The 70,490-nt window shown below is 52.4% G+C and overlaps 1 protein-coding gene across 2 annotated transcripts; it reads left to right on the top strand.

Annotated features, from left to right (window-relative positions):
* Positions 1-18,424: 18,424 nt before the first annotated feature.
* On the top strand, positions 18,425-46,666 carry TRIM29 (tripartite motif containing 29). Of its 2 annotated transcripts, XM_061440595.1 has the most exons (10): positions 18,425-19,414; positions 28,757-28,852; positions 29,285-29,518; positions 32,037-32,235; positions 34,812-34,913; positions 37,435-37,518; positions 39,635-39,730; positions 40,983-41,081; positions 42,529-42,605; positions 45,444-46,591. In XM_061440595.1, the coding sequence occupies exons 1-10, from the start codon at positions 18,611-18,613 to the stop codon at positions 45,504-45,506; spliced, it is 1,854 nt and encodes a 617-aa protein (XP_061296579.1). In that variant the 5' UTR covers positions 18,425-18,610; the 3' UTR covers positions 45,507-46,591. The 2 variants fall into 2 exon arrangements, with proteins under 2 accessions (XP_061296579.1, XP_061296580.1); XM_061440596.1 differs by lacking the exon at positions 40,983-41,081 and having other exon boundaries at positions 18,426-19,414; positions 45,444-46,666.
* The last annotated feature ends 23,824 nt before the right edge of the window (positions 46,667-70,490 follow it).

Below are 70,490 nucleotides of genomic sequence, written 5' to 3'. Positions count from 1 at the left end.
GATAAAGGAGAACATCCATATGATTATCTCTATAAATGCACAAAAAACATTTGACAGAATTCCACCTATTCATGATAAAAACTGTGAGAAAACTAGGGTAACAAGAGAGTTTCTCTGTCTGATCAAGGACACTATATGAAACCTACAGCTAAAGCCAACTTTATTGGTGAAGGATTGAACACTTTTCTCGTAAGATCAGGATGTCTACTTTTATTACTTCTGTTTAACATTGTACTGAAGATTATAGGCATCCTTTTACAGATGATGTGATAGTTTATGTGAATAAAACCTTACTAGAACTAGTGAATGAATCTAGCAAGTTTACTTCAACAGTATTATACAGAACAACAGCATTATACATAAGAAAATACTTAGGAAAATTTTTAACAAAAGATATTCAAGAAGTATGTACTGAAAATTACAAAATATTGCTAATTAAAATTTTAAAAGACCTAACTAAGTGGAGAGTTACATAACACTTATGAATTGAAAGACTCAACCTTGATGTCATTTTTGCCAAATTAACCTGTAGATTTAATATATTAAATAGTTCTATTCATAATCCTAGAAGTGTTTGTTAATAACATTTTATAGGCTATAGAGTTTAGTCTAACATTCAAAGGACCAAAATAATCCTAAAAAAGCAAAACAAAATGGAAGAGTTTATACTAGATTACCTTAAGTCTTACTATAAAGCTGCAGCAATTAAGACAGTGGTGTATTGATGTAAGGATAGACAAATTGATCAATGAAACACAACAGAGATTCTAGAAAGACTTGTACTCCCACAGTTAATTGATTTTGAACAGAGGTGTAAAAGTAATTATGAGAAGAAAAAATCTTTCAATAAGTGGTCCTGAAACAGGGGATGTCTTTATCCAGAAAAAAAAGCTTTGACACCTGAACTTTATATCTTATATCAAAAAGTTTGAGTTGAGCCATAGACCTAAATGTAGCAGCTTACACTATAATTTTTTTTTTTTGTTTAAATTCAGCATAGGAGAGAATATTTTTGAGACCGAAAAGTAAGCAAAGGGTTCTTTTGTGTGCGTGTTTAGTCGCTCTGTCATGTCCAACTCTTTGCGACCCCATAGACTGTGGCCCGGCAGGTTCCTCTGTCCATGGGATTTCCCAGGCAAGAATATTGGAGTGGGTTACCATTTTCTCCTCCAGGGGAATCTTCCCTGAACCGAGGATTGAACCTACTTCTCCTGCGTCTCCTGCGTTGGCCGGTTCATTCTTTACTGCTTGAGTTATCTGGGAAGCCCAAGAGTTCTTGAACAAGACCCAAAAGTCGATAATCAAAAAAGAAAAAAAAAAAAAAAGATAAAATATGTTTCAATAAAATTAAAAGAAAAAAAATTACTCATCAATAAACACTTCTGCTTTCATCATGATGGAGTGACTTGGACCAGATCTGCCTTGTCACCTTAAACAACTAGAAAACTGGAAAAAATATATGAAATAATGTTTTTCAAGTATTAGAAGAAAATAGTCAGCACAGGGCTGTAATAGTTGAGATAAGGGAAACAGCTGAAATGAGTCCTACAAATAAATACCTTGCTTTATTGCCTGGAGGCAGTTTCCAGGTCATAGAAGAGGATGAGAGAAGCTGAATAGGGCCTGGGTGAATCGAGGAGACAGTGACTGGAGTTGAGGAAAGGCAAGGAGCAGGACTTGGAGGACAGAGTACCGAAGAGGAGGAATCTACCCAGACAGAGTTCTGGAGATGTACAGAGGTGTCCCTGCCTTCACTCCTCGATCTGCAACATGTGAGAGGAAGTGACCCAAAGCTCGGGAAAGGATCATCAGAAAGCAGTGGGCAAAATAATTTCTAGAGCCCGAGTTAAGAAACCTTACAATACCTGGGACATTGGGTAGAATGGTCAAAAAGGGTATTGTCTTAAGAGTGCAACTAAGTCAATTCTAGTCTAAAGGCTGCTGTGGACATACTTTAAAGAAGCTTAAATGCAAGTCTTGAAATTAAAAAATTTTTAATAACGGCTGAATTTAACAACAGGTTCATAAAATTCCTAAAAATTTAACAGTAGACTCTCATGAGTCAGTACAAGCCAGTTCTGGTATACCAATGATTCTACTAAACATTTAAGTTAAAAATAGTACCAATTCTATAAAAAACTTTTATAAAAAATAAAAGAGGAAGGAACATTTCCAAACTTATTTTAGAAAGCCAGCATTATCTGGATACCAAAATGAGACAAAGACATTATAAGGGAAAAGAACTGCTAAGACTACTACAAAGCACTGTCACTCAAGAACATAAATACAGAGGGCCTTTCCTGGTGGCCCAGTTGTTAAGAATCTACCTTTTAATGTATAGGATGTGGGTTCAATCCATGGTCCAGGACCTAAGATTCTGCATCCCGTGGGGCAACTTAGCTGCAACTAGAGAAAGCCTGCACACCTCAACAAAGATTCAGTGCATCAAAAAAAAAAAAAAAGATACAGGAATACTTAATAAAATTTTAGCAAAGAAATTTCAACAATATGTAAAAAGGATAACAAACCATGCCCAAATGGCCTTTAATCCAGAATTCAAGGTTGTTTTATTTATTTATATTTTTAAAAGATTTTTTGATGTGGACCACTTTTTTTTCCCTGGTGGCTCAGTTGGTAGAGAATCCACCTGCAATGCGAGAGACCTGGGTTCAATCCCTGGGTTGGGAAGATCCCCTGGAGAAGGGAACGACTACCCTCTCCAGTATTCTGGCCTGGAGATTTCCATGGACTATACAGCCCATGGGGTTGCAAAGAGTAGGACACAACTGAGCAACTTTCACTTTCACTTTCTTTCACTTTTCAAAGTTCTTATTGAGTTTGTTCTGTTTTACATTTTGGTTTTTTGACCTTGAAGCATGTGAGATCTTAGCTCTCTGTGCTGTGTTTAGTTGCTCATTGGTGTCCGACTCTTTGTGACCTCATGGACTGTAGCCCGCCAGGTTCCTCTGTCCATGGGATTCTCCAGGCAAGAATACTGGAGTGAGTAGCCATTCCCTTCTCCAAGAGATCTTCTTGATCCAGGGGTGGCACCTGGGTTTCCTGCATTGTAGGCAGATTCTTTACTGCCCCCCTCCAGGGTATCTTCCCAACCCAGGGATCAAACCCAGGTCTCCCACAGAGCAGGTAGATTCTTTTACTGTCTGAGCCACCAGCAAAACCCCAGAATACTGGAGTGGATAACCTATCCTTTCTCCAGGGGATTTTCCCAACTCAGGAGTTGAACCGGGATCTCCTGCATTGCAGGCGGATTCTTTACCAGTTGAGCTACCATGGAAGCCCTTAACTCCCTGATCAGGGGTCAAACCCACGCCACCTGCATTGAAAGGCGATGTCTTAACACTGGACTGGCAGGGAAGTCCCATCAAGGTTGCTTTAATATTCAAAAGTCAGTCTATGCTCTATCATATGTGGTAGACAGAATATCCACGTCTGAATCCCAGAACTGGTGAACATGCTGCTTTCAGTAACATAAGAGATTCTGCAGATGTGATTAAGGATTTTGAGATGGAATGGAATTCTCTCCTAGAGCCTGCAAAATGAAGGTAGCCCTGCCAACGTCTTGACTTTAGCCCAGTAAGACCCATTTTGAATTCCAAATCTCCAGACTGGTAAAATAATAAATCTGTGTTGTTTTTTAAGCCACTAAGTTTGTTACAGCAGCAGGAAGAAGCTAAGTAGAACATTAACACACCATTTAAACAGTCTTAAAAGAAGTAACACATGGATCATGCTAGTTGATGCAAAGGAAGCTTTTGACAAAATTTAGCATAGATCCATGATAAAATCTTAGCAAACTGGGAATAGATGGAAACTTACACAACCTGAGAAAAGGATGTCTACATAATATCTTAAGAGTTAACCTCATAGTTAAGTGGTGAAAGTCTGAATGTTTTCCCTCTCAGATCAGAAACAAGGGAATCTGTTCAAACTATTCTCTCCCTCCAGTTTTATTGAGATATTATTGGCACATAAGATTGTATTAGTTTAAGGTGTATGAGATAATGATTATATGTATATATATATTGTAAAATGATCACCACAATAAATTTAGTTAATACCCATCACTTTACATAGTTATATATTTTTTTCTTGTGATGGGGATTTTAAGATCTATTCTCTAAGAAACTTTCAAACATAAGTTATTGTTACCGGTAGTCACTGTAGTTGTACATTACACCACCAGAACTTACTAATACTATAAACTGGACATCTTGACCACCTTCACCATTTCCACCATGCCTGAACCTCTTTTATAACTATTTCTATTCAACAGTGTACTTAAGGTCCTCGGCAACATGATAATTCAAGTAAAAGAATTAAAAGGTATGTTGTTATGAAGGGAAGATTTGAAATTTTCTTTATTTACAGTCAACACGATTGTCTATCTAGAAAAAGCTTAAGGAATCTATAGAAAAGCTAGGGGACTAGAACTAATAAGTTTAGCAAGGTTTCAAGATACAAGCTCAATATACAAAAATGAATTGTATTTCTATATACTAGAAACTGGAAATTTAAATTAAAAATAACATTTATAATAGCATGAAACATGAAACATTTAGGGACAAATTAGCAAAATTTATAAAGATGCTGAAAACTATAAAATATTGCTGCAAGGAATTAAGATTTAAGTAAATAGAGAGACCACGTTCATGAATCAGAATACTTGATATTATTAGGATCTCAATTTTCCTCAAATCAATCTATGGATCTAATATATTCCCAGTCAAAATCTCAGCAGGTGTTTTGAAAATTTGACAAGCTGATTCTAAAATTTATGTGGAAATGGAAAGGACTATAATAGCTAAAACAAATTTTATGAAAAACAAGGAACAAGGTTGGAGGAATTACTACCTGATTTCAAGGCTTACAATAACATTACAGTAATGAAGACAGTACATATTGGTGTAGAATAGAAATCTGGATGAGTGGAACAGACTAGACTGTCCGGAAATACTTACACATCTAAAGCTAATTGACTTTTCACAAGGGTGCCAAGGTGAATCAGTGAGGGAAATAGCAGTCTTTTTCAACAAATGGTGCTGGAATATTTGGATGTCTGTATATAAGAAAAAACAATGACTCGTCTCATACAATAAACAACAACTTGAAATGGTGGGTCAAAGACCTGAAATTTTTGTGATCTTGAGTTAACCAAGACTTCTTAGGATATAGAAAGGACAACTTCTAATAAGAAAAAAAAAATCAATATATTGGATTTCATCAAAATGAAAACATTTTGCTTTTTTAAAAAAGACATTGTCAAAAAAGTAAAAAGGCAAGCCACAATGGGGTAGAAAATATTGCAACTCACATGTCTAATAAAGGACTTGGATCTAGAGTATGCATGAGAAACTTCCCACTCAGTAGCAAGACAAATTAAAAAGTGATCAAAAGATTAAAAATTGAGCAAAAGATCTGGCAAGACATCTCGCCAATAAAGGCAAGCAAATAGCAAATAAGATGTGAAAAGAAGCCTGACATCTTTAGTCACTGTGCTTTGTAGCTCAGTCATGTCTGACTCTGTGACCCCATGGACTGTAGCTCTCTCTCACTGTACTCTCTCTTGGCAGACCCCATAGACCAGGCTCCTCTGTCCGTGGGGATTCTCCAGGCAAGAATACTGGAGTGGGTTGGCATTTCCTTCACCAGCCCAGGAATTGAACTGGGGTTTCCTGCATAGCCTGTGGGCATATGCTAAGTTGCTTCAGTTCTGTCGGACTCTGTACAACCCCATGGACTGTAGCCCACCAGGCTCCCTGGTCCCTGGGATTCTCCAGGCAAGAACACTGGAGTGGGTTGCCATTTCCTTCTCCAATGCAGGAAAGTGAAAAGTGAAAGTGAAGTCGCTCAGTCATGTCCGACTCTTCTCGACCCCATGGACTACAGCCCACCAGGCTTCTTTGTCCATGGGATTTTCCAGGCAAGAGTACTGGAGTGGGGTGCCATTGCCTTCTCTGCTTATCTAAATTATGCCTTGATAAATCTGATAAAAGGATACCATTGAGAAAATTAATAGGCCACACATTTGGAGAAAATATTCAGAAAACACGTATCGAACAAAGGAGACTAGAATAAACAAAGAACTCCTATGATTCAATAATAAAAAGACAAGCAAGACCATTAGAAATGGGCAAGAGGTTTGAATAGGTTCTTCACAAAAGATGTACGAACGCCAATGGCACGTTAAACATTGCTTGACATCATTAATGTAGTGCAAATTGCAAGTAATACATACCAACCTTAATGGCTAAATTTAGAAGCCTGACAACCACCGAATGTTGACGAGACTGTGGAGCAGCTGGAAGACACACAAGTTGCTGGTGGGAATGCAAACCAGTGCAACCACTCTGGAAAACGGTTTGATAGTTTCTCATAAAGTTAAACATACACCTATACACCTACTCTTGGACTTGGTAATTCTGCTCCTAGGTATTTATCCAAGAGAAATGAAAACATATGCCCACAAAAACAGCTGTTCATAAAAGTTTTATTCATCCTAGTCACATACTGGAAACAGGCCAAATGTTCATCAACAGGAGACTCGCTAGATAAATTCTGATACATTCCTACCCTGGAGTACCAGTCAGCAATGGAAAAGAAATTAGCTACTGATGTATGTGGGTTTCCCAGCTGGCTCAATGATAAAGAACCCACCTGCTAATGCAGGAGATGTAAGAGACATGGGTTTGACCTCTGGATAGGAAAGATCCCCTAGAGAAGGAAATGGCAACCCACTCCAGTATTCTTGCCTGGAAAATCCCATGGACAGAGGAGCCTGGCATGCTATAGACCATGGGGTTGAAAGAGTCGGACATGACTTAGTGATTAAACAACAGCAACTGATGTTTAATCAGTTTAAACAACAGCATCAAGATGTGTGAGTCTCAAAAACAATATGCCAAGAGAAAGGAGAAAGACACTCAGGAGTACATATTATATGATTCCACTTATGTGAAGTTCCAGATTAGGCAAAACTATTGTTAGCTACAGATTAGGTCAGTTTAGGGTGGAGGTAGGTGGTGGGCTTAACTTGAAATGAACATGGAGAATTTCCTTGTGAGATGATTATGTACCATATTGCGACAGGGTTGGGGGTTACTTGGATATAAACATTTATCGACGTGATACACCTATATTTGTACATTTTAATGCATGTGAATTTCCCTAAAAAACAGACATGTCAAAAAACAATAAGAATTGAGTGGGTGAGAATATAATGAAAGAAGAATGGCACAGTGAGATAATTGTTGCAGCGGGGCGATGGGTGTACAGGGATTTAAATTATACCATTATGTTTACTTTGTGTATTTTTGAAGTTTTCCGTAATAAAAAGTGAAATAAAATAAAAGGAAAGAAAAGCATAATGATGCCTCCTGGAGCCGTTGTGCGTTCATATGAGACATCGTTGGGAAAAGGATTTTGGAGGCTGGGGAGTATATTTTGACATGAGCTTTCTCCATTGGATCTGTCTCATTTACTCTAGTTCTTGCTGTCTGCTGCACTCCTGTTCTTTGTCCTTCCTGCAGCTCTGCTTTCCTTTCTCTTTCCCGCCTGCCTACTCCCTTCCTTCTCCTGTTAGCCCATCGCCTTTTGTCCATTGATGGTTCCAGATCTGCTGCAGGGGGCTCTGGTGGCACTGGTCTCATTCTCTAGTTCCCTGACCGGGGATCGAACCTGGGCTGCCTGCATTGGGAGTGTGAGGTCTTAGCCACTGGACCACAGGGAAGTCCTGAGGATGGTGTCTTGAAGGTGTGGCCACACAGCTAGCAGCCTGCCATGGGGAGGTCAGGGAGGGTGCTGCTTCTCGCTTTCTCCTCTCGCTCCCATGGCTCGGCCACCATGTGCCTCCCAGGGAGGAGGCTGGCTGCTCCTGCTGCTTTGCTGCCCGAGAGCCAGCTCTGCAACCGGACGGATGGGCTGCCTTTGCCCGGACACGTCTCCTCTACCTGGCTTCTCTGAAAACTCTCAGATTTGAGGGAAATTTGAGCCAGGTTCCCAAGCCCTAAACCCCAGCTCATCTCCTTTCTGGAGCCGCCCTGCCCTACCCCGGCTTCCACTGGGTCACTGCCTCATCAGCATCTCAGCCCTGGTACCCTGAGTTGTTCTTGCCAAGACCAGCTGAGTGCCCGGCGCTGTTGCAGAAACTGTGGGCTTTGGGGGGCACGGCCCACAAGATGCCTAGAGTCTGCTCTTTTGCCTTTTCTGTTCTGTTTTAATCATCCAGGAACTCAACAGATATTTATCAAGCCACCCACTGTGAGCTGGGCACCCAGTGAGACACTGATGACCATAGAGATAGCCTGGTGGCCGGAGGAACAGAAGGTTTCAGGGTGGTGTGATGGGGTGGCCACTGGGGAACTAGGAGAGTAGGGGGAGAGGGTGGGATGGGAGGGGGGGGAGGAGAAGAAGGGAGGGGTCACACGGCCTGGCTTGGGGTGAGGGGGTGTCAGGAAGCGATTCTTGGAGGAAATGCCAACTAAGCTAAGCCCCAAAGTGGGTGGAGTGGCAAAGAAGAGGCTTGTGAAACAGCCGCAGGTTGAGTGCACCTTGGCAGGGCCTTCTGGGAGCTGCAGAAGGTTCAGTCTGGCTAGACTTCAGGTGTGAGGGGTGGGTCGGGCCGGGAAATGTGGGCTGGAGAGCCCGAGGCCCCCCCGCCAGAGCTGCCAGACCCGTATGCCTCTCCCAAGGCAGTGTTGCTTCTGCCTGAACCACGGAGGCTCCAGGGTGGCTGGAGCCATCCTCCCCTGAGCAGCACAGGACTTGAGTGGGATGGAGCTGAATGGGGGCACCTGGGTGCTCCCTGCTCCCCCTCAGTGGTCCTCCCCGCCTGGAGCCCTCAGGCTGGGCAATGATTCAGGCAGAGCTGGGCTTGCCTCCTTTCATGTGACCCACGCCTTCTGCCTCTGTGGGATCAGGGAGACTTCTCTGCCCCCTTGGCCTTTCAGGGAATGCTCTGGTTTCCGTACCAGTTCCGGTCCTAGTTCCAATTCTGATTCAGGTTCCGACTCTGGTTCTGGGCTCAGCTGGACCCACAGGTGAGGCCAAACACAAGAGCTAGGTCTTGTCAAGCCCAGGAAAGCAGATTCTGACTTCAGCGCCTCCTCCTGGGGAAGGGCCTCCCCCATCCCTGAGCCAGGATGGTGAGACAGGCTGTGGGTGAACTTCTCAGCAATGGAGGCTGGAAAGAAGAAACAGAAGACGTGGAAGGAGTTTTGTGAGACATCACAAAGGTAGCTGTTAAGACTCTAAAATCTTGGCTCAGAAGAAGCAAATTTAACAGTCCAGTTTAAGGGATTAGAAGGAGGACTCTGGAGTCAGATAATGTACAGTTCAAAACCCAGTTCTGCTACTTATTAACCTTGTAACCTTGGGCAAGCTACTTAGTCTCTTTGTGTCTCAATCGCCTCCTCAGTAACATGGGGAGAATGAAAGCACCCACCTCATAAGATTATGGGAGGGCTGAGTCAGATAATCCATGTTAAGTGCTTAGCATGGTTCCAGCTACATGGTCAAGTGTTAGTCGCTCAGTCGTGTCCGACTCTTTGCAACTCCATGGACTGTAGCCCCGCCAGGCTCCTCTGTCCATAGAGTTCCCCAGGCAAGAATACTGGAGTGGGTAAGCCATTCCCTGCTCCAGGGGATCTTCACAGCCCGGGAATCGAACCCTTGGTCTCCTGCATTGCAGGCAGATTCCTTATCATCTGAGCCACTAGGGAAGGCTTAATAAGTAATTAAGATGCTATTTATTGATATTATTTCCTGCAATCTCTCTGATAGACAGGTGAGTGACCCTTGCCTGCCACCTAATGGGGCCCTCTCAGGGGTTTATACACCCCCAAATCCACCCCCCCATGGAATGAGAGAGCTGCAGGATGGGGGTGCTCTCTAGCATCTTCATTCGGTGCAGGAAATGTTCAGGTTTTGCAGCTGGAATGTATGGCTTTATTGATTAATGGGCTTAACTTCTTGGTCTTAACTGCCTCATCAGTGAGATGGGGATAATGCGATCTCAATGGTGAGTTTATACCTCGTGGATGGATGGCACAGGGCTGCATTCCAGCTCCGCTGTGTGACCTTGGGCAAGTTGCTTCACCTCTCTGGGCCTCTGTTTCCTGGTACTTTGTACCAGAGAGAGTTGTGGAATTGGGGGAAACCTATGTAATGTGCCAGGCAGAGAGTACACCTTCAACAAAATAGTCGCTAGTATCGTCATCCTGACGGTGAAGATGGGGTAGAAGTTCAGGGGTCTGGGAGGGAACTGGTTGGTTCTGCGTGGGCCTTGGAGAGAAAGCTATTTATCACAGAAGTGCTTCTTGTTTTCCTTCATGCCTTCCTGAGATGTCAGCATTGCCTAAACCTGGGAAGGTTCATGTTCAAGCTTCGTAGAAGGAATGGGGAAGGAAGGGGCCCTCAGAGGTCTCAGGAGCAAACCCAGGCAGAGCCTTCTCTCTGTGACGGATCCCTCTTGCTCCACAGGGCTCCTGCTGAGTGACCCCGTCAGGGCAGCGAAGCGCTGCTGAATCAGCCTCACCACACCCCTTCTGTCTGCTCTTGAGTTGTTGTTTTTTTCCTTTCTTCCTGCACGGAGGTCATCCAACCCATTTCCTACCGCACGGCAGGTCTGTGACAATCCCACCCTGCATTCCCTGGCCCCCGGCCCTGCACCCCCCAAGTCCTCTAAAGCAAAGGGTATCTCATGCAAGGCAGACACCCTGCAGTCTGACTTCAGTCCCTCTAGATGGGCTGTTAGCCTGGACCCTCTTGTTTGGGCCTCTAGAGAGGTGGAGAGAAGCTGGCCAGCCTTCATCCAAATAACCCTCCTGAGGTTAGGAAGGGTGTCATTAAGCCATTCCTTCTCCAGGCTAAATAATCCCAGGGGCCTTTAACCCTTTCCTCTCAGGTTCTATTTTCTAAGTCTTTAATTATTTTCACTGCCCTCTCTGTATTTTAGGATGCCACCCTATAATCATGGAATTTCAGAGCTGGAAGGTACATAGGAGAGGCATGGAGGAGCCAGACGCAGAGAGTCAGGCCCTGCCTGGTCCAGTCGCCAGCATGGGAGTGAAGTCCAGTCAACCCCTCTTCAGGACCCCCTTCCCCATCCTTCCTGCAGCCAGGGAGAGCTCTGCTCATTTCCCTTTAGAGCAAAAATTGATTGAGCTGTTCTGGGGAGTTATGTGCTGTCAAGGCATTTTCAGAATTGTGACCTCCTTAATCCCTCCACGGTCCTGCCAGGCAGCCTCATTTTGTAGGCAAGGAAACTGGCTCTGAGAGATTAAATAATTTGCCCAAATTTACACTCGAAGAAAGTTCCAGAGCTCTCCTGCCCAGAGTCCCTGCTCCTGCTACTCCCCCCCCAGTTCCCACGGTGCCCAGAGAGAGCCAGTTCCCACGGGCCTTTCTGGAAGCATCTCCCTCGTGGAGAGCCTGTCAAACTCCAGGGAGGCCAGCACCAGGCTGCAACAGGAACCGGTCAGGATTCCACAGAGAAACAGACCCAACAGGAGATACGTTTGTCTCTACATCTCTCTATATTTATATAGAGGTTCATTTATACATCTTTATCTTCACATCACCCCTTCATGGGTCACAGCCTTGTCATGGTGTGAAGGGGCTTGTGTAACTCAATGAAGCTGTGAGCCGTGCTGTTCAGGGCCACCCAAGACAGACGGGCTATAGTGAAGAATTCTGACAAAACGGGGGCCAGCGAAGAAGGAAATGGCAATCCACTCCAATATTCTTGCCTGAAGAACCCCACGGACAGTATGAGAAGGCAAAAAGATATGGCGCTGGAAGATGAGACCTCCAGGCTGGAGGGTGTCCAATAGGCTGCTGGGGAAGAGCTGAGGTTGGTTACTAATAGCTCCAGAAGGAATGAAGCAGCTGGGCCAAAGCAGGAATGGTGCTCAGTTGTGGATGTGTCTGGTGGTGAAAGTCATACCGTAAAGAACAATATTGCATAGGAACGCAGATGGTTAGAACAGTGGAGGCCAAAGGAGCCTGGTGTGCTGCAGCCCGCGGGGTCACCAAGAGTCAAACACAACTTAGGGACTGAGCAACAACAGCAATTTTTATATCAAGGGATTTATTTCAAGGAATTGGCTCATGCGATTGTGGGGGATGGTAAGTGGCAGGTTGGCAACTCAGGCAGGAGTTGATGGCAGGTTTTAAGGCAGAATTTCTTCTTCTCCAAGAAACCTCAGTTTTTACGGTGAAGGTCTTTCCAATGATTCGATGAGACCTGACCACATTAAAGCAGATAATCTTCTTCACTTAAAGTCCACTGACTGTAATGTAACCACATCTACAAAATATCTTCACAGCAACACCTAGATTAGTTGTCTGACTCAATAACTGGGTATTATAGCTTAAGCAAGTTGACACGGAAAACTGCACATCCCGCCCTCCTTTACGAGTGTCAGTGGAGAGAAGTTGGCTTGATCCAGTGGGTATTTTCCCCAGAGTTCAAGGCAAGTGCTGGGAAGGTGCCAAGGACGGCAGAACCCTCCTGGGCCTGCCAGGAGGCAGATGCTAGGTGCTAGGTCCCAGGTCAGGGTTATCCCAACCAGATCTGTACCAGACTTCTTCTCCCTGGGGAGGCCCTGATCTCTATTTGATAGCTTCGTTTAAGACTCGGTGACTTTTAAGGGGGCAGAAGACTAGGAAGGAGTAAAGGGCAGTCCTTGGAATAGGATCAAGAGGATTTTCGCCTGAATCTGAGGGACTGGGCAGGCCAAGAGTCCTTGAGGGTGGGAGCCATGTCTCAGCGCTCGGTATCCCAGGGCTGGGACCATGGCCCATGGGAGAGGTGCTACACATGTCTGTTTCTTTCCCTTCATCACCCTCCCCAGCAGGTGCCTTAAATATTCTAGGCAGGTAGAAATCAGACCTGTTTTTAAAGTTCTTCCTAGAAGAAAATTTGATAGCAGAAACAGTAGTTCCTGATCTAGAGAGTTATTTTTCTTTTTCCTCTGTCTCCATCTCCCTCTTCTTCTCTTTCTTATTCACCAAAAGGTTCAACCTTTAGTTTTAGAATAAATAGGTCCCAGGAACATGAGGTGCAGCATGGTGACAATAGGTAATAATACCGTCATGTATGTTTGAAAGTTTTTAAGAGAGTAGATCTTAAGAGTTCTCATCACAAGAAAAAGAAATTAGAGAGTTCTTAGTATATAATTGAAACCCCACCAATTTCACAACAAACTCTGTAGGACTAGAATTGCAGAAATGAGTAAATAAGACCTCAGAAATTCTACTGTTGCTATAAAGTTTTGGGCTCAGACAGTAAAGAATCTTTCTGCAATGCAGGAGACTTGGGTTTGATCCCTGGGTCGGGAAGTTCTCCTGGAGAAGGAAATGGCAACCCACTTCAATATTCTTGCCTGGAAAATTCCATGGACAGAGGAGCCTGGAGGGCTACAGTTCATGAGGTCACAAAGAATTGAACACAACTGAATGGCTAACACACAAAGTTTTGAACCACCACAGCCTTCTGGCTGCTGTCTATAACCAGAGGCACAGAAAGACAGAGATACAGGCACAAAAGACCCGTGCCGGCACTGAGACTGGACCAGAGCCCTCCTCTCTTGGACACAACTGCCCCTTAGCTTATCTTTCTCAGGGCATGAGGCTCAGATAGATTCAAAGAAGATGTTCCTGCAGCAAATAGTCCCAAAGCTTGAAACTGAATGGCTGAGGGAGGTCGTGACATCTTTTTCTTTGCAGATCTTTTAGAGGACGTTTTTAGATACAGTTTGCTCAGAGGCAAGGGATGGACCCGCTGGCCGCTCCCTCCCAACCTTGGGATCCCAAAGGGGCGGGAGGAGCTTTCTCTTTTTAAAGGGGTTTCCTCTTTCATCTGAAGGTGACTGGGGAGGGAATCAGGTGCCGTCAGGCTGCAGAGGTGGGTGGGTGAAGCTGCTCCACCCGCTGAATCAAGGGAGGCTTCCAGGAGGGGAATAGCTTGGAGATGCCTCATGAAAGAAGGCTGGGAGGAGGCTTGGGGTTGGCTGACCAGTGTGCGTGGGAAGAAGGGACTCAGTGGGGGCTGGCTAGCTGGACATACTTAGTTTGAAGAAGAAGGATTCTCCCTGGCTTCACAGGACTCCTTTGGAAGCCACACCTGCCAGCTCTTCTCACCTCCTAACCCTTCCAAGGGATGGAGTTGGGGCTGGCAGCCACTCACATTCCACCATCACTTGGTATAGGGAGAAACGGTGCAGCAAGAAGACTTTAAGCCAGACCAGAGGGAGAACTGGATAAGGAGGGAGATGAGTGATGGAGGGCTTCCATGGGCCCCTTTCTTTAAAAGCCTTTAAAAACAAAGTTTCTTCTGCTCCCAGGAGACCCCTCACCTCCAAGCCACAGTGATGGATGTGACAGCCTTTGGGGGCTTTTGGCCAGCTTGCACGTGACACGTAGGTTCTGTGAGCATCAGGAAATGCCCTTTTGTGGCGCCTGTGCAACAGATTTGGGATCAAGAGCAGCTAGATCCTAGCAGATGGTGCCACATGTCGTTTTGGGGGACGCAATGGCAGTGAGGGTTTGGGGGAGCCCTGGGAGCAATCATGTTGCCATGGATGGTCCCCAGTGGCCACCCCAGACCTCAGTACTCCAGAGGTTAAGGTAGGGGTTAGAGTAGAAATCCTTCCTCTTTAGCTCAGCCCTGGGGCTGGTGTGCATGGAGTCACGGTATCCCTAGAGACACAATTGTTTCTTTGGCTTTTCCTTTTCAACTTTTGGATTCTGGGGATTCCTAGGACACTCCACCTAGAGTCCATCATGCATCTGGAGTGAGGAAGGGCTGGGGCCCCGTCTGGGTGGACCAAAACTCTGAGCAACCAACACGGACTGAGAATTCAACTGAATAAATATATGCTGAGTCAAGTCAAATGCTGCCTCTGTCTGGTCAGAGAGGACACCTCTGTGCTCAGCCTGGTTGGAGGGACCGTCTCTCACAGCATGGCCTGGACTCTTCCCTCCCCTGGGCAGCTCAGGCCTCTTACATGGATTTCTCTCATTCACGGTCATGCCAGATTCAAATGATTGACTCACTGGTTTGTTTTCCCACTGGACTGGAAGCTCCCCCACCACGAGATCTGGGATTCATTCATCTGGTGTGGTCAGTCCCTTGTTTAGAGCCTGGCACGTGGTAGGATGCTGAAGAAATATCAGTGTGAATGAGTGAGTAATTAACACCATCGGGTGGTCTGAGACAAATACCCCTGAGTAGGACAGACAGTGATGTTTCAGGGGTTCAGAAGAGGGAGCAATCTGTGGGCCTGGGTCAGGGGGGAAAGCCTTGTGGAAGAGATAAGGTAGCCTTATCTTCCACTGCCTTGAAATCGCTTGAACCCATTTTCCTCTCTCAGGACAGTTAAGAGTTGAATTCTCCATTATCCTTTTTTTTTTTCTGTCCCCCTCTTCCTACATTAATTCATATACCCAGTTACCCATCAATCCCCTGTGATGTTCTGGACTGGCTCACAATTGCCTGACCCTGTCGGGAGCTGACCGTATTCATGTCTTCCCAGCCCGTCTCACGTTGGTGGCTTGAAATTGGCCAGGGTAGAAGAAACTGGCAAACACTATAAACCAGCGCTTTTTTTGCTCTGGAAGAGATAGTTGCTAAGTGTTTATCAGCACATTTGCCTATCTACTATCTGTCCATGTGTTACCATCCATTTCCTTCCTTCCTTTCTCTTCCTTCTCTCCTTTCCACAAATCTTCCTTCCTCCCCTTCCCTTCCTTTTTTAAAATTACTTTATCCAGTTCCCCACTTACCTACTCATCCATCCATCCACCATCCTTCTGCCATCCATCTATCAATCCTTCATCCTACGCCCCACTCACCCATCATCCATACATCCGTTAATATTATCCATCCATCCACCCATTCATTTCCAACTCAGATCCATCTAACTTTTGTTTCTTCTATATATTCACCCATATCCATCCATCCATTCATCCATCCATCTAGCCATCCATCCTTCCACAAATGCTTTCTGAGCATCTTCTCTGTGTCAGCCTATTTTTCAGGTTCAGAATCTTTCCTAGACTTCTGAAAGACGGAGCGTGAACTCTAAGACTAGCAGAGGCCTCCTCATTAGGGAGGGGCAGCCAGCACTGTTGTCGGGTTCATAAGCAGAACACTTTGCTTTTCCCCTTCTGCTGCTCTTGCCTTCTCTGGTCTTTGCTCCTCACAGCCTGTTCTCACAGGGCCCAGGAGACACCAGCAGGGGAAGGAGCAGTATGGCTCCATCTCTGTCTCTCTTCCTTTCCCTCCACACCTCAGCCAAGAGCCCAGTGGAAGTGGGCCTGACTTAAAAAAAAATTTTTTTTAATTTATTTCGGCTGTGCCAGGTCTTAGCTGCAGCATGTGAGATTTTTGTCCTGGCGTGCCAACTTTAAGTTGTGGCATTTGGGATCTTTAGTTTTGCAGCATGTAGGATCTAGTTCCCTGACCGGGGATGAAACCTGGGCCCCCTGCCTTGGGAGTGTGGAGTCTCAGCCACTGGTCCACCAAACAAGTCCTGAGCAAGACTTTTTGAGAAAGTGTTTCCTGCCCCCAGAAGCCCCCACGAACTCTTAGACCACTCACCAGTGACTTCAAACAAGACGGGGCTCCTATGGAGCCTGAGAACAGAGACACAAGGTGGGAAGGAATGCCCATGACGAAGCAGCACTCTCCACCCCCACACCTCCTCTTAAAACTCTCGCCGCTTGGGGAGCTAAGCTTGTCTCTGCTCTCGTTCCCAGGAGCTGTTGTTGCAGAGGATTAGCTGTTCTGCCTGGTGAGCCAAAGGGGCGGGGGCTCCCAGAGTTTGACCTGGATTCGAGGGGAAGGAAACCCACTCCCCTACACACAGCCCAGAACCTGCCACCCCAGCCACTCCCACCTCTGCTCTGTCTAGTCCAGCCCGCCTGGGAGAGGCACAGCCCTTCCCTTGGTGGGGGCCCTGAGGACGCTGCCCCTGGCCTGGCACTGCTTGCGTTCCTGTCCCTCACTACCGTCTCCCTGTCCTTTGGATCCAAGCAGGTTCTGACTTGCTCTGATAGAAATAACATTAAGCCGTAAGCATCTCGTTAGGGCTGCTGGGTGGGACGTGATTTCCTGAAGCCGTCTTCCATTGAGATAGTCAGGTGGCTGTTGGTTCTCAAAGGCCCTGGGCTCAAATTTTAGCTCTACCACTTGATGCAGGCCAGCATGTTGCCTTCTTAGAGCTTCAGTTTTCTCATCTATTCAATGGAGATGTTTGAATATGTTGTTGGAAGCTTGCATGTGTGTGTGTGTGTGTGTGTGTGTGCTAAGTTGCTTCAGTCTTGTCCAACTCTTTGGGACACTATGGGCTGTAGCCGCCAGGCTCCTCCATCCATGGGATTCTCCAGGCAAGAATACTGGAGTGGGTTGCCATGCCCTCCTCCAGGGGATCTTCCTGACCCAAGGATTGAATCCATGTCTCCTGTGGCTTCTGCATTGCAGGCAGATTCTTTAACACTGAGGCACCAGGGAAGACCCTTGAAAGGTTTATATAACCTTTCAAGGTTATATAAGTGAGCTCGTATAGGTAACATACATGACACAATGCCTGGAAGTTGGCACATAGGGTTCCAGAGTCAGTAACTGCTGCTAAGTCGCTTCAGTCGTGTCCGACTCTGTGCGACCCCATAGACGGCAGCCCACCAGGCTCCCCCGTCCCTGGGATTCTCCAGGCAAGAACACTGGAGTGGGTTGCCATTTCCTTCTCCAATGCAGGAAAGTGAAAAGTGAAAGTGAAGTCGCTCAGTCCTGTCTGACTCTTAGCGACCCCATGGACTGCATCTTACCAGGCTCCTCCGCCCATGGGATTTTCCAGGCAAGAGTACTGGAGTGGGGTGCTATTGCCTTCTCCGGAATCAGTAACTACCTCACTTCAAAGCCTGAAATCCAAATCAAGTGGAACCCATCATTCCTTTTAAGACAGGAAGTCAAACACAATATTGTAAAACCATTATCCTCTAATTTAAAAAAATACTAAACTTTTTGATGGAAATTAAAAAAAAAAAAGATAAGAAGCAACTCCAGTGTCTCAGGGCGGCAGGGGGATATTCCTCTGAAACCCAGGCCATCAAGTTACAAGATTATTTGGCTTGTGTGACCCAGTTAAATAGCCCTGGGTCCTGTGGGCCTCTGTGGACACCTCACCTTCTGTCCCACGTCTGGCTTGGCTCAGCGAAGCCTGCCCACCTGTGAGGACAGAGGCTCCCGCTTTCCTGATGAGAAGAAAGTGCATCAGAAGGAAGCAGTCCAACTGGTTGCTGAGCCGTGGAAAATAATTAAACTGGGGAAGAATAAAAACACTTCTTTAAAAAACCGGGTTAGGTATGAATGTGCAGGGCGTGGCCCCTCTGTATAATTAGCCGCTCTGCTGGCTCTGGGAGCCGCCTGCCTCTCCCGCCTGCCCGTTGTGTCAGGCCCTCCTCTCGGCTCCCGGTAGGTGTGTCTCAGGCTCCGTGGCTACCTGTCTCAGTCCTGCAGAGGTGCCGCCGCCCAAGAGGTCACCCACCCAAACCCCCAGCGCGCCGACACAGACCAGCCAGGTGAGCCGCGATGGAAGCTGCAGACGCCTCCAGGAGCAGTGGGGCCAGCCCGGAAGTCAGGGATGTCCGCAGCTCCCTGAGCCCCAACGGCAGCCTGGAGAATGGGGTCAAAGCTGAAGGCAAAGAGGCCAAGACTGCCAACGGGCACGGCGGGGAGGTGGCCGAGGGCAAGGGCACAGGCGGCGCCCTGAAGCCGGGCGAAGGCAAGAGCTCCCTGTTCTCCGGCAGCGAGTGGCGGCGGCCCATCATCCAGTTTGTCGAGTCGGTGGATGACAAGGGCTCCAGCTACTTCAGCATGGACTCTGGGGAAGGCAGGAGGTCGCCCTATGCCGGGCTCCAGCTGGGGGCTGCCAAGAAGCCTCCTGTCACCTTTGCCGAGAAGGGGGAGCCGCGCAGATCCATATTCTCAGAGCCCCGGAAGCCCTCGGTGTCCATCGTGGAGCCCGGGGATATCCGGCGGAACAGCTACCCCCGGGGCGACTCCAGCACCCTCCTGCGCTCCAAGTCGGGCTCCGAGGAGGTCCTGTGTGACTCGTGCATCGGCAACAAGCAGAAGGCCGTCAAGTCCTGCCTGGTGTGCCAGGCCTCCTTCTGCGAGCTGCACCTCAAGCCCCACCTGGAGGGCGCCGCCTTCCGTGACCACCAGCTGCTCGAGCCCATCCGGGACTTCGAGGCCCGCAAGTGCCCCCTGCATGGCAAGACCATGGAGCTCTTCTGTCAGACAGACCAGACCTGTATCTGCTACCTCTGCATGTTCCAGGAGCACAAGAACCATAGCACCGTGACCGTGGAAGAGGCCAAGGCCGAGAAGGAGGTAAGAGCTGGCCTCCTCGCAGTACGCTCCCACCTCATTTTCCCCACTGGGCGCTCCCAGGGTCTGGGGCTTACCTCTCTGCTGTTCCTGGTTCGTTCAGAAAACAGTTCTTTCCCCTCCTACCCCCAGACTGGGAGTCAGAGATGGTTCCCCAATCCTCTAAGGCCTCAGGAGTCAAGTCATCTCCTAAATGAACAAAGAGGGGCTCAGCAAAGATGGGGGCCTTGGCCAAGGTCATAGGATAAATTCAAGTCAGGCCAGGAAATCAGCATTCCATCCTGGGCTCTCTGCCTGGCTGGGTGCTTCTTCCTTCCTTTCTACTTAGGTGCTAAGTCACTCAGTTGTGTCCAGCTCTTTGTGACTCCATGGACTATAGCCCACCAGGCTCCTCTATCCATGGAATTATCCAGGCAAGAATACTGGAGTGGGTTGCCATTGCTTTCTCCAGGGGATCTTCCCCACCCAGGGGTCAAACCCGGGTCTTCTGCCTTGCAGACAGATTCTTTAGTATCTGAGCCACTGGGAAAGCCACCTCTTTCTACTTAAGGGAGAGAGAATTCTTCCTAGCTGAGGAGGACTGGCTCGTGGGGATTAGTCATGGGTGAGGAGGGGGGAATTTGGGGACCACATCAAGACCCTTTCTTCCCTGACCTCGGAGTTGGTCTCTGTAGGACAGTGGCTCCTTCTTGTTCTGTCTGATCCCCTAGCCAGTCTTGACACGCCCAGCAGCTTCCTTTATCCTTCCCTCAGCTGGACCCTCAGTGCTTTGTGTGTGTGGCCATTGCCTAGTGAGGGTTGGAGTCGGTGGGGAGGGGTGTACATATGTGTGTGTGTGTGTTATATGCACGTGGTGTTTATATCTGCACATGGATGTTTGCATATGACTGTACATGTGGCAGGTAAGTGTGTTTGCATGCCTTCTGTGTACATGATTCTGCCTGTGCTTCTGCGGGGAGGAGCAGAGGCATGTGGAGGCTTGTGAATGTGGTACATCTTTCTCCTGGAGAGGGTGTGCTGGGATAAGGGCTCATCTGTGGCTCCACAGATGCTGGGACTGCTCCCCCCTCAACAACACAGTCCCCTGACGTGGGGCGGCCAGGGGTCAGCCGGGGTCAGCCATGCTCATTGTCAAGGCAGGGGACTCTGCTTTCTGCACCCCACAGAATGGGGCAGCACAGCCCCCGCTCTGTGCCCAGCCTTCTTGACCTGAAGTCTGTGGGTCACTCTTTCCTACCCATACTCCTGGGCAGGAGAGACGAGTCAGAGATGACAAAAGACTCAAAGAGCCTTTTCAGGAGCCTCATTTGGCCCAGGAAAAAAAGGTGGTCCGAGTCTCCCTAACTCCCTGACCCCAGCCTGGCTTCAGGCTTCAGACAGGGAGATGGAGATGGGGCAGGGGCCATGGATCTCCTCCAGGATTTGACTTACGGAATCAAAACAGAATGCGGGTTAATTATCCTCAACCACCACAACCAAGAAATTGCAGAGCCCCAGGCTGGGTTTTAGGAGACCTCAGCTCCAGTTCTAGTTTTTCCTCGAACCAGCTGTAAGACAGGGGACAAGTCCCTTATGTTCTCTCAGGCTTGGTTTCCCTTCCCGTGAAACTAAGGGATTGGACTAGATTGGAAGTTTTCAAATGACCCCCTGGAGCCTGAAGATTCTTAGGAATGTCTCTGAGACGTCAGGGATGAGGAGGGGGGCAAACTGATGCCAAGAAGGCAGGGGCCCGGGTTCCTATTGCTTCTGCAAGCAGCTGTGCCATGCTCACGCTCAGTCATGTCTGAATCTTTGCAACCCTTTGGAAGTAGACCGCCAGGCTCTTCTGTCCATGGGATTTTCCAGCACCTGCCCACTCCAGTACTGTTGACTGGAGAATCCCATGGAAGTAGAGCCTGGTGGGCTATAGTCCACGGGGTCACAGAAGAGTCGGACACAACTTAGTGACTGAACAACAACAACAACTCTTATTTATCTGTTATATGTGTAGGGCTTTGTCCCAAATTTTATTTGAAACCAGGGTATCTCCACTTAAGAAAAGCCTGAGTGCCCCAGAGGACAGGACAGTCTTGGGCAGTTTTCTCTGGCAGTACCTGGGACTTGGAGTTCATGCTCTAGGGCTCGTGATGTAGGTCAAGAGGCAGAGCTCAGACGCACAAACCAGTCTGGGGTGCATCCGCCTAGTTACACAGCAGCGGCTGTAAGTAAACATCAACTTGCAGAGGACAGAATGCTAGGCTGGATGGAGAATGAGCAATCTTGCCATCTCCTCTCCACCTTGCATGGGGACACAGGCCCAGAGGAAGGAAGGGACCTGTCCAGGCTCAGTGCTTAAGGAAGAAGCCCCCTGAGTCCTCTTTCAGTGTTTGAGAGCAACTGGGGGAAGGGGGATGGGATTCAGGAGGCGTGTGCCTTACAGGGGCTCAGGGGGAAATGTCTGATCCACTGGAGCGACTTAAATGGTGGGAGCTTCAGACTGTGTGTGTGTGTGCGTGTGTGTGTTGCAGCATAGGTAGGCAGGGAAGGGTGGTGCTGAGCACCTGAGTGGAGACAGAGATGGAGTGGAGCTCTTTGTCCAAGCCTAGCCCCACTGGAATGTCAGACACTGGGGGCGTTGGCACAGAGCAACCTTAGGTAGGTTGACAGATCAAAGTGAATGAGCCTGTCAGCCCTGACATCTTCAGAGGCAGCCCCTGCAGACCCAAACATCAGCCTACACACAACTTTTTTTGCAAGAAGTCCTGTCCAGAACCCGTTCTGCAGGCTAGTAGGTGAGGCCCCCGATGAGGCCATCACTGATCTATCATGGTTTCTTGCATGAGACTGTAGACCACACCCCGGGCTGCAGTGCGTTTGGGCCTCCCTCTCTGCAGAATCTGAGCAGAGGTGGTGTTGGAGAAAGGCTACTCAGCGTGCCGCCAACATGACAGGCCTTCCTCTGCCGACCCAAGATCAGAAGGTTTCCAGTTCCACTCTGAATGTCGCAAGGAGGGTCCACAGATGTCCTGAGCTGCACTCCTCTGCCTCTGGCTTAGACTGATGAGATTTCTGTTGTTGTTTAGTTGCTAAGTCGTGTCTGACTCTTTTGTGACCCCATGGACGGTAGCCCCCCAGGCTCCACTGTCCACGGGATTTCCAAGGCAAGAATACTGGAGTGGGTTGCCATGCCCTGCTCCAGGGGATCTTCCCGACCCAGGGATCAAACCCACGTCTCTTACGTCTGTTGCATTGGCAGGTTACGTCTGTTGCATTGGCAGGCGGGTTCTTTACCACTAGCACCAACTGGGAAGCCCTTGCAATGTACAAATCTATCTTTTTCTGTGTCTCAGGGCCTGTCTTCTGTCTCTCCCGAGTACCTTCTGCTGCATCGGGTCAGAGTGGAGGATTCCTGGCCACGACTCTTGCTGTAGGGTAGTCTGCCATTTTGTGGGTTCTCTGGGCTCTAGGTCGGCAGTCTGGCCAGGCAATGGGGAGGAGCACTCACGACAAGCATTGCTCTGGAGGGCGAGGTCCTAACTCAGTAGTGCAGCTCAGATTCAACACCTCGGCCACTCTCCTGACGCCGTCACTTGGCTCAGCACCTTTCTGCCGCCAGTGTCTGTGGCTTTGCCTCTGGTCTTGTTGCCCAGTTTTTTCATGAAGTCTGAGCTGCCAGGCTGCTGGCCATGGGCAACTGCTGGTCTTTGAGCTTTGGGAGATGTGCTGGTCTGGGCTTTTGGGGCTCTCTGGGTGGACCACCATGACCATGGACAAAGAGCAGCCAGGTGGCTAAAGGCCTGGAATGGGGTTGGGGGGTGTCTGGGACCACTCTTCTTGGAGATATTGGGGGGAAAACTGCCCCTGGAAAGGGTGAGTAAGAAAGGACGTGGGATGACCTCTGTGGGTGCTGAGGAGGAAAGGACCAAATGAGAGAAGTATAGAGATAGTACGTGGAGAAAGAGAGTGCCAGGCAGGAGGGCAGGAGATGGCTCATCTTTTTGGAGTACATTGATGTGCCAGGCACCGGCCTGGGCATTTACACTGTTACTCCTGACAACAGTCCCACGGATGGGAATATCTGCACCTATATTATAGGTGACGAAATGGGATCTGAAATGCCGAGAGACTTAACCAGTGTTACAGCGCTGGGGGTGGCCGAGCTGGGATTCAAACTCAGTGTGGCCATAGCCCAGCCTGTTCTCTCTCACCATTTTACATAGTTGAGGCCATGTAACCATGTAACATTTTAAATGTTGTTTTCATAGGCTTGGCAGAGGCTCCTCGGGGTTCCCTGGGAGGTTCTGGTTCAGGGTATGAGACCTGCATTTCTAAGTCACTCTCAGGGCTTCTAATGTGTAGCCAGGCTGGAAATCAGGAACCTAGTCCAGTTTTATCAGGAAGAAATGGAGGCCTGGGAGGTGGGGTAACTTCTCAAGGGCCCACTGCTGGTCTGGAATCCACTTGAATGATGCTCTTCCCTGCCCCCCATCTTGCCCCTTCCGCATCCTGACGTCCAAGGAAGCAGGAGGAACGGTGAGTCCCAACGAAGCCGACGAATACTGGGCTGGTTGACATCTGGGTGGGAATGGGGAAATCTATCCAGCATTTCAGATTCTTATCCAGATAATTACCATTTGTCTGGAAGTACAAATTTGGCAATTAACTGGCTCATTTGGCAAATGTCATAGCCAATGGCCCATGTGGTTAATTCAGACCAGAGGGGCCCCATTTCCCCTTCCCTGGGGCAGCACAGGCACACCTGTCCAGGTGAGTGCTCAGATGTGTCTGCACCTGGAGGCCCTGTCTGTCCCGGCTGAGGCACCACCAGCTGCTGGCCACCACTTTGCTCTCCCAAGGCCGGAAGGATTTCAAGGCTGGGTGGCCTACGCAGGGCCCGTCCCAGCCACAGAGCGAGAGGCAACAGGCGGAGTGTGGGAGAAGGGAACAAAGAAGGCATTTAGGAGCAGGTCTGGGCAAGGCAGAGCGGGTGAGCAGAAGGAAGTCAGAGGGAGGTGTAGACAGGGTGGAGCCGACAGAAGCTGAGGCCCCATCGGACATCAGGGGATTTAATCAGATTCCTAGGGAGGAGGGAAGGGCTTCCCAGGTGATGCTAGTGGTAAAGAACCCACCACCTGCCATGCAGAAGGCTTGAGAGACACAGGTTTGATCCCTGGGTCAGGAAGATCCCCTGGAGGAGGACATGGCAACCCACTCCAATATTCTTGCCTGGAGAATCCCATGGACAGAGGAGCTTGGTAGGCTAGAGTCCATAGGGTCGCAAAGAGTCGCACACGACTGAAATGACTTAGCAAGCCCAGGGAGGAGAAGGAGAAAGCAGGGCCTTAGGGGGCGATGGGGAGGCGTGGGGAGGACAGGGAGAGAGGCAGAATCCATGAATTGCCCTGTCTATGAGGTAGCGGGTGGGGAGGCCTGGCACTACGACGTCCTGGGTGATACAGAGAACAGCCCAGGAGTTGAGGCCATGTAACCGAGCTGAGTCCTGTCTCTGTGTCGTGGTCCTCCCATTTCCTCACTGGGAGAACTCAGGCAAGCTCCTCAATCTGCCTCGGCCTTGGTTTCTGTATCTGTACAATGGGGACAACACGGCTTACCTCCCCAGGGGGCTTTTGAGATGAAAGGAGAAATGCAGACACACAGTGGATGTTCAGCAAAGCAGTTAGGGTCCTTCCTTCTATGGTGGCAGGAGAACCCAGGATTTCAGAACCTTCATATGTCATTGTTTTCTGACTCCTGCCTCATCTGGCTTTTGTGCAGCCTGGCCAGAGGGAAAAATTGCCAAGGACTAAATGGATGCTGTTCACATCCCCAGAGGTCTCAGCCCAAACCCTCCTCTCCTAACAGGGTAGCACTCACCCCAGACATGAGAGAAGACCTTTCTAGTAGCACAGAACTCACAGCCCAAGGTCCCTTCCAAGATGCCACTGTGCTCAGCAAGTCGGGGCTTGCGAGGCCTCCACTCCGCCTGTGTTGACTTCCCCAGTGCCCCAAAGAAACCAGGAGACCGGTGTCCCCCGCCCTGACTGATGCGTCCACCCACGGCTGCAGACAGCAAGGCTCCGCTTTTAACCCTGCCCGTGCATGTTTCCAGATCAGCTGGCAGCCTCTCCCTCCACCCCTCCCAGGTCACTGGCCAGCATCTCTGGCTCTCCTCGGCACATCCCCTCCTACTAGCCTCCCTCTTCCCGACCTCTCTTACACAGGCTGGACCCCAGGGGCTGACTCCTGCTGCCCTTGGCTGAGGCTCTTCACTGTTTTAAAGCCCCTGGACTCCCCCTCCTCTGGACTCAGTGCCATCTTCCTCCCTCTTGGCCAGTGAGTCTGTGCTCTTGTGGGTAAGACATTCCCAATGCACAGACCTCTGTGCATTCCACTGGCTCCTCACCTCCCCGTTCTCTAGGAAAACCTTCAACCGCTCACAGGGGGTAGCCCGCCTGCACCCCGTTTATCCTCCTTCTCTTCTGTTTTCCCTCAACATCCTCCAATCTTCAGTTATCCACCATCTAGTCTCTACATCCTCAGGGCTTCCCTGGCAGCTCAGATGGTAAAGAATCCACCTGCAATGCAGGAGACCTGGGTTCAATCCCTGGGTCAAGACGATCCCCTGGAGAAGGGCATGTCTACCCACTCCAGTATTCTTGCCTGGAGAATCCCATGGACAGAAGAGCCTGGTGGGCTACAGTCTATGGGGTCACAAAGAGTCGGACATGACTGAGCAACTTTCACTTCAGTTCACATTCTCAGCCTGATGTCTTGACCTCCCTCCTTTCTGTACACTTCACTCTGCATCCTGATGGTGTACACACCACACCTGGACCCCAGCACACACCATCCCAACCACTGAACACCACCAGGACCCACCTGCTCACCCCTGCCTGCTTCCCCGCTTACCTGTGCCCTGCGGGCCTGCCTGCCTCCCTGTCCTCTCCCCTCTGAGCTCTGGCCCATGGAAGGTGCCTGACACAGCAGTGGTCAGTGCTTTTCTCTAGAGTCTCACCTGCCTGGGAAGTGGTCCTCTTCCTACCTCCATGAAAGATGGAGTGGCTGGGGCATGGAGGAGTTTAGTAACTTGTGAAGGCCACCTGCCTGGAGGTGGTGGTAACCGGATTCGAACCTCTGGGCTTCTGGATTCCCCAAGGCTTGTTTCATGGAAGAGTTGCCCTGTCACCGCTGCCCCAGGCCTGGGGAGTGAATGCACGTTTGCTCTCTGCTTTCCTTGTTCTGGGTGCGAGGTGGGGGTGAGGAGCCCCACTGCCAGCCGCTCATCTCTGGGCTGGTGACAACATCTCAGCTGCAGGGGGAGGTGGATTCTAGCGTCCCCTCCCTACCCTCCTCAGGCCTTGCTTGCTGCAGATGAGGGGGTGAGGGGGTTATCCAGGAATGGGAAAGTTGCCCAGCACTGTTCAGCCTTTAGGCTTCTTTCTCACAGCTTGGACCCATTACCAGTCCCAGGCTTCTCAGGAACCTTCCAGGCCACCAGCTCTGCCCACCTGTGTTTTGGGCTCTTGGCTCCGCCCGCCTCCTGCAGAGTCTCCACTGTCCATGTGGGGTCTTTTTGTCTCTGCCCTCCACCCTCCCTCCACCCTGTCTGTGGACAGCTGGCTTCTCCCAGCCTTTGTCCAGAGATTAGGCCAAACCCCCATCCTCATCTGCTTTTATTCCTCTTCACAAACATTTCCCGTCTTGGCTGGTGGCATTTTCCATGTTGTGGGATTTCTTGTGTGTAGCTGGTGGGGCGCTGGCTTCCTGAGAGTCTGCGGCCCGGAGATCCCTGGGGTGTGGGCAGAGGGGCGGGGTGGGAATCTGGGGCTTCGGGTCTGGGAGCTTTTCGGCTCCCGCCCCAGTCCTTCCCACCTCCCCTCCCAGCTTCTCAGTGCTCTTTTCCACAAAAGCCAGGATGCTCTCTCCTCCATCAGTCCACTTCCCTGGTCTCTGCACCAGGGACCCACCAGCATCCCCTGGCCTGGGGGAGCATCCAGGAATTGTGACGTGTGTGCACAGCTGCTCAGGACTCCTTGCCAGCAGAGCTCACATTCCTGGTAGTTTGTGGCGTCCACATCCTGATTCTTCTTGTGTTTCCTCAAGGAGATGGCTGGAAAGGGTTGGGACTCTGTTCAAAATCCAGTGTAACGGGGAGACCTTGAGCACTCTGGGGTGCTCTCGGACGCCCAGTCTTCCTGCTTTCAGGTGGAGATCACCCACCTACCTTTCAAACTGGAAGGTGTTTTGGGAGCACCAGGGGGGAACCCACAGAGCAAAAGAGGTGCCTCTTGGCTGGACTGGATTGGCCTTAGCTTCATGCGGGCTTCCCCTGTGGCTCAACGGGTAAACAGTCTGCCTGCAAAGCAGAAGGTGTGGGTTCGATTCTTGGGTTAGGAAGATTCCCCTGGAGAAGGAAATGGCAACCCACCTGAGTATTCCTGCCTGGGAGATCCCATGGACAGAGGAGCCTGAAGGGCTACAGTCCACGGGGTCACAGAGTCAGACTCAGCTGAGTGACTGAGCATCCACATGGTTCATGCTCCCCCTTTTGTTTGTGTTGTAGCTGCTTTTCAGAGAAGGGCGTTTCTCCAACGGAAGGAAGGAAGGAAGCTATTATCCACACTTTCCATATCAGAGCTTATGTCCCAGTTCACTCCTGATAGATCCTCTTCCCAACCCACCCCAGATCCTGACAGCCCATATTCTCTTCCTGAGCAGGGAACCTAGACCCTCTCTTTCCCTTCTCCCATCCACCCTCACTGCCTTGCTCACTGGCCTCTCTCCTCCCCCAGGGACTTGAATAAAGTCTCAATCTTGCCCAGACTGCAAACTGCGCTTCATTTCCCATAAACAGGTTTATAGCTGTGCCTGCCCAGACAGACTCCCCGCTGGCGGCAACCCAGACTCCTGCTTGCAACACAAGCCTCATGTCATGTCATAGAAATGCTGTACCCTCTTACTGCCATGGGACGCTCCCTGGGCTGGGCTGGGCTGGGCTGAGCTGGGCTGGGTCCCCTTTCTCCTGTAAGCTGCTCTCCGATGGCTCCAGGTCCATTGAAAGGAGCGGGAACCCCCTAATGAGCTTCCTTCCTGCTCACGTTGGGTGGAGGGCCTGGTAGAGGGTCCGCCTTACAAAGACATGGCTGGGTTGCCCAGCCTCAGAGTCCCGAGTTTACAATGAGGTGGCGCTTGACTTGCTGCTGGATCCTTGGTGACTGGCACAGTGCCTGGCATATTCAAGGGCCCAGTGAGTGTTGGTTGAATGAAGGGCAGAGTGATGATTTGTGGGCCCTCCTCCCTGACTCTCTGGGTCTTTTCCACTTCCTCCCCCTGACTTCTCCTCCAACCCCGGCTCCTTCCCTACAGACAGAGCTGTCACTGCAAAAGGAGCAGTTGCAGCTCAAGATCATTGAGATAGAAGATGAAGCTGAGAAGTGGCAGAAGGAGAAGGACCGCATCAAGGTGAGCAGCGCCCAGGGTCTCCCCGCAACTGGTGCGGCCTGGAGGAGGCAGGCCTGGGCCTGGGCTCTTGCTCTTGAACCTGGCTACATAAACAGCTCATCAGTTCACTTTCTGAATGATGCTTGGTTCTGGCTGAGGTTTCAGTGGACACACCCTGACTCCCCTGGAACTTTTGGACCCATAGAGTTTCCCAAACGTGGAATGATGGTTCATGTCAACCCATTGAGTGGGAGGACCTGCTGATGGATAAGGAAGGGTGGGCTGTAAAAACACCCTGGTCATCTCTATCAAGAGATAGGATCCCTCAGTGATGCCTTTGAATGAGATTCTTGGCTGAACAGGCTTGCAGGGTGGGGACAGTAGAAATGCCCTGACTCTACGCTGGGAACATAAAGATGCACCCCCTCCCCTCTCCCCTCACTCTGGACCCAGAGCTTCACCACCAATGAGAAGGCCATCCTGGAGCAGAGCTTCCGGGACCTGGTGCGGGACCTGGAGAAGCAGAAGGAGGAAGTGAGGGCTGCGCTGGAGCAGCGGGAGCAGGATGCAGTGGACCAGGTGAAGGTGATCGTGGATGCTCTGGAAGAGAGGGCCAAGGTGCTGCAGGACGACAAGCAGATCAGGGAGCAGCTGCACAGCATCAGCGACTCGGTGCTGTTCCTGCAGGTAATGAGCAACTCCGCTGCCACTCAGCCTCTCACTCCTTCCATCCCACTCAGCCCCTCACTCCTTCCATCCCACTCAGCCCCTCACTCCTTCCATCCCACTCAGCCCCTCACTCCTTCCATCCCACTCAGCCCCCCACTCCTTCCATCCCATCCAGCCCCCCACTCCTTCCATCCCATCCAGCCCCCCACTCCTTCCATCCCATCCAGGCCCCCACTCCTTCCATCCCACTCAGCCCCTCATTCCTTCCATCCCATCCAGCCCCCCACTCCTTCCATCCCACTCAGCCTCCCACTCCTTCCATCCCACTCAGCCCCCCACTCCTTCCATCCCACTCAGCCCCCCACTCCTTCCATCCCATCCAGCCCCCCACTCCTTCCATCCCACTCAGCCCCCACTCCTTCCATCCATCCAGCCCCCACTCCTTCCATCCCACTCAGCCCCCACTCCTTCCATCCCATCCAGCCCCACTCCTTCCATCCCATCCAGCCCCCACTCTTCCATCCCACCAGCCCCCCACTCCTTCCATCCCACTCAGCCCCCCACTCCTTCCATCCCATCCAGCCCCCCACTCCTTCCATCCCACTCAGCCCCCCACTCCTTCCATCCCATCCAGCCCCCCACTCCTTCCATCCCACTCAGCCCCCCACTCCTTCCATCCCATCCAGCCCCCCACTCCTTCCATCCCATCCAGCCCCCCACTCCTTCCATCCCATCAACCCCACCTTCCATCCCACCAGCCCCCACTCCTTCCATCCCATCCCCCCCCCTTCCATCCCATCCAACCCCCCACTCCTTCCATCCCATCCAGTCCCCCACTCCTTCCATCCCATCCAGCCCCCCACTCCTTCCATCCCATCCAGTCCCTCATTCCTTCCATCCCATCCAGCCCCCCACTCCTTCCATCCCTCTCAGCCCCCCACTCCTTCCATCCCATCCAGCCCCCCACTTCTTCCATCCCACTCAGCCCCCCACTCCTTCCATCCCATCCAGCCCCCCACTTCTTCCATCCCACTCAGCCCCTCACTCCTTCCATCCCACTCAGCTCCCGACTCCTTCCATCCCATCCAGCCCCCGACTCCTTCCATCCCATCCAGCCCCCCACTCCTTCCATCCCACTCAGCCCCCCACTCCTTCCATCCCACTCAGCCCCTCATTCCTTCCATCCCATCCAGCCCCCCACTCCTTCCATCCCATCCAGCCCCCCACTCCTTCCATCCCACTCAGCCCCTCATTCCTTCCATCCCATCCAGCCCCCCACTCCTTCCATCCCATCCAGTCCCTCACTCCTTCCATCTACTTACCCAAATCCTCATCCACTGTCCATCCATCCATGTATCCACCACTCATCATCCATCCATCCCTCTAAGCTCCATTCCATCTGTCTACTTAATTTCCATCCGAGCCATCCTACCTACTTTAAAGATGGCACACAAAGATCACCATGTACCAACTATGTATTAATAGTACTTCAGGCTCAGTACTTCAGGAAATAGCTCTGTGATAGATTAGCGATGCCTGCTTTGGGTATGGGAGGGTGGCAAGTAAGCATGTGGATTTGCTTTCTTTGATCTGGTCTGTCCATCCGTTCCTCCATCCTTCCATCTGCTAGAGTATTTTGGGCACTATACACCCAGTACTGTTTTAGGTGCTGTGGAGACTAGAAAGGTAGAAGATGTAGTTTTTGCCCTCAAGGAACTGCAATCCAGCTGGGAAGATAAGACACGCACAATTAGAGAATATAGAAGAGCGTGTAATTAAGTGATAAAGCCTATGGTTCAGGAGATAAGTGCCTATGGAAGCTCTGGGAAGGGCAGACAGGATGGAGACAGTTTTGTGGAGGCAGTGGAACTTGAATTGGGTCTTGAAAGCCCGTTAGGATTTGAAAAGAAGAGAGTCTTCAGTAAGGGAGAAAGGAGGTAAGACGTGCCAGAGAATAGAGGCAGGACTGAGTGGGCACACGCAGGGGGAGAGACCACTGTGACTGACCCACAATGCTAGTAATTCCTTGCCTTTCTTCGGTGGTTTCACTCCCAAAGACTTTGCAGTTTGTGTTCCTCCCATAAACCCAAATAAAACCCTATGGGTAGGCACCGTGCATCCAGTTTAAGAGATAGGAGCCACAGAGTCACATATCTCACTGCTAGTGCCATCAGGGGTATTAGCATCTAGTGGATTTTATTTAGTTATTTTTTTTTAAGTTAACTTTATTTTTTGGCTTGTGGGGATCTTAGTTCCCCAACCAGGGATTAAGCCTGTGCCCTCAGCAGTGAAAGCATGGAGTCTTAACCACTGGACCGCCAGGGAAGTCCCCATCTAGTGGATTTTAGTCAAACCCTCTCATTTTACAGAAGAATAAGAAATGCGTGCCCAGTGAGGAAAAGTGAGGCCAGTTAATAGCTGAGCTGGATGTAGACCCCACCTCCTCTGGCTCCCGGTTGAATCTTCCGGCTAGACTGTGGGTCCCCGTGGCTCCTAAAGACCCAGGACACTAATGGCTTCTTTCGTTTCCTGGTAGGAATTCGGTGCTTTGATGAGCAGTTACTCCCTGCCCTCACCCCTGCCCACCTACCACGTTCTGCTGGAGGGGGAGGGCCTGGGGCAGGCGCTGGGCAACTGCAAGGATGACCTGCTTAACGTGTGCATGCGCCACGTCGAGAAGATGTGCAAGGCGGACCTGAGCCGCAACTTCATTGAGAGGAACCACATGGAGAATGGTAAGTCCCCTCCCGCAGGTGGGCCCCAAGGCCTTGGAGGTTTTCTCCCAGGTCAGTTCCTGCTGCCTGGCTCAGGCTGGCACCCCACCAGCTGGGACCTCACTGTTTCCAGCCTCCCAACTCACCTAAGGGTGTCTGGACAAGGACTCAGAGATGGTACCCTCCTCTCTCAAAGTTGCTGCCCAAGGTATGCAGCTATTACAAGGGGCCTCCAGGGGAGCATCCCAGGCAATGGCTAGGGAGATGCACCGCTAGGGACAAATGTCTTCTCCCTGGATTGTCCATCAAACTCAGGGATTGGTTTTACAGCCCTGCGTCTGACTAGGGGACCTAAGCCAGGAGCCGTGTGGATGCTGCAAATTGTAAGGGCCAGACTGCAATCTGGTGGCTTTGTAGGCTCCAGGGGACATGACCTAGAACTGCATGCATGCTTGGAGGGAGAACTTGCCTGTCATCATGGCTGTGCTGAGCAGTGTTGAGCCCAGAGGTGGACTTGGCCTGGTGGACTGGCTGGGTGTGGTTGAGCACATGTCTCAGTGACTCACCAGCTCCCCTGAAGTCAGCTTCTCTATTGAATCACACTGTCCTCTGCAGAGGCATCTGAGTCATCTTCATAGAAAGCCTCCAAACATGAGAAACTGCCCCGTTAAGTGCTTTTCCACCAGTCCCAGCCCATCCCTTTAGGGCCCGAAGCTGGACACTTTCCCCAAGCTCCACCTGGTGGCCCAGACCTTGAGGATGCAGCCTAGTTAATGACTTCTAGCTGCAACACCCAGAGGAAGTGACCCTGTCTTTGGTCTCCAAAAGGAGTATGTGATTCTTTGGGGCATGAGAAGGGGGTGTGGTGCACTGAGGGGCTGGGACTCAAGGGTTGGTGTCTGTATATCTTGGGAATGTTGACATCACATACTCTCCCCGGGAGATGTGAGGGACATTGCCACCCTGAGGACAGATAAGCCACTGCCGCAAGACAATCATTTGGCTTCAAGGGGCACTTGGGTCCTGAAATCCTCCTAATGACGATGGCAGCGATCCTGACAGGGATGGCCCTCTGTGATCCGGTGCTCCCTGGATGCTGGCTTTGTGTAAGCGCCTCCCTTGTATTATCTTAGTCTACCAGCGGGATGTATTACATCTCACAGACGAAGGAGATTTTCAAAGGGCACATGGCTAAGCAGGGGGCGAGCTGGGTTTCAGACTCTGTTATTCAAACCCTCCGCCCACATCTTCTCATTGGAGAAGCTGCTGCTCGTGGTGGCCTGCAGAGGAGTAGGGGGTGTGAGGGTCAGGCTCCCTGGGGCACAAAACTGCCGGGGGAGCTCCTCAGCTGAGGTCGGGCCAGACCCACGAGGACGGCCTTGGCTGCGTTGGGGTGGCCTGCGAGCCTCAGGGGCGCAGGGACCCCCCTCCCACCGCCACTCGCCCACGTGCCATTTCTAGGCCATGACTTTGGCCACGGCCTCTGTGCAGGTGCGGCCCTGCGCCTGCACAAGGTGTGCGGGGAGACCACTGCTGGGCGCAGGATGGGTCGTGCTGACGTCAGCGGCTCTACACCTGTGCCCGGGCCCTGGGCCTCCGAGTCGGCGTTTTGTCACTGCTGTGCTGCTGGGAGTGTGTCTGGATGTAGGAGGTGGGAGGTGGGTGGCCGGCGAGTCAGACCTTGGGGTGACCATCCTCTCTTCCTTGATGGCGGTCTGTCCACCCAGCCAGGGGCTCAGTTCTCACCATCAAAGGTGTGGGGGCTGAGACACCAGGGCATCCCCCTCCTGGGCTTGGTGGGGAGGGAGCTGGACCAATATCATCATGACGTGCCTACTGTGCGCCAGGCCCCTGCTTGGCCCACGTGATGGAGATGAAGGGTGAGGGTCTAAGTCCCCCACTCCTCCTCTTGCCCAGGAGAGAGGGAGAGGGAAGGGAAGTAGCAAGAGAGGAACGGGGTGGAGGGCAAGCGTGGAGCCACAGGTCTGTTCGGGTTCAGGGCTCTGCTGGTGGGTGCCAGGAGGGGGCAGTTGGTGCCCCTTCTGAGTAGCTCACTCCCCTCTGCACGGTTCCACTCAGCCACTTGGATCCTTGGGCCTGGAGGCCAGTGCTGGGATCTCATTCCATCCCCTGGGCTGTCAGCAGTGGCTGGGACAAAGCCAGGAAGTGGGCATGGGGGCTCGAATCCCAAATCTGCCCTTATGGGCCATGTGACACTGGGCAGTGGCTTCACTCACCTCCTGAGCCCCAATCTTCCTATCTGCCACCCTGGTATCTTCATACCAGCCCAAGGGTTGATGGACACATCAGACAAGAAATGGAACTCAATAGCACCTCGTTAGTTGCAAAATGCTGTGCTCACCGTCTCCTCATAGGAACCAGTCCCAGCAAGGCCGGATGGCCCACTGAGCCCTTCCCTCACCCACCAGGAGCTCAGGGCCAGAGCGGGTGCAGGGCAGGGGGCCACCGTCTCTGAGGTTGGGGGCCTTGCCTCTCCCTGGGGCAGAGGGGCCACAGGCTGACTCAGTGATGCTCCCAGTGGGCCAGCTCGTCCTCCTCACCTGTCCCTCTGCTGACCCGAGCTGTCTTCTTCCCAGGTGGTGACCATCGCTACATGAACAACTACAGTAACAGCTACACCAGCGAGTGGAGTGCTCCAGATGCCATGAAGAGATACTCCATGTATCTGACACCCAAGGGTAAGAGAAGGGAGCGGGTCTGCAGCTGAGAGCAGGTCCAAGAGAGACGTAGCCCGGTTCCCCAGGGGGCGACCCTCGTGGACTTGCCTGGGAAGGTCCTTGCCTGGACCTGCCTGTTGTTTAACGTCAAGTCATGTCTGACTCTTTTGTAACCCTAGGCACTGTAGCCAGCCAGGCTTCTCTGTCCATGGGGCTTCCCAGGCAAGAATACTGGAGTGGGTGGCCGTTTCCTTCTCCAGGGGATCTTCCCACGTCAGGGATCTAACCCATGTCTCCTGCGTCTCTACCACTGAGCCACCCGGGAGGCCCTGTGCCTGCTTACTGATGCAGTCACCAGCACCTCCTCTTGCTCTCCATTTGGCACCTGCTCCACTGGTTCCCCTGCCCTGTGCCATCCCCCACCCCCACCTCCAGCCCACACCTCCTTCTCTTTCCTTCCAGAGGGACTCCTGACAGTCTCATCCACTTCCATCCACCAGGCTGAGCTGTGTTTTGCTTCTGCTTAGATTTCTGTAGTCCTGGAGGAGGGCTGGCTCCTCCAGAACCATCCTGCTCCTCAAGGCAGTGGGGGCAGGGATCAAGGGCTGCTCTTGTAAATTCCTCACTCCCCCTCCCCCAGGCAGCCAGCCCTCCCTCCCAGGCTCGGGTGAGGGCCAGCCTGATGGGCGGCTGCCCAGCTGGGTGAAGGAAGAGACCAGTGCTGGCCTGTCCTTGCCCTGCGGTAGCCCGTCACATTCTTTGGCATCAGCAACAAACAAACCACTGTGATGCTTGTTACATAAGGGTGGGTGTGCCCGGTAGACAGATAGGTGCATGCACGTGTGTGTTTGGAGGTCGGGGGTCAGGAGAAGAGAGGGTATGTAGGGAAGGGGGAGACAGGAGAGTTGGGGAAGACACCAGGGGCCGGGAGGGGGAGCCTTGAGGCCCTGGGCACTGACTCACACCCTCAGACTCTCAAGCACAGCGGGAGGGACCCCAGAGGGTATTTGGAGAGGTGAGCTCAGCAGAGAGGAACCTCGGCCGCCCCACCCAACATCAAAACAACACCTGGCTTCCGTCGAGGCAGCTGGGCGCAGGTACCCTGCCCTACATTCCTAGTGGGGGCCAGCCAGGCGAGTTCTACTTCCTTCCCTCCCCCGGGGCGCTGTCCTTCGTGCCTAGTTCTCTGGGAAGATGAGCTGTGTTAATCAGCTGTCCCAGCATCCCTGGCTATGGTCCAGACCTTTGGCTCACCAGCTTCTGAGGACCAGACCCAGGGTGATATCAGACCCCGACTGGCCCTGCGGGGCTGGCCTGCTCTGTCGCAGATGGAGGGAAGCCGAGTAATAATGGGGGGGTTGAGGAAGAAGCATGGACCCGCCCAGATGTCACTGGAGAGCCAGGGCCCGGTGGCCTTGGGCTGGTCACTGCCCCTTCGTATTCCTACCTGAGAAGGAGGGGGTTGGGCTCAGCTGCCAGGAGAGCCTCCAGTTCTGCGACCGTGAGTCAGGTTGTGACATTTGTAGGCAGAAGAAACAGGTTCATCCAGTCTCTGCCCCTGCACCCGGGGCAGGAGGGAGGAGGAAATCTGCCCTCTGGGGGCTCCCAGGCTCAAGACAGAGACAAGGGAGGGGCCAAGGAGAGTCAGCACAGAGGTCAGGAAGCGGGGCCAGCGGCCCTAGTCCGGGAGCTTTGGGGCAGTGGGGCTGGGCAATGAGACTTCTGGAGGAGAGGTTAGTTTCCAGGCTCCCTGAAAGAGGGGCTGAGGGCTTGGTAGAGAGGGCATGGCTGTGATGGACAGAGGGCGAGGGGCGAGAGGGATGGACCGAAGGTGTGAAGGTTTAGCATGCTTGCTCTCCTCCAGAACGGGAGTGGGGCTGGTTAGACAGGAGGGCAGGAGCCGATGCGCGCTCTGACGCACGCATGCGATGTCTTCATCTGTGAAGTGAGGGTGTGGAGCCCCTTTCTGCCTTTCTCCCCAGATGGTTGTGGAGCCCAAATAGGGGAGGGAGGGAAACCCATGCCATTTAGGGCCAATCCCCGGGGAAAGCATACCCAGGTGGGGAGGTATTCATGGTCCCAGCTCAGCAGCCCCTCCAGCTGGCAGCCCTCACTGCACCGCCGCCCCCACGGTGGTCCTGGCCCAGCTTCCTCACAGACACCCCACCTCTCACCCAGCCTCTGGGGTCTCAGCACGCAGGGCCTGGCGCAGCGGGGCTCTGGTGACCCTCAAAGCCCCTAATTAGGATGCCCATACATCTTAGTCCATTCAGGACTCTCCAAGTTTACACTGGTACCCTCAGCCTGACTACTAGCATCATCCCTCACTCTCAAAACTGCTCCGATCTGAATGGTAAAATACGTGGTCGCCTTATCCTAGACCCAAGGGTGCTGTTTTGGTGGTGGAATCCAGGTCCTGACCCAGGCTCTTTTGGGAGGGCAAGGATTCCTGCTTGACACCCCTGAAGTCAGAGCCACAGGCTCCCCGGCTGACCCAGACCCCCTTTCTGGGATGACAGCCCCCTCCTCATCCCCTTCACAGGTGGGGCCAGGACCTCATACCAGCCAGCCTCCCCCAGCCGCCTCTCCAAGGAGAAGAACTTTAACAACCTGTATGGTACCAAAGGTAGGAGGCGGCTCGCGAGAGGGTGGCAGGGCCTCTGTGTGGGGCCATGCAGGCAGCAGGCGGGGGCTGGGTGACGGGCAGGGGGCTGGACTCCCCATACGAGGTGGACTTGGGGAGCTGAAGTGGGCTTGGCCTGGAGATGGGTGAGGAGGGGTCCTACCAAGCTTAGGGGGTGTTCATGTGTATGTGTGTCCGTGTGGTTTGCACGTGTGCCTGTGTGTACGCGTGTGTGTGACATCATTCGGCTGAGGAAAGGCAGCCAGGCACCTCCGCATCACTGGAATCCCTGAGTCCGTAAGGTCTTCTCCCTGAAGGATGAGTTGGGGAAAGCGGACCCCAAGGTGAGGTGTGTGAAGATTTCCCTCAGCAGGTGGCAGGCCAGGCGTCCACAGGGGACCTTTCCTGATTTGTGCACTCCTGTGTCAGAAAGTCAGACACTGGTTAAAACAGACTAGGGTAGCAGGCAAGGAAAAGTCAGGTGTGCTATGGGATGGGCCATCCCTGCAGACCCAGGAGGTATGGTTGCCAGGAGGTAAGCGGGCGACTTGTCCTTAAGACCCAGAAGGGGTGAAATGGGGGTGGAGACGTGCTTCCCCAGGGAGAGCTGCCAAGTGCAGCGTCCCCTCCTCTGCCCAAAGTGCGGAGGGCACTGCTCTGCCGAGGGCAGGGCCCAGCCTTTGATGGACCCAGATTCGGGGGGCTCCTGGGTGTGTGCCACATGCAGATGGGGAGGGGACTCGGGCCAGCTCCACCAGAGTCCCTGGGGACACAGCACCAGGGGTCTGGAGAAGCAAGGAAGGAAGTGGGAGTGTTGGTAGATCTGGAGATCTGGGGGTTGGGGCACCGTGGACAGCGCAGTGCCCAGGCCTCTATGTCCAGGATTGGGTTTGTCACAGGCACCGGACGCTGTGAGCTCTGTGAAGGCAGATGCTGGGTCTGTCCTGTTCCCCGCTAACACTTCAGGGTCCAGAAGGATGGGCTCAGCAAACATTTGTTTAATGGGAGGAAGAGGGGGTGATGAATGGATGGATGAGAGGGCAAAGAAAATGGCCCCTTGGAGCCTGGGGTGGACATGCTTAGTGAGAGCCTTAATGCAGACTCTGTCAGAGATCCCTATGGGCGGGGGTTCATGATGGGGCAGACGGCCAGCCCCCCACCCCATCTGACCTTTGACCCCCCCCCCAGGCAGCAGCAGGAGATCTCCAGGGCTGGGGGTGCCTCTGTGGCGTGAGCTCAACTGAGTGGAGCCGCGGTGCTCGGAGCTGCTGAAAGGGAGGGTTTGGAGTGGGCAGGCCTCCATGTGTGGGGGCCGGGGAAGGCTCTCGAATGCCCTCGTGGTGTCCCTGCCACACTGTCCCCAGTTCTCTTTATATCCATCTGCAAATGGACCATCACAGCCTGCTTCATCCTGGCACACAGAATTTCAGGGCTTGTAGCAGCTGTCTCTGTCTCCGACTTTTAGCTTGTGTTTGTGTTTATTTGTTCCTTCACTCATTCATTCATCCATCAGCCGGTCAGTGAGCGCCTTCCAGGAACCAGGCTAGGTGCCGGGCACTGGGTGGAAGGTTGGGTCAGACGGGCACACCACCTGCCCCCACAGACCCAGTGGGGGAGATGGACCATTCAACGTGTAACTACAGTGTGATACGGGGCATGGGGCTGAGACACACGCTGACTTGGGGGAGATGACATGGAAGCTGATGCCTGAAGACCCAATGCATGAATTTACTAAGTGTCGGGGGGCAGGTGGACTCTCCTGTGCCAAAAGCCTGGGGCAAGAGTGAGCCTGGTGTGCATCAGGAGCTCAGGGCGCAGCCTGGCTGGGGTGTTGAGTGAGGACGGGAAGGGGACGGGGAGGGGAAGCCAGGAAGTGGAGGTGGTGGAGAGGGGTGGGAGCATCAGGGGGGTCTTGTTAAGGACTTTGTTCCTTAATCTGAGAGTAAGGACAGGACGATGCTTTAGAAGGACAGCTTGATGGCAGGAAGGATTGGTCAGAGGTGTGATGAGGACTCAGCTGCCTCCTGGCTGGAGAGATTTGCAGAAATGGCCTCTGCTCATTGCCCAACCCCCACGTGCCAGGCCGCTCAGGGCTGACTCTGCTTCCTTTCCCCACCAGGTAACTACACCTCCCGGGTCTGGGAATACTCCTCCACCATTCAGAGCTCTGACGACGTGCCTGCAGTGCAAGGCAGCTCCTCCTTCTCCCTGAAAGGTGAGCTCACCCCCATCGGGCCCTTGCCTTCCGGGCTCTCTGTAAGCCCTGCCTTGGTCTCTGCTCACTATGCCCCGCCTCCATCAGGTCTCTGCTGTCAGGAGCGCTGGGCCACCGCATGCGGGTCCCTCAGGATGCACTGTGATACAGGGCTCAGTGTCGGGGGTGGGGGAGACACACCACACCCTCTGTACCCCGTGCCCCAACATCCCCGGGGGCTTCCATCAGGCTTAACTCCTGAGTCTTCCTACTGCAGAAGGTTTATTTAACTTTGTCACCCAGTGACTCCCAGCCTCAGGTGACTCTAGAACCCTGTGGCCCAAGCACCTGTCAGCCTCCCACAGAGCCAGAGTCCTGCCAAGTCCCCTCTGGGCCGGGCGGACTACGTGATCTCGAAGGCCTCCCTCCCGAGTCTGGTTCTGCCCCCAGAGCTCTTTGACAAGACTGAGTGGTCGATGCCTCCTGTCCCCTGGGGTTGAGGTCATTCCAAGGGGCTGGCCTGAGCCAGACCCCAGCTCCCAGTGGACCCACAGCCCTCACGTTTCTTCTGAAAGGTCCACGGGGCAGCTCTGGGGGTGGAGGCAGCAGGTCTATCTGCCTTCTAGCTGGCAGACCTCTGGCCTGGGAGCCTGGATAAGCAGGCTGGCTGGGCTCGGGTGGGAAAGGCGCAGGTGGACCCCCAGGCAACAGACTCAGACAGTTGCTTATCCAGCTGCCCTTTCTGGGCTGGGTCCCAGCCTCTACCCAGGGTGGAATTCTGGGATCTACCCGCAAGGGGATATGACTAGAGGGTCCCAGACTGCAGGATCCCCAGGTCAGGGTTGCGATGGGACTTGCTCTGGCCTGTCTGGCTTCCAGCAGGTCCTTCCCTGCTCTCTGGTCAAGCGTGGCTCAAAGGCCACCAAGCAGGAAAGATGGCCCCCCCTTAGGTGTGATTCAGAGCTTTCCTGCTCCTCAACATCTCCCTGGCGGTCCACAGTCTCTCCAGGTGAGGGGCCCTTGCTCTAGGAGAGCCCCTCCTCAAATACACCAGGACCCCTGGGACACTTGTTGTCATCTTCATGCAGATCTGCTCAGAACTGGCCTAGATGGGGGTCCTGGGCATGGGCTGCCCAGTGGCTCCCACCTGCATCTACTCTGGGGGTGCTGGGGAGGGCTGAGTGAGCACTTCAAGAGCAGCAGCGCCCGCAGGACGGGTGACCCCTCTGGCCCCTGCTAGGACCAGTGCTAACGGCTCTCTCTCTCCTGGCAGGCACTGGGAAAGTCCCCTATCAGTTCACCACCTTGGGACAGGCCACCACAGAGTTTTCCAAACCACTGGACGGCAGTGGGCTGTTTAAAAATAATCCTGGTACCCGCCTGTTTTGCATCACCTCTCTTTTCTCTCCCACAGCAGGGCAACTGGGACATCCTATGGGGCTCTCTGCCACTTCTAGGGTGTCCTGGTCCCTCCCATCTCCCCAGAGCCCCCTGGCAGAGGATGCATGCCCCCCCACCATCCTAGCCTACCTGCCCCGGATACTCCCTGCTGTACAGGCTGGTCTCCTGGACCACACCCCACCCCACCCCATCCCCACCTCTCTCGTGGCTGGCCTGGGGTTTTCTTTCTGGGAACTGAGAAGTGACCTGAATTCTCCCCTTGTCTTAACCTCCCGCTCAGGACCTGAGGGACCCTCTGCTTCCTCCTCTCCTTCCAAGGCTGCCCCCAACCCCAGATGCAGGGAGACAGCCAGGTTCTCTGCTCTGGCTCTGCCTTCTTGCCAAGTGTCAGCCCTGGGAAGGGCCAGCCTCGCTGGCAGCCCGGCAGTGCTGCAGGTGGTTCTGGGCCTGACCAGCTCATTGCCCTTCAAGCAGCCCAGTGCAGGGCTCCAGCCTGCCCCTGCCAAGACAGACCTTATTAATTTCTTGAGCTCCTCTATGTCCAGATCACAGTCTATTCCTTCCCAGGCAGCCTCGTCGGTCTCTGCAGGCTGAGGGCTGATACTGCTTTTCACAGTTCTGTGGATGGAGCCCCTTACAAACCAGCTGGGCTGGGGCAGAGGGATGGGGAGGTGGGCTCAGACAGCGCTGCCCCGGACTAGCATCTCTAGGACCCCAGACTTAGACAGCGCCCCATGGACTTGCTGTTTGAAACCTGGACCACAGCCACATTACTGCCACTCTCTGGGCCCCAGCCTCCTGCTTGGGAAGCAGGAAAAAGGAAAATGAACTGGGGAGGTGGGACAAGAGGGTAGGTTTCGAGTCCAGCACACCTGGGCTCCAGTTCTGACCGCTGATTATTATCTGTGCAGTCCAGGACAACAGGAACAGGGAAGACCTAGGTGGAGTCCAGCGCAGTGCCTGGCCGGAGGCAGGCCGGGCGATGGGGAGCCTTGTCCATGCAGGGGAGGGGTCGGGGAGTTGGAATGAGCACCTCCTGGTGGAGATGGGGCAGACTGTGCTTATAAAGGGGCTTTCCTGGGCTTTGGGGAGGGATGGAGAGGGGCCTCTGGGGTAAGCCTGCAGGGGTGTGGGTGGCGATCCCTGCAAGTGGTGTGATCCTGGCCTGGATTTGGGGTGATGCTCCCCTGCTGCCTGGCCCAGCCCACCTGGCCTGCTCCTCCTCCTTCTGTCTGCCTTGGTGCCTCCTCCCTCCGGCCCACCTCCTCAGGATTTTCCATGGCAACCCCCCGGCTACACTTGGTAATGGGCTGGATGGAGCTTGGAGGTCACTTTAGAGAGGGCATCTGTGCTGCTCCAGCCCTGAGCCCCCGACACCAGCCTGTACTCCCTCTGACTGGAGCCCCTTGTCTTCCCAGGCTACCCTTCCCTCATCAGGAGCCAGAGCCCCAAGGCCCAGCCCCAGACCTGGAAATCCAGCAAGCAGACTTTACTGGTGAGTGAGGAGCCCCCCACCTGGGCACTAGCATGTCCAGAGTGGGCCCTGAATGGGGCTCCCAGAGGCATCTGGTCATCACTTGTCCAGGGCCTGTGGGAACATGGTGGTATCTCCTGGCCACAGGATGGAGAGAGGAGGCAGTGGCCTGAACACCAGCTTCCAGCAAAGGGTAGTAAAGAAAGACAAGGCCTGATAGGCAGGGGGCCTGGGTTAGCACAGATTTTCTGGGCCTTTATTTTCTAGTTTGTAAAGTGGGCAGTTTTTAAAATTTGCAGATGGTTGTTGGCTGCCTCTGCTTGTTGAATGGTGGACAAAATGCTGAATATGGGGGACTGGCATCCTGGACACGAGTCCCACTTCCCTGGGGGTGCATCTCTAGTTCTGACAGCATAGAGGCCATTGGGATGATAGTGTGGGTGAAACAGAGGCTGTGAAGTTGGGAATAGAGATATTTAAGATTCGATAGCTAGTGTCGCTGAGTAGGGGCATCAAAGAGCAGGACAAGAAGGAGCATGGTCTTGGAGTCCAACCACCTGGTAGCTGTGGGACCCAGGATGAGTCAGAGCCCCTTTTGGGACTCCACAATGCAGTGCTGAGATGGGATTGATCTCTAATATCTGTAGATCTGACATACTGAGCCCCGCCCAAGACCTCAGTGATCAGGGGCTGTCCTTGATGGACAGCTGGAGGCTGGGCCTGTGGAGGCTGGGCCTCCTCTTGGGAATGCTCTCTCCCAAGGCCTTCGCCAGGCCCTGCTGAAGGGGTCAGTCAGCTGCCTTGGATGGAGGTGGCTTCTGTGTGCACAGGGCCTGGAGCCCCTGGCTCCCTGCTGTCTTTGTATTTGGAGGTCAGAACATAGAGGTGATTTGCTCCTGGCTACAAAGAGTGACTGACGCTGGTTTAATTGGAAGAGAATCTTTAATTTGCTGGCGATGGAACTGAGTGATGGTGTGTGTAATTTGAACCAGGCCCAGGGCCACTGCAAGAGCAGGGCTGCAAAAAGCAGATACGGGAAGAAAAAGGAAGGCTTCTGTTCCTGGCTCAGTCCTTCCCCACCCGCCCCTACTTTCCCACCATCCCAGAGCCCCAGTCCCAGCACAGAAGACTCATCACCACCTTGAGATGCCTGGCAGGGCAGGGTTCTGCGGTCCCCAGCTGGCACCAGCACAGTGGGGAGGATGCGGGCAGGTGCTAGTGTGGGCAGAGGCTGGCCTGGGAGTCAGGATGCCTGGGCTCTTGCCCCAGTCCTCTCACCAACTTGAGTCATTCTTCCCTGTGGCTCAGTTTTCCCATCTGTAACATGGGCAGATGGCCTGGATGACTTCCTAAGTCTTCTGACTTTCATGTGCTGTGACCCTGAGCCTGGGAGGAAACAGGTAGGGGATCGGTGTGTATGTGCTGGGAGCATCCTGCCCAGATGCCGTGGGGCTCTGTGCCCACCCACCGCTCAGCTCTCAATAAGACAGCACTATTCACTGACCTGCCATCCATTTGCTTGACCCAACCTTCCTTTAAGAAAGGCTTTGGCCATTTCTGGGCCTACCCACTTCACCTTACTGACTCTTCAGGAGTCCAGGCTGGCACCTGGGGATCAGGAGACTGGATCCAAGCCCTGCTCTCCTGCTAAGCAGCTGAGGAACTTTGGCCATCTCTCCCTGCCCTGAATCTCTGTCTCTTCCATTGTTTAATGAGTGGTTTAACCAAGGCCAGAGCTAAGTTCTCTTAGCCCTCGCGTTCCACAGGCCCCCAGTTCCACGGTGGACCAGATATAGGCAAGGAGCTACTGTAGACACAGGTGTCCAGGCAGGCAGGCCCAGGGCAGCAGCTGGGGTCGCCCTTGGGGTCTCCTGAGGTCAGTGTGGTGTGAGATGGGCCAAGGCTCTGACCCAGTTCAAGGGCAAAGCCACTTCCGGAGACCCTCTAGGGTCCAGGGCACTCTCAGGGGCAAGCTGCAGCTGAAATGTGCTCTTCTGTTGCAGCCTGGAAAGTGGTTGCTCAGGGCCCTGATGAAGTGATTGGGAGGAGAGGGGCGTGCTGATTTCATGAAATTGCTGCAGGATGTAATACACAGGGCTGGCAGGAAAGTTGTCACCCTCTCTGTCCTGAGAGATGCTTTCTGAATCCTGATGAGGGGACCAGGATGAGAGAGGTGGAGGGGCTTGCAAGGGGGGAGGCCCCCAGTCTGTGTTGGGCTGGGGGGTGGTTCACCCTCTCCACACTCCCTTCCGTCAGGGAGAATGATGCAGAGAGAGCAGAGGCCAACCCCTGAGACTCAGAAGTGCTACGTTGCCATGGGTGGAGGCGAGGGTTGAGTTCTGGAGCCAGGTTGCTGGGGTTCGAATCCCAGTGCCTCTGCTTACTAGCTAAGGGACCTTGGGCGGGTTGCTTAGCCTCTCTGTGCCTTGGTTTGTTCATGTATAAAATGGGTTTCCTAATAGTAACCCACTTAATTGGGTGGTTGTGGAAATTCAGTGAGTCCTTCTGTGGAAAGCCCCACACCAGGTCTGTAGAGTAGAGAACGCTGGATGAATGGGAGCTACGATGGTGCTGGGAGGGGCTTCCTGGGCATGGAGAGAGCGTTTGACCAGGCTGAGGCTCAGGCTCACCCGTCAACTGGTGGAAAGAATTCTAATCAGGATGTGAACCCGGAGACTGTGATACCACTGGCGCCCACCCCAGTCCCAGGGTAGATGGAGCTCACAGGTTAGGCCACAGGGCCCTAGGGTTATTGGGGTTCAGACCACTGCTGCTTCCTGGTGGAGGTGAGGGTGTGGGGTCTGGCTGGCGGGCACGCATGCCATCGGACTTCCTAACCACTCTCCTTTTCCCACACAGTCGCACTACCGGCCCTTCTACGTCAACAAAGGCAACGGGATCGGGTCCAACGAGGCCCCATGAGTTCCAGATGGGCTGGAGCGAGGCCCCGCCACCCCCGCCCTCCCCGCCGACTGCTCTCGCTACGCTTCTCATCTGCCCTCAGCCCGCTAGCTCAGGGCCGCCTGGCCGCCCCCTTCCTCCTCGTCAGCGTGCTCCATGCAGGCCTCTCCTGCTCTGTAACTAAGGGTCACCATCTTTCCTGTGCTTGGATGGAGGTGGGAGACAGCTGGGCTTTTCTCCCCTAACCCACCACTCTCCTGCTCTTGGGCAGGATTCTTGGGACCGGTGGTGGGTGCCCACGCAGTACTCGCCCACCTTCCCTGCCCAGCCCTGCTGTCTCCAGGCCTGTTGGCTACTTCTCTCCAAGGATCCCTATGCCACAATGCAGTAAGTAGGCACCTGGCCACAAGAGCTGCCTGCCTCCCATCCGCATGAGCCACTTCTTCCTGGCAGCTTGCCCCCCGACCCAGGAGAAGACTGGCTCCATGTGCCCTGCTCGGGTCCTGCTGACCAGTGCCCAGCCTGGCAGGGCTGCAGCCCTTGGCCCCCACAGACGGAAAGCTCCCAGTGCCCTGGGGTCACCCTGCCCAGCCTTGGGTCTCCCCACATCCACCGTGAGTGTGTGGTCCCTGAGGACGGGCTCCCCTCGCCGCCAGGAGGACCTTCGTCAGGATAGCCCTTTCTTCTGAGATAAGCCATTCCATTGGCCGTTGGCATGACATACCCCACCCAGGAAGACAGCTGCTGGCCCAGCCTCTCTGAGGGAAATGTAGTTTACCTGCAGAATTTCATTAGTTCCATAATTGTGTTTCTCCCTGGCAATGGGAAGCGAGCAGGCAGGTGAGAGTGTGGCGGGGCTGGCAGCCAGAGGCGCTTATATTCAAGGGTGCCTACACCCTGCCCGCACCCTCACCCACTGCCCCCACCAGAGTCTTCCTCCTCCCGCCGACTGCTCTCCACGTTGCATGTTGTCATGGGGCCTCCTGGAGAGGAGCCCAATCCAGGAGCACCAATGCAGGGTCATCCCTCCTCTCACTGATCCCTGCCAAGGGCCATGGGGGCCTCGGGGAGCGGGGCCAGCTGTCAGGGGTGGGAGGGGGGACGGGAGGAAGGGAGGATGGGGGGAGGCACGGGGGAGGGAGACATTCAGCTTGGGCTTTCCCCTCCTGAATAAACCATTGATCATTCACTTCTTTGTACTGAACCACCATTTCCCTCAGGGTCACCAGAGGGACTGGCTGCAGTTCTTCTGAACCCACTTTTTCCACTGCTGATGAGTATGTGGTCGTCTCCTTTCTTTCCTCCAGAAGACGTGGTTCCTCTTAGCCTCCCTCCCACCCCTCCCTACCCCACAGAGTCCCTAGTGGACAGTGCTCCCAGCCCTCTCCACCCCACCTGAGTTCCTAGAGGGCAGTGCTCCCAGCCCACTCCACTCCATCTGAGTCCCTGGTGGGCAGTGCTCCCACTGTTCCCCATCCCACCTGAGTCCCTAGTGGGCAGTGCTCCCAGCCATCCCCACCCCACCTGAGTCCTTAGTGGGCAGTGCTCCCAGCCCTCCCCACCCCCACCTGAGTCCCTAGTGGGCAGTGCTCCCAGCCCTCCCCATGCCCACCTGAGTCCCTAGTGGGCAGTGCAGGAGACTGGACCTTCTGAAGTTGCCTGGTTAACACTGAACAGAAGGGAGGACAATGGGGTGGGGTCCAGGGGATCACCGGCACACCCCGAGGGCTGCGAGAGCTCGGAGCCTCCAGCAAGCTTACCCCCGAGGCCCCAGGGGAAGCAGGGCCCACAGGCGGGCATGGAGGCCAGGCAGAGGCTTCAGACCTGAGAGTCTTCTTTGTAGGAGGAGGGCTTCTTGGGCTTGAGGAGCACAGAGCTGAGACTTGGCAGGGAAGCTCGGCTCCTAAGGGTAGTGCCATCCTGAGCTTGGGCCATGGGGAAAGGAGAGAGGCCTTCCAGTCCCTGGGGACATGGAGAGGCCTGGAGAGGCAGTCAGGGAAGGCTCCCTGGAAGAGGCAAGCAAGACAGAAGGAAGCATAACTTGGCAGGGAAGGAAAAAAGTGCAAGAAAATTGCATTCACTTCTTCTCTGGTATGGCTGGGAGCCCCCAGGTTCCCCCATTTTCATGGCCCTCTTTGCTCCCCACCAGGGCCCAAACAATACTGAGGGAGAAGTCCCACCCACCTCAGGAAAAGAGCCTCAGTGAGCTCCCTGTTGGCCCATCATGGAGGGGTAACCCCTCCTCCCCTCCCTGCCCTGCTGGGCCAGGCAGCTTTGGGAGGGCAGCCAGCAGCCAGACTTCCCAGAATGGGGCTCCTTGAAATCAGGGGAGATGGATAAGAGGGGGACAGAGAGGAAAGAGGGGAAGGAAGGAAGGGCATTATCAGGAAGGAGAGCCGACCCCCAGAGAGATGCTCTGCTATCTGGCGCCCCTCCTTGAGGTCTGGGGGCCCAGTGTCCCAGGCTCAGCTGCTGCTCCCTGCAGTCCTGGGGCTGATTCCATGAGCAGTGCCCCGGACGAGTGTCCCCTGCCCAGCAGGTCCATCTCAGTGGGCACCCAATGCCCCCAGCCTCCCGCCACCTTCTTTAGGACCTACCCTCCCTATGGATGTGATGGTAAGGAGAGCCACTGGCCTGGACCCCAGGAACACCCAGATTCTCTGAGAAAGGGCTTGGTTGCCCACAGTTTGAGCCCTTCCCCAAGCCCGCCAGCTGAGGAGGGATCCTGTCCCCCTATCCTGCTGAGAGCCATGGGGCAGCTGGGCCCCTGCGTGTCCGAGGCCTGGATCTCCCTGGGAGCAGCCGCTTGCAGCCTGGAGGCCAGAAAGGCGGGAAGAGAGAGGGCAGCAGGGTCCAGAGGCCCTGGCCCTCTGCTGGGCCTGGATGGAGCACCGTGTTCCCCCACCATCCCCACTGGTTCCATTACCGCCGGAGCTGTGATTATAAAGCGATCAAGGGAATCCTTTCTTCCCACTTCTTAGAAAGCCTCCCTCCTCAGCGTAAATGAAAACATGGGGACTAACTCAGGCCCCAAGTGGCTCAGGGAACAGAGGAGGCGTCTCTCCGCAGAAAGGGAGAGAAAGGAGAGAAGCAAGACGCTGTTTCTATTCTAGTTCCTTTGAGGCCCACGCCCCCTTATGTCCTGGCCTCATCAGGTGGTTCCAGGGTGCTGTGGGTGGCCTGTGGGCACAGAAGTGAGGACCCCCAGGGTCTGGGCTGGATGAGGAGGGAGCAGGAAGACAGGCTGGGCAGCAGAGATTTCCTGATTTGTCACTTTGGGCTGTGTGATCTGCTTGCCCTCTCTGATCCCGACTTCCCTGTCTATGAAAGTCACTCAGTTGTGTCCAACTCTTTGTGACCCCATGGACTATACAGTCCACGGAATTCTCTAGGCCAGAATACTGGAGTAGGTAGCCTTTCCCTTCTCCAGGGGATTGTTCCAACCCAGGGATCGAACCCAGGTCTTCACTGCGGGCAGATTCTTTACTAGCTGAGCCACAAAGGAAGCCCATCTATAGGAGATGTTTTCAATGGATCATTCCTGAGGTCCTCTCCCAGCTCTGACAGTCTGTGCGGCAAAGATCACAGTGAAGAGTGGTTAGAAGGGACTGGAAAATGCAGCCTGGTCCCAGGTTGGGGCGCTGTGATCAGAACTGGAGCCCCAAGTCCCCGAGACTCCCCTAATCCAGCTGGCTGCCCCACTTCACCTTTAGATCCGACAATAATTAGCTTGGGGCATCCTCAAAGAGACTCCTCCCCTGTTCAGAAGGTGGGGAGACTGGAACCTTAGAAGCGTTGAGCTCTTCTCTGGGCCTGGATCATCAGGACCCACCAGAATATGGAGTCTGTGGAGTTTTGTTCTCCTGGAGGAATGGGATCCTGTGAACAGGGCTTGGGGGCTGAGAAGCAGCTGTCTGGGGGAGAAGGCAAGGCAGTGGGGGTGAAAAACAAAAGAGGAGTTGGGGAGCGGTTCAGGGAAGGGGGGAATCTGGCACGTGCCATTGTGTGAGGAGCAGAGACAGGCCCCTGAGTTTGGAGTACAGAGTTTGGAGCCGGACTGTACTGCTCACCAGCTGTGTGAGCTTGGCGAGCTCCCTGGCCAAGGGAGGGTAAATCCCATAAGGGTGTCTTACAGGATTCCCTGGTGGCTCAGATGGTAAAGAAACTGCCTGTAATGCAGGAGACCCAGGGAGCAGGAAATTGTTACCCACTCCAGTATTCTTGCCTGGAGAATCTCATGGACAGAGGAGCCTGGCGGGCTACAGTCGGCGGGGTCACAGAGTCGGACATGACTGAGGGACACACACACACACACACACACATACACACACACAGGATTGTTGGGAATGTGTGCGAAGCACCGGGCACAGCAAGTGCTCAATAAGTGATATGATTATTGCTGTCCAGTCAACATCCAAGCTAGGGTTTCGGTCCTTGTAACCTTCCGCCATTGGACGGGAGAGGCCAGTGAGCCATTGGGCATTTTCCTGGACTCCCTTCCCAGCCCCAGAAGCAGTCCCAGGGCTCCCTGCAGTTCACGGCACGGCCGGTAGGTGGCAGCATTTCTCCACAGTTAATAGGCACCAAGCCTCCCTCCCCTAGCCCTGCAGTCAGGACTGGCACCTCAAGGGGAGCCCCTTTCTTGCCTCTTTTCTGCATTAGTCAAGTAGACCTTGTAGTCTTAGGCTGGAACGTGATGACAGGTGAGCAGGAAGGAGGGTCTTGCTTCATCCCACCAAACCCTGTCCATCCTGGCTTGAGGTTGTAGTGTGGTTCACGGGTTGGGTCCCTTCTATGTGGGCTCTGTTGCCCTTGGGTTGGCTCTGTGGGCCTCAGGAAGGGGGCCGAGTGGGTGCCTCAGGGTCACTTCTACAGCCCCCGAAGTCAGGACTCTGTACAAGGCAGACCCCAATTGAAGTGCAGGATGTAAAGTCAGAGCCCTTGAAATCCAAGGTGAGAAAAAATGGAGAGTCTGCAAGCCGCAGAACTCCTCAACATCTGTCATCCTCAGATTTCCCGCACATGGAACAGGGTGGGGATTTGAACCTTCCTCCTGGTCGACTAGGCAGGGAGGGCAGAGGCCTGGGGAGGAGTGAGCACTTGGAGGTGAAGACGTGGGCTGAGTTCCTGCCCTGTCCTCATCTTCCTACCAAACCCTCAAATCGCCTCCCAGGAGTGACCCAGGCAGGTTTATCTTTCTGAGTAGTGACTATTGAGTTTGAAAATGAACAGTTGTTCAGCCACATAAACAAGAGAGATAAACGCTAATTGCTGGGTGGATGTGCCAACTTCTGGTTCCTAATTCATCACCTCGCCATGCTGAGGCTAAGAAGAGGCAAAGGAAGGAGGAAGGAGCCAGGGCCAGGACTCTGGGGACAACTAGACACCCTTGCAAGAGGGTGTGGCAGTGGGTGGCAGGAGCCAGGACCCCCTCGCCCGAGAATGAGAACAGTGCTCTGGGTCCCGAGGCTCTCCAGGGAGGACAAGGAGCTGGGCGAGGGAAGGTGGGGAAGTCTCTGGCTAGCTTGTGGTTATTAGGAAATTAATTCTGAGTGGACTGATAATTTATTTCCCCATTGGCCTTGCAGTTGGCCTTGGGGAACAAACTGTATTTCTCTGAGGTTGGTTCCATCCTCATGTCAAGACTCTCAGTGGACTGCAAAGCCAGCTGCTGATTGGCAACTTGCAGAAGGCGGATCTGGCAGTGGGAGATCCCAATGGGTCTTTGGTGGCTTAGGGGGGGACCTCTCTGGGGGGCGGGGGGATCTAGGCTAGATGACTTGAGTCCAGGATTGTGTCTGCGCGCAGGCCCAGGTGAGAACAGAGGGGTGGGAGTGGGAATTGGTGTGGGAGCAGGGCTGGTGGGGGCTTCCTCACTCATTCTCAATATTAGAGGCATCTCAACATCCTGGCCCTCTATGTTCTCATCTGTAAAATGGGGCTAGTAATTACAACCACTTGTGTGTTTCGTGAGGATTAAATGAAAGGAAGCAAGCAAAGCATTGCCCCGGTTTCTGACACCTTATCCCTCGATAAATAATGCTTCGGGAGTGGGCGGCAGGCCTTTGCTGTCCTTTGCTGACACTGATTTCACTGCTGGTGGTGGCAGAATTCAACCTCACCATTCCGCAGGAGGGCCTGCCCATCCCTCAATACCACCCACTGCGGTTCCTGGGCACGGGATGGGCCTGGACCCTTCCCACCCTGAGTGGGTGTGCAGCCACAGGTCCTTCAACAGTATCTAGCAGAAAAGGCAATCTGAGAGAAGGATGAAGGCTGATGCGTCTCCTCCCAGTGCGAGGGGCTGGCTGCTACATGCACGGGTGGCTGGGGTAATTAATTTACACATTTCATCCTGCTTAAACTAATAAGCTTCTATATCCTCCTTCTCCACTGAGCCCGAGCCTTCGCAATGGGCCTGCCAGAGACATCACTGTGGCCTCAGGGAAGCTCTGGTGGTCCCCACTGCCATCCTGTGAGCTGGGCCCAAGGCTTGGAGGCCCTGCGTCTACACTTCTGAGCACAATGGTCCAGGTCAGCCTCAGAGGCCATCTCGGAGCACCCAGGCAACCTCAGGTCCATCTGGGAGGAAAGCGGGAGAAGTGAATCCATCCTCACAGCCTCACAGGCTCCTCGGTCTGAAGATGCAGGATCTGGTACAAGGATGACTAGGCACAGGAAGACATCCTCTGAGCAGGGATAAGAAAGAGCTTCCAAGAAAGATGGTGAAGATAATGTAAGGAGATTGTTCTCCTGTTTTGTTAAAAAAGGCAAAGACACCCAAGCGTGTTTGCTGGCAGGATAAAGCCTGGACGGGTTCACAGGAGACTGGCCGCCCCCAGGGAAGAGCTGGGCTGAAAGTCAGACAGAGGAAGACTTTTGCCCTCATCTTTCTGTACCTCTTGAGTCTTGAGCACTGTGAATGCATCACATATTCGGAAAACGTCAGTCATTCCACAACAAACAGGATTAAAAACCCAGTTCATGTCCAGCATATTTGTTGGTTACCCCTGTGTGCCTGGGAGTGTGGGAGGGTAAAACACAATGGTCCCTTCAAAGATGGGGTAGAAAGCAAGGAAAGTCCTGAGTGATAATGACTGATGAACGGAACACCCTTGGGCTCACAGAGGAACCTCAGTGGGTAGTTTGGGAGCATCCTGGACAGCTTCCTGGAGGAAGGGAGCTTGAATCATCTGAAGGTAGTTTAGGAGTTTTTCTTTTTTTCCAAAATTTTTATATGTAGATCATTTGAAAGTCTTTATTGAATTTGCTACAATATTGCTTCTGTTTTATGTTTTTTAGGCTACAAGCCATGTAGAACTCTTAGCTCCCTGACCAGGGATCGAACCTGCACCCCCTGAACTGGAAGGCGAAGTCTTAACCACTGAACCACAAGTGCAGTCCCAAGGTTGTGTGAGAGTCGATCAGCTGGAGAGGGGAGGGAAGGGCTGGATGGGGTTGAAGTGTGAGTTCCTGTTATGATGGCAAAACTCGGTGTACATTTGGGCACTTCCATTCCCACCTGTAGCACAGGAAGAATCTGCGCAGGGAGACAGTAAGGACAGCCGTGCCAGCCCCTGGAATGTCAGTGATCCTTGACCCCTTGCCGTCCCAGAGCGGAAGTTGTAGGATCCAGGTCTGTGCTGGCTGCTGCTTCACAGAGAGGCTGTCTCATTAGCTGAGGACAGCGGGCCAGCTCCTTCCGGCGGCTTCCCCCTACTTACGGATTCCACTTGTACGCTCCGATTCCAAATCCTGCAGGATTTAATATCCACTCTGTAATCTACTGGCACCAATAGGCATTATCTAACTAAACCTTAAATTGAAAATGCTAGGCTTCCATTTTTCCCACGCCGTAGGGAGAAGTCAGGGCTCTCCTCTTCTGGTGTAATTGACTCTGGCACTAATTAAAGTGCTGTCTGTGCAGGCACACAGCCTGCCCCCTCCCCGACACGCCCCAAAACACAGCCCGGGGTGACCTGGCCAGGCAGGGTCCTGGGCTGACAGTCTAGGAGCTACAAGTTCAGCCCTGTGTCTACCCCAAGTATCACTTGCTTTAAGCCTACTTCATTTCCAGCTCAGTGGCTGTGCTGGCCATTGATTCACTCTCTCGTTCGCTCGTTCCTGCATCTATTAGGCACTTATGGCGGGCACAGAAGTGAAAGATGCTGACACACAGTCAGCCTCTTCTCACCGCTGCCCCTCTTTTGATGTGACAACCTCATATAATGCCAATTTCCAGGCCACACAGCAGTTCATAGCGGAACCCGTGAGAAGGGGGAGGAAGAATAGCTAATGTCATAGATGCTATCCTTCACCAGACATGAGATAACTCTCTTTTTTACAAATTAAGCTTTTAATTTTGAAACACTGGTAGTTTCATGCACCGTTGTGAGAAATGATGCAGAGAGAGCCCTGTGCCTTGTATCCAGTTCCCCTGGTGGTAGCATCCTGCAAAACCTTAGTACCATTTCACAGCAAGGGTACTGACAGGGACACGGTCGATATAGAGAGCATCTCCGTCAGCAAAAGGATCTTTTCTGTTTCCCCTCGTAGGCGCCCTCATCTCCTCCTTCCTCCCTCTTCTCTGACCGCTGCTAACCCATGATCCGTTCTCCTTTCTATCAGGAGTGTCATCTTGTGGGCTTGGCTCTGAGGATTCGTTTAACCCTCATAGCACATTGGCGACATGAGCATCCCCATCCCATTCTACAGAACTGCAAGCTGAGGTCGGGCCAGTGAGTAACTTGGAGGTCGTCCTGCCCCCCAAGCCTGCCTCTCAACTAATACTGACCTGCAGGAATTGTTTGGAAACGATGGCCCTCCGATCTGCCCATGTCAGGGGAGCTCCGTCCACATTCAGGACACAGCCAGAGGTCCGGGCCTTGGATCCTTGGGTGTCATGGTCCCAGCCTGTTCAGCACAGCCTGAATTCTCAAGGGCAGCGCACCCTGGGACCCCTGAAGTGACAGAGGTGGGGCTCCCTCCTTGTCTTGTCTGGGGGGCTGGCGGAGGGGCTCAGGTGCACTGTCTGCCTGACTGCACGACAGGCTGATTGCGATGCCGGGAGGAGTGTGTGTGTGTAGGGGGGAGGCTTATGCACTGAAGTCACCCCCACCCCGGCCCCAAGGCTGTCTAGGGCTCACAGCCCGAGATTGGGTCTCACGGCCCTCTGGTTGGGTCAGCCTTGGGGCCACGAAGGGTCAGCTCCAAATCAATGTCACTGGCAGAGCTAACCAAGCGTGGGATTGCTCAGCTTGCTAGAATGTGAGCGGCTCCCTGCCCCCCATGTGCCCCCTTCCCACCAGCCAGCCACAGGCCCCTCTGGCTCTCACCTGGATCTTGTGTCTGCTTTAAACTGACCTGGTCTCAAAGCCTCGGCTCCCACATCACTGTCGACAGGGCCTCATCTCCTTGTGGAGGCCTAAGCTGTTGGTTCCTGGGGAGGGGAATCTGGCTTTCTCTGCATCCAGTGAGAGGGCTGGACAGGCCAGCAGGAGTGGTCACTCCCCAGACTCAACCCTGGGGCCAGGTGGGCAGGGCTGGGGCTCACCTGTGAGTATCTGAGTGCCAGAGGGAGAGGTTTGGAGTCAACGGTGGTCCACGCATCAGGAGTCTGCTGCAGAGCAAAACCAGGGCCAGTGTGAGAGGTTATGATGCGGGACAGGCGATTGTTATTCAAAGAAAGAAAGAATTTGCAGTAACTAGGAATCTCCAACAGTAGAGCAGATAGCTTTGTCAGTAGTGAGGTCCCCGTCAGCAGGGGCATGAATTCATTCATTCATTTAACCCATGTTGATGGTCTACCTTGGAAGAGCAGTACATCACTGTGGCTCTCAGCTCTAGAGTCCTGCAGTTCTGGGCTCTCCCCAGCCTGACACTGATGACGCCACAGTCTTGAGCAAGTTGTGCCTCTGTGGCCTCCCCTGCAAAATAGGAATAATAGCTGTTCCTTACCTACCTCAGTGGGAAAACTGTACAGAGCCTCAGCTCCAGCACTGTCCGAGCACCAGCTAAACACGAGTGTGCTATTTTCCAGGTGCCATTATTTCTATTCTATAGATGAGTTACATAAACTCTCTGCTACTCAGTGCCTGAGTGGACACTTGAGCCCAAGTTGATCTCATTTCAGAGCCCACGGTCCTCCCCCTGGACCTTAAAGCTAGGCCTGGTTAGCAGCTCTGATGCTAACCTGAGATGGAAGCAAATCTGAGATGGCAGGACTGATACCTAGAATATATAAAGAAACTTAACTCCAAAATTAAAAAAAAAACAAACCCAATTAGTGACTTCCCTGGTGGTCCAGTGGTTAAGAATCTGCCTCGCAATGCAGGGGACACCTGTTTGATCCCTGGTCAAGGAACTAAGATCCCATATGCCGTGGAGCAACTAAGCCTGCACCCCACAACTAGAGAGTCCATGCACACGAGAGGTCCTGCATGATGAACAAGGATCCAGAGTGCCACAGCTAAGACTCAGTGCAGCCAAATAAATAAATAAATAAAAATTTAAAAGGACAACCTAATTAGAAAGTGGGCAAAGTATCTGAATACATATTTCTCCAAGGAAATACACATGGCCGGCAAGCATGTGAAGAGATACTCAGCACTGTTAGTCATCAGGGAAACACAAATCAAACCCACAGTGAGATACTGCTTCACACCCAGGACGGTGATAATTGGAAAGACAGACGATAGTAGCCAGTGTTGTCAAGGAGGTGGAGTGTTAGAGCCTCATACATTGCTGCTGGGCTTCCCAGGAAGTTCTGGTTGTAAAGAACCCACCAGCCAATGTAGGAGACATAAGAGATATGAGTTCAATCCTGGGTCAGGAAGATCCCCTGGAGAAGGAAATGGCAACCCACTCCAGTATTCTTGCCTGGGAAATCCCATGGACAGAGGAGCCTGGCAGGCTACAGTCCATAGGGTCACAAAGAGTTGGACACAACTTAGCGATTTAAGAGCAACAACGCCATGCTGCTGCTGCTGCGGCTAAGTCGCTTCAGTTCTGTCCGACTCTGTGCGACCCCATAGACGGCAGCCCATCAGGCTCCACCATCCCTGGGATTCTCCAGGCAAGAACACTGGAGTGGGTTGCCATTTCCTTCTCCAATGCATGAAAGTGAAAAGTGAAAGTGAAGTCACTCAGTCGTATCCAACTCCTAGCGACCCCATGGACTGCAGCCCACCAGGCTCCTCCATCCATGGGATTTCCCAGGCAAGAGTGTGGAGTGGGGTGCCATTGCCTTCTCTGAACAGCACCATATAACCCAGCAATTCCACTCTTAGGTGGAATATACTCAGGAGAATAGAAAACATACATCCACACAAAGATGTGTATGCTAACATTTATAGCAGCTTTATTCATTACAGTTAAAGGGTAGGAATGAGCCAGCTATTCCTGCGTGTGTCCCAGCAACACCATTCAGCCGTGAAAGGAACGGGGTCCTGACATGTGCTACCACGCGGAGGAACCTCAAAAACATTAGGTTAAGTGAAAGAAGTCAGTCACCGAAGTCCACCTGGTATGCAGTTCTGTTCCTACAAAAGTCCAGAATAAGCAAATCTGTGGGGACAGAAAGTAGGTTAATGGTTGCTTAGGGACGTGAGTGGGGCTGAAGGGATGGGGGGGTGATGGGTAAAAGGTACGAGTTTTCCTTTCGAGATGATGAAAATGTTCTAAAGTGAACTGTGGTAATGTTTGCACATGGTCGTGAATAAACTAAATAAACCATTGGACTGTAGACTTTAAATGGGCGAATTATAGAGTATTTGGGTTGTGCCTCAACAAAACTGTTCAAAAAAGGGAAATAAATCCATAGGGAAAAAAAAATCTGAGGCTGAGGGGTGAGGTATGGGTGGAGATAGAGGCTGGGGAGTTGCTGATGGAGACAGTGGTGGTGGGGCTGTGACCTGGCTCAGAAAGGATTTCCCAAGGGACGGATGATGGACCCTGGGGGAATGCCTTCACGGGGGAGGGCTGGTGCACCGTTGGGAGGTGTCAGGGCAGGGGGAGGGCTCAGCCAGTGACCTCTGGCAGCCCTCAAACCCTCTAGCAGGAGAGGACTGGTCAGCGCTGGGTGAGGGGAGCTGGGGTTCTGATGCGGTGCCCGCAGTCCTCAGGAGCAGTGACTCTGCCCATCCATATATTTCCATGTGGAGATCACCATTAAAGATGTGACCCTGTGCAAAGGGACAGATCTTGACCCAGTCAGTGTCCCACCAGCGGAGCACAACGCTGGGAGCACGAGTTCAGAGGCAGTGGCCCTCTCTGACTCCAGGCTCCTTATCCAGGAGCCTGGGGTGCCATTTCTCCTTCCTAGGGTTGCCCTACGTGAAATCAGATGCTGTGTTGAAAGCATCTGGTAAGAGTTCCAGTGTTGGGTGAAAACTGATCTCAGCTGGTCTTGGCATCAACCCTGTGGGTAGATGGGGCGGTATCCCACGAGGTGTCCCAGAGGCCGTGCGTCGTGGTGACTCGTCTAAGGACAGATCGCCAAGAGCGAGCGCAGAACGGGACTCTCATCCAGAATGCCTTGCACCTGGCAGTGTAGCAGGGCTGACACTGTGCGTGAATACTGTGATGAATGCCCTCATTTCACCCGCAGGACAGGCTTCTGCATAAGTAGGGTGGGTATCACTAGCCCCACCTTTTAAAAAGAAATTATGTGTTTATTTATGGCTGTGCTGGGTCTTGCTTGCTGCGGAGGCTCTTCTCTCATTCTGGTGAGCAGAGGCTACTCTCTAGTTCTGGTGTGAAGGCTTCTCACTGCAGTGGCTTCTCTTGGTGCCGAGCCCAGGCTTTAGGGCCCACGGGCTCAGTAGCCGTGGCTCTAGGGCACAGGCTCAATAGTTGTGCATGGGCTTAGTTGCACCGCAGCATGTGGGATCTTCCTGGATCAAGGATTGAACCCGTGTCTCCTGCACTGGCAGGCGGATTCTTTTACCTCTGAGCCACCAGGGAAGCCCTAGCTCCATCTGATAGGTGGGAAAACAGAGTCAGGGACAAGTCTCCAAACATCATTCAGAGCACCGGACCCCTGCTGACTTTAGGCCAGCCACACCCATGATCCTGGAGTGTTCCACGCTCCAAGATGCACAGATCAAAGGCCTCGAGATGAAAGTGGAGCCCGGGGGAGGGGACGAGGGTGGAGGAGGCTGAGAGGTGGGTCTGTGCTAGGCTGAGTGTGAGTGGCTCCACAGCCCCTTCTGTGGACCCCTCCTCCTCCCCCTGCTCAGGTGGGAAGCAAGGGGACAGAAGGCTTCACCAAGAGGGAAGGTGGCTGCATATTAAACGCAAATCGCACAAGCACTCTTGATAAACAGCAGGTAGCCTCGCTCCTGCCAGCTAACAGGATTAATCTGAATGCACACAGACGCAGCTGGGCAAAATCAAAACACAGAACCCAGACTAAATCACACCGCTTAATGGCGGGGCCCTCGGAACCTCCAAACGTGTCACCAGACTTACTCGCCTGCTGTAGGGGTAAGGGTGGCAAGAGAAGACCACATGTGATGCTGGCACATGGCACAGGGCTCAAGGGGGCCGTGGAGGAGGGGCCAGGGGTCAGGGCACTCAGGTAGCCATGGAGGGAGACAGGGCTGTCTCCATGGATCCACAGCCTCAGTGGTATATCCTGGAAGGCTGCGGCAGCCTCCAGTCCTGAAGAAGACCAACAGGCTCCGATGCTCCTGTGACCAGCATCCCACTTGTCGGTCCTGCCTGATGAGAGACCTGCCTCCAGGGAACCTGACCCCAGGGAATCCACACAGAGAGGGCTGGGGACCTCCGCCCAGTGGTCTGGCATCCTGGGCCTTCATCTAGCCTCCACAGTGAGGGGCGAGAGAGGAAGGGGAACTCAACCCAGGTAACCACATTCAGTCCCCACTATGGCTACTATAATCTCACTTCTCAGATAAGGGAACTGAGACAGAGTTAGGTTTCAGATCTGTTGGCATCGAGAGTCTGTGCTCTTGCATAGCCCCAAGCTTCCTCCTTAATCTCTGATGGCTTTGATGAGGTGCTGATCTGTCCCGGGTTTGCCTTGGGTGCAGGTGGGCTCCAAGAAGCTGCTTAAGTCCCCAAGCTCTAGAGCCCACTTCCTTTGCTTCAGCTCAGGACACCCATCACTTTAGTGATGTCCTCTGGCTGTCTAGTGAAACCAGTTGCTGTGGGCTTCCAAAGCCTCCATGGGGAGGGAACTCTTAGGGAAATGAGAAAAGCTGTGAAAATGACTTTCTGGGTCCCTTACCCTGGAGAGAACTGGGAGGGTCATCATGTCCATCTCTTGGCCAATGAGTGGCCGGCAACCCCCCGACCCCACACTCTGCCATTTCTTAAATTTTAAGAAGAGTAAATCCACTGCTCATGTTAACTGAGCACTAACTCTCTTCTGGGAGCTTTGCCAAGCACTTTGAATCTATCCTGACTCCAAATGTGCCCAATGACCCTAGGGGGTGGGTATTGTCTTCATTATAACAAGGAAGTGGCACAGATCCCCTGTGTCAGTGACCCAGACCCCCATGTCCTGTGGTCTCTCTCCTTCCCAGGATTCAGTCATGTTCACCGGGTTCTCCCATGTGACCCACAGAAAGGGCAAGAGATGGGGTGCAGTTTCTGCTCTGCCCAGCTTTCCGGTTCCATTGCCCTGGGGCAGCCTGGGGCTGCTTTGAACTGGAAGTTCCTGGTTTGTAAAACAAGAAGAAAGTCCTCCACCTTACCTGCATTGCTCCTGTATTGTGGGAATCACAGGAGAGAAATACACCCTGCTTTTCATGCTGTGAGGCGCTATATAAATGTTAGTTATTGTTCCACACCCCAGAGCAGGCTTGTTCCAGAGCTCTGCACGAAGTATTTTTATTAATACTGCTAGGAATGAGAATCGCTAGTAATATCCCCATGGCTTGTCCACATACCTGTGCATGGAGACCTTAGTGTTCCCAGGACAAAGCCTCTGCCCTGGGCCTCGGAGGAAGGGATCCCGCTTCACATTTTGCAGTGGGGTAAATGAAGCCCCCCCCACCCCGTCCCTCCCCTCTAGCAAGAACAAAGGGTGGCTGGAGGTCCCCAGGCCTCCTAGAAAGGACCTTCCTTGCGCTAACGATCTCCTTGGAGCTGTGAGGGCTGCCGGGCCTCCCCCAGGTGATTTGTGGCAGTGTTGTGCAGAGCCTGAGCTCTGCACCCCTCCCCTCCCACCTCCCTCTCTGTCTCCACTCCCTTCTCTTTGCACTCTCACCGGTTTCTCCCACTGCAGCCTCCCCTCTCACTGGTTCCCCCTCCCTGAGTTGCCCAAAGCTGAGCTGGGGGGAATTTCAGCTCCTTTCAGGGCCTGACCTGTCACTAGCAGCTGGGAGAGATCTGAGGGTGGGGCAGGCAGGTGGGGGACGTGCTCCCCCACCCCAACTCCCATTGTTCTAGGAGAGCTGCCCTGAGGCCCTTTGTGGAAAAGGAGGAAGGGGCCTGGAAGCTTCTGTTCCTGTCACCTGTCCCATGGCAGGACCTGCTCGGAGCCTCGCTCTGCAGCCCAAGTAGTCCTCATCCCCAGGGCTGATAAAGCCTGGACATTGGGAAGGGGCAGAGCTGCAGACCCGGCACAGAGGTCTTGGGGCTCTGGCACCAGCGGTAAGGCACTGGCTGCAGCAATGCAGATTCTAGGTCCTACTGGGAAGGGAAATCCAGGAGGAGTGAGCTTCTAGACTGAGTTGAGGATGGAGGCTAGAAAAGACATTGACTCCTTCTTCCCAAGCATCCATCAAGGCCAATGAAGCAGGAGACCAAGGGCTTCTGGGAAGGCAAACTGGGCTCACAAGGGGGAACTGCCCAGGCAAGCATCCAGTTCGTTAAATGGCTATAAGCCAAACAGCCAAATAGTAAATCTATGAAAGCCAAGAATTTATTGTGTAGTTAACTCATTTTCTAACATGGAAAAAATGGAAACTCAGAGAGGTTCTTTAACTTGCTTGAGATCACACAGCTCTGGGTTGGCGGGCTCTCCCTCCTGGGCACAGAAGCTGGGGTGTGTCCCACGCTCTGGCCAGTCCCTCACTCTCCCTGCTGCCCTCGCCCCTTACAGGGTCCCCAGCCTCAGGAGGCCTGCTCTGCCCCTCAGCTTCTGAGCTGGGCCAAATTCAGAGTGGCCACACCCAAGGGCACACTCAGCGTCCCTGGGGCTTAGGACTACACACGGCTGCTCCTTCCCCGTCCAGGACCTGGGTGGGCCTGGGGAGGCGGGGGTGAGTCTGGCCTGTCTATCATCACTCTCATTTCTGGGGCCCAGAGGGTCAAGCAAGTATTTCGGAGGCTCTGCTTGGTAGAGAAGGAACTTGGGGAACAAAACAGGATGCTGAGGACTTAAGGGGGGAAAGGGGACTGTCCTCCCAGCTGCAGCTGGGATCTTTGGGGGCTAGCTCTCGACCTCTCTTTTGGCCCCTCCCTCATTTCTGGGATAATGAAACACTAGTGCGTTGGCCTAGAGGGCCAGGCTCTCTACCTGATTCCCTTTGGCCTGATCCCTGCATGCTGGCTTCGCCACGAGCCCAGCCAAGGAGGCTGGCCCTGGCACATCTTCCATCCGTGGACAAACATGCTATTTATGTTGATGGGCATGCGATTAACAGCCAATTTGTTAATCAACCACAGCCTATGCCACTTGGGTGCGGCTGCCTCTGCATGAAGATCTACCATGCCTGGCCTGGCAGATGGAGGAGCAGGTGATGGCTATGGGGGTGTGGGCTTGAGGGTCCCTCACATCCACAGCCTCCATCGACCCTCCCTGCCCTTGTATGAAGCTTCCTCTGGCTCCCTGGGCTTTCCAGCACCCGTCCCTCACGCCATACCAGACACCCAAGGCCCCCAGTTACCAGGCACCTTGGGCAAATCTCTCACCCCTCTCAGCCTCACTTTGCCTATTTTTGGTCTCCCTGTTGGAAAGATGGGTGATTTCTGTGACAGCACCATACAGTCAGTGGGGTGCCTGAGCTGCTGGTATCAACTCACAAGAGTCGATTGTTAAACTTTCAGTAATTTTGCGAGCTAGTTGATAAACACGGTCATTATTAAAAATTAAATTATATAAACGTACAATTAAACAAGTTGCATTAAACACAAGGGTAATAAATACTCAAAAGTCATTATTTTCTAATTATTTTACTATTATCTCTGCTCTTGAGGTTATTTCCATTGATCGTATCTGTATGTTGGAAATCCTGGTATAATGACTCACTGCTAAGCATCTCTTCTCAACTCCACACCAGTGACATCATCTTGGTAGCCTGAAATTGGCCAGGGTGAGAGTATTTGCAACATGGAAACTGGCAAATGCCATAAAGTCAAGACTTCATTTATTGTTTTGTTATTTGTTTAGACTTAAAAACAGTGATGGAGAAAATTTTAATGATGCAGATTAAACCTCAAAGTAATATGTGCTGTGTGTAGCTATTACATTGCAAATAGCACAAAAAATTGAGAAAATATTCTTGCAGTAATTGAAAACTATTATCTGATGCAGCAAAGAAATCACATCATTGCCGAAGGAATTTCCCGAAAATGTCTTTGTCATTTCACTTTCTTTTTACCCATTAATGTAAATGCAAATATCAACCAACATTCATGTGGGAGCTACACTTGTTTGTCAATTATAACCATAGGTTGGCTATGGGCATAAGAGTTCTGCAATAACCAGCAGAAACCTTCTTTGAGGACCAATTGGTTATATGGAATTTACAATAAAATTTTATTATTATTTGTAATAATTTATTATTATTTGTAAAATATATGCAATGCACCCTTTATATTAGTAAAATCACTAACACACACACAGTTGTTAAACCTTTTCCAGCTTGCCACTGACTGGACTCATGAGAGACACCCTCATCCCCTTCTTCCCCGCTCTAGCTTGGGCACTTGTAAGGTGTCATCAGCCTTTACTGGTTGTACCAGATGTGAAGGAAGGAGCTAGAGCTTGGCTCTCTTATCTTCCTCCACAGCCCCCTCCAAAGGAGATCAATTCCTAGTTTTTGCCCCAGGAGAGAAGATGTCCTTGGGCAGAGAGCAGAGGGACCCAAGAACCTGGAACTTGCCTGCTCACCTTTGTGGGGGCATCTCCACCTGTTGACTGACTCCATCCGAAATCAGACCTCTGACACTACCTTGGGCAGGGCCACCGTCATCTCTGTCTGGATTTTGACAAGAGCTTCTTAACTGGTCTCTCCATTTCTGTCTTTGCCCCCTTTACAGTCTGTTCTCAACAGAGAGCCAGAGGGACCCTCAGGATCAGATCATGTCCCCTGTCCCGCCCCCCGCCATAGCTTTCCTTCACATCTTTTTTTTTTTTTTAAACTGGGGTATAGTTGTTTACAATGCTGTGTTACTTTTTGCTGTATAACAATAGATATGTATGTATTCATGTATTCCCTCCCTCTAGATCCTCCCTCCCGCCCCCCACCCCCCACCCCACCCCTCAAAGCACCGAGCTGAGCTCCTTGTGCTCTACAGGAGCTCCCCACAGCTATTCATTTTACACATGGCAGTGCACGTGTCAGTCCCAATTCCCAGGCTCATCCCACCCCACCTCACCCATTTCCCCACGTGGGTTCCCTATATCTGCATTCTATTCCTGCCCTGTGAATAGGTTCATCTACACCATTTTCAGATTCCACACACACATGTTGATATATGATATTTGTTTTTCTCTTTTTGACATACTTCACTCTGAATAACAGATTCTAGGTCCATCCACTTCTGTACAAATGACCCAATTCCATTCCTTTTTATGGCTGAGTAATGGTCCACTGTGTACATGTACCACATCTTCTTCACAGTGGCCCAGCATGGTCCAGTTTCCTGCAGCGTCTCCCCCATCTCCTGCCTCTCTGCCCTCCTTGTGCTCATCAGGCACCTCTCCTCTTAGTGACTTTGCACTGGCTGTTCCCCATCTGGAATGCTCTTTTCCATGCATGTGCTTGCCTCGTTCCTTCTCCTCCTTCAAATCCACTCCAATCTCACCTCCATATCAAGGCTTTCCTGGACTCAACGTGCTCACTTGCTCCCACCCCAATATACCTGACCCCTCTTCCCTTGGTCCATTTTTAATTTTTTTATAGTGTTTCTCACCTTGTAATACGCTGATTTCCTTATTACATCTGCAGTGGAAATTGAGTGTCATGGGGGCAGAGAGCTTTGTCTGCTTCATTCACTGGTACACATACTCCCCAAACAGCGCCTGCCATAAGGTACGGGTCAGTAAATATTTCTGAAAAAATTCTTTGTGGGAGGAAGGGCAGCTTCTAAAAGGAGTCAATACAAGAGCAGACAACCTTTCCTTTCTTGACTGATGTGGGGATGGGAGGCAGGCCTGACTCAGCACAGCCTGGCTTCCCAGCTCATCTAAATCAAAGCCTGTCTGGGGCCTTGAATCAGTTAGGATTTTCCAGAGAAATGGAACCAATAGATACTTATATAGCTAAAGGTGTAGATGACTCAAGGGACATGAATGTGAGCAAACTCCAGGAGATGGTGAAAGGCAGGGAAGCCTGGTGCACTACAGTCCATGAAGTCACAGAGTCAGATACAACCCAGCAACTGAACAACAACTCATCTCACAGTTTTAAGGCTCCAGTGAGAAAATACTTTGTCAAATATAAAGCATTTTGCAAGCCCAAGGTATTCATCTTGCAAACTCACTCCTACTCATCTCTGACAACTTCCTATCCCTGCCAAGGGAAGGGTTAAACCCACCTTCTTATTTATTTAAACCCACTTTCTTGTGTCCTAAGAGAGAGTGTGGGACAATGTATACATTGGGCCAGGGGCTTTGAAGACAGAAGCAGTAACACTTATATTTGAGAGACCTGGTTGAGAACTGATGCTTTCTCCATCCTGTGCTGAGAGAGAACCCTCAGATTGTTTTTACTCCACTCTTTGCCATTGCCCATCAGGAGGGGCTGCAGGTCTGAATGTGGTGGATCCAATGTGTTATCAGAGAAGCTTCCCGTCTGGGGGCCGTGGAGGAACAGGTGTGTCCCGGGTGAGTTTTGTGCAAGTGAGCCTGACAGCTAGGGCATTTTGGAGCTCCCATCTGCCCAACGACCATCTCTTCTTATTGGTGCTTCCCCACGACCATCAGCACATCCTTTTCTCTTGGCCTTTTATGGTCTGGAAGCAGAAAAGAGAAGGCATTTTCCTTTACCAAGTCTCTATTCTGGCTCCTCCATCCAGTCACAGGTAGAGTGAAACTTCAGGTGGAAACTTGTCTGGCTCTATGGCCAACATTGCCAAGGACATCCACTGCCTGGCTCTGACAGTGGTTTGGCACGATGGAGCGTGGATGCCAATGGCACGATTAATGGGCGCTGAGTGGCCCAGGGCATTCCCAGCACAAGGGCCTGTTGAGGAGGTATACAACTGATGGGAAACTTGCATTGGAGTGGGATAAACATCCAGGAGACAGGACGGCAGGCAGTCTCTGCCCTCCTTTCCCCTGCTGACTGCAGTGAACACGGCACATTCACCCTTGCCCTCTGGGAGTGCCTTACCCCAGTGTCTATCCTTGGGCATTCTCAATGCTGGGGGCTTCTGGTTGGAGGTGGTATGGTTTGGTTTCATGACCCAGTTGTGGTGGAGCAGATTCATTCAACCATCCACTCATTCAGTAAATGTTTATCGAGAGCCTCTTCTGTGCCTGTTTGCTGGCACTGTGTTAGATGTGAGAACCCAGGTCCCTTGCATCGTGGAACTCACACTCTAGTTGGGGAGGCAAGTGCGTGCACGAGAGCAAGTTGTAAAGAGGATAACTGGGTGGATCTGAGTCTGAGCCTTGGATGTGTTATTTAGTAGCTGTGTGACCTTGGGCAAGTTACTTAACTGTGCTGAACCTCAACTTTTTCATCTTTCTATTTTTTATTTAAAGATTAAAAAAATATTTTTACAATGTTGTGTTGGCTTCTGCCATACAACAATGCAAATCAGTCATACTTGTACATACCTCCCCTCCCCCCATCCCATCCCTCCAGATCATCGCAGAGCGCCAGACTGGCCTCCCTTTGCTACACAGCAGCTTTTCACCAGACGTCTGTCTTGCATGTGATAGGGTGTATATGTGGGTGCTACTTTCTCCATTGGCCCCACTCTCTCCCTCCCCTACTATGTCCATAAGTCCATTCTCTATATCTGAGTCTCCATTCCCCCCCTGCCAATAGGTTCATCAACACCATTTATCTAGATTCCATATGTATGCATTAATATTCTATATACATTTTTTTGGTCTTTCTGACTTACTGCAGTCTGTATAACAGGCTCTAGGTTTATCTACCTCTAGAGTCAGGATAATGATAATACTGAGTTCACAGGCCTGTGAAGATGACTTGGAAGAAAGTATATGACGTACACAGTGGAATACTAACTCATGGCGAATGTACCCATGTATGCATTTTTGTTACTGTTATTGTGAATATTGCACATTTAGAAACAGAAGAGACCTTTCTTTCAGTAAAGTGAAATCCTGGAAGAGGCGATTCCAAAGCTGTATCTGCACCACATCACAGCCTTTAGTTGGTAAAACATCAGTGCAGCCAACTCCTTGAGTGTTTGGTCCACAAAGCCTCTAACTGACACACTGTTTTCATTGATGGGATCAGGTGGTTGCTTGAACTGGAGGAACTAATTGGTTGCTCTAATCAGATGAATCAGTTCATTGTTCTGGCATTCTGGTGACCCCATCTAAGAATGGTCATGATTTTATCCAAGGCCTTCTCTTCCACAATGAGTCCTGTGGCCTGATTTCGCCTTCATTTTAAAACTGTTCAAAATATGTGGTTGAATGTGAAGACACACGTGCACATACACAGAAGCCAAGCAAGCGGATGATTATCCCCGCTGAGCTGGGACCAAGAGAACCCAAACTTTATGTTTTGCCAACAGCTTTTACCTCTTCTCAGCCAGTTCTTTTCCATAGCAGATGCCAAAAGAGTCAAATGGCAGAGTCTGAGCTCGGTCACTTTCCTGCCAGCCATCGGGCAAGGCTCTGGCTGTTGGCAGTCTACTCTGCTGCCCATCATGAGGTTGCATTGGCTCTGCCTAGCACAGGAAGGGGAGAGCTGGCATTGCCCAGCCAGTAGGTGCTTGAGGGAGAAGGCCGAGGAGGCTGGTTCCTGGCAGGCAAACCTGTTGCCACTAAAACTTGGCACGTCTGGGAGGCTTTAGCAGTTCAGACAGAGAATTAACACAGAGGAAGTGCCCGCATGGCAACGCTCATCTGGCTCCTTGGTGCTGCTTGTAGAAAGATCTCTTCCGTGGCAGAGAGCTTGGTGCAACTCAGAGGCAATTTTATGTGAAGTGGGATAAAGAGAATTCCAGCATGACTATGACCTCCAGCATCTAAAGAGGTTCCTCCTGGGACACTTGACCAAGCACATGGCGGACCTACATTCTCTGAGCTTTGCCAGCACAGGTGCTGCATGCTGTGCTCAGTTGCTCAGTTGCTCAGTTGAGGCTCTTTGCGACCCCATGGACTGTAGCCCGCCAGGCTCCTCTGTTCGTGGGATTCTCCAGGCAAGATTACTGGAGTGGGTTGCCATGCCCTCCTCCAGGGGATCTTCCTGACCCAGGGAATCGAATCCAGGTCTCCTGCATTGCGGGAAGATTCTTTACCTTCTGAGCCACCAGGGAAGCCAGCAGGGGTAATAAATGCCATTTCTGAGCTTTTGGAAATTGGTAAGCTGGTGATGTCTTTTTAAAAGGATTTTAATTAATTTATTTGCCTGCTCCAGGTGCCAGTTGTGGATGCAAGATTTTCAGTCTTTGTTATGGCATGCAACCCTTTAGCTGTGGTATGTAAACTCTTAGTTGTGACATGTGGGATCTAGTTCCCTGATCAGGGATCGTTGGGAATGCAGAGTCTTAGCCATGGGACCATCAGAGGAGTCCCGAGCTGGTGATGTCTTGAGGATGTTCTCTGCCTGCTCTGGGAGCCCTGTCTCCCCTCGTCACCCCAGGCCCCTGTGGGAGTCCTCGGCTGGGACACAGACTGCTCGGCCAGACACCTTTCCTTCCACCTGCTGGCAGAGAGAAGGCACTGCAAGTGGAGCCAGGAGATGGGCATTGCAGGGCTGCTTTGTCTTGCACAAGCCCTGTGGGGTGTGGACAAGCTGCTTAACCTCCCCAGGTCTCAGTTTCCACGGGCCTTATCTATTATTGTGAGGACTGAATGCGGCAATGCAGGTGAAGGCAACCTGTACAGACCGAGAAACCTCAAACACAGGCAAGACATAGATGATGCTCTCCATTTGCAGCCCTTCCACCAGACTAGCTCCCTGTGATCATTTTTTCTCATTTAATTTTCTTAGAAAGCTGATTACTTGGATAAAACCCTCAGGAGAAGCAAGAAGTCCATCCCTGGGGAGCCCTACTCCTGTCTGGCCCGTCTCTCTTGATCCATAGACTTCTCCGCATTCTGAAGTTCTCTGCTGCCTCCAAAGCCAATCCCTGGGCAGGCAGGGACTTGACAAGGGGAAGGGAGAGTGGGAACAGCCACAGAAATGAAAGATTAGGGATTCTCTTTCTATCCCTTTCTAGATTTCTTGTTCTGAGATAGGCGAAGCAGCCTGATTTATTTTTGACAAACGTCTCTGCATTATGAATTATATTGGGGATGGAATTGTTCCATTAAATCAAAGTTAATTTTCGACTTCTGTTCAGGGCGCCATAAATAATCAACTCCAGGGTAAGGTTATGGACTGAAGTCGCCCAAATTATGCTAATGAGGGTGATTAAACTTTTGAATTCTAAGTTTCCGTAAGAATAACAATCAGTTAGCATTTACATTTCTGCCATGCTCTAGGATTTGCAGCTTTTTCTGAAGCTGCCATTAAATATAAATAACAATACCAGTTTTTAAAGCCAAGTTGAACCCTATGGGGCATATTCTATTCTCTTTCCTGAGGTAGCTGTGGAGGGGGGCTTAGGCTCCATGTCTGAGGCTAGCAGAGATGGAGGGGAGGGTGGGACAGAGTGCCACAGGAACTAGGCAATTTGCATTTGACTTGGAACTGCAAAGGCATGTTCAAATTCTAAGAGACAATAATCCAATTTTGTGCTGGTCCATTTGGTGAGGGATGTCAAGAATCCCCGATGGGCTTTAAAATTTCTACCCATGGTAAAGAATCTGCCTGCCAAGCAGCAGATTCGGGTTTGATCTCTGGGTTGGGAAGATCCTCTGGAGGAGGAAATAGCAAACCACTCTAGTATTCTTGCCTGGGAAGTCCCATGGATAGGGGAGCCTGGTGGGCTACAGTACATGGGGTGGTGAAGAGTCATACATGACTGAGTGATTGCACACGCGTGCGCACGCACACAAACACACACACACGGAGCCCTGAATGACCTGTCTGAACCACAGTGAGCTGGTTTCGGAGGGTTCTGAACTTGGATGGGAGACCAGTGCTTCACCTTCTCTGCCGGGTGTGGTGGGCATCTAGGGCCACTCCAACAGCTTTCTGTGCTTTTCTGTCCCTCCACAGGCTCTGGGGACCTTTCCTAGGATGCCGCGTGATCCCCTACTTTAGCTCAAGAAAGGGCAAAAAGAGCCAGTTGATTTCCAACCTCCTGTTTAGCCACCTGTTATGAAAGCTGCTCAGAGATGTTCATCTCTTGATGTCTATATGAGGCCCAGGTGGCTGCCATCGTAATGACAGGTCAGTTCTGAGGTTAGGCTGCTGGTTGAGTGGCTATTGTTTATCCCAGTTTCAATTTCATCGTCATGACAACCCACACAAGTCATTGTCCGAGCCCAGCCGATGCCTCCGTGCGAAGGTATGGGAGGAAGGAATCTTGCTAGCCTCGCCTGCCTGTGGACCAGAACACATCTCTGCTCTGGTGGGCAGGGGGAGGGGGCGGGCTGCCACTTCCTTCCCTCCATGTGTTCAGGGTGATCTTATTTTCTCCACCACTTACCCAGAAATTGTTTTTGAAAACTGTGTCATTTCAATTGAATTTGGTCTGGAATGATTGGGA

Source organism: Bos javanicus, chromosome 15 (assembly GCF_032452875.1).
Source record: "Bos javanicus breed banteng chromosome 15, ARS-OSU_banteng_1.0, whole genome shotgun sequence".
NCBI classification, from domain to species: domain Eukaryota; kingdom Metazoa; phylum Chordata; class Mammalia; order Artiodactyla; family Bovidae; genus Bos; species Bos javanicus.
This window is presented reverse-complemented; position numbering and strand designations above follow the sequence as displayed.

What these genes read in the sequence shown, in the direction of transcription:
- TRIM29 (XM_061440595.1), top strand. Translation starts at nt 18,611, where the DNA reads ATGGAAGCTGCAGACGCCTCCAGGAGCAGTGGGGCCAGCCCGGAAGTC. An exon ending in AGGAGAAGGACCGCATCAAG is followed by an intron (nt 28,853 to 29,284) that starts GTGAGCAGCGCC and finishes CTCTGGACCCAG; the next exon opens with AGCTTCACCACCAATGAGAA. An exon ending in CAACCTGTATGGTACCAAAG is followed by an intron (nt 37,519 to 39,634) that starts GTAGGAGGCGGC and finishes TTTCCCCACCAG; the next exon opens with GTAACTACACCTCCCGGGTC.